Source organism: Urocitellus parryii, unplaced genomic scaffold, assembly GCF_045843805.1.
Source record: "Urocitellus parryii isolate mUroPar1 unplaced genomic scaffold, mUroPar1.hap1 Scaffold_37, whole genome shotgun sequence".
NCBI classification, from domain to species: domain Eukaryota; kingdom Metazoa; phylum Chordata; class Mammalia; order Rodentia; family Sciuridae; genus Urocitellus; species Urocitellus parryii.
Genome location: NW_027553327.1, coordinates 8,746,043 through 8,818,131, shown reverse-complemented (window position 1 = coordinate 8,818,131; position 72,089 = coordinate 8,746,043). Strand labels below are relative to the sequence as shown.

General features: G+C 41.8%; 3 pseudogenes; 1 reads left to right on the top strand and 2 right to left on the bottom strand.

Moving 5' to 3' along the window:
* Positions 1-5,111: 5,111 nt before the first annotated feature.
* On the bottom strand, positions 5,112-5,812 carry LOC144252187 (coiled-coil domain-containing protein 71L-like; annotated as a pseudogene).
* Positions 5,813-36,091: 30,279 nt separating this feature from the next.
* LOC144252186 (Ig heavy chain V region 1B43 pseudogene) lies at positions 36,092-42,713 on the top strand (annotated as a pseudogene).
* Positions 42,714-44,062: 1,349 nt separating this feature from the next.
* Positions 44,063-45,222, bottom strand: LOC144252205 (dnaJ homolog subfamily B member 14-like; annotated as a pseudogene).
* Positions 45,223-72,089: the final 26,867 nt, after the last annotated feature.

Sequence of the window (72,089 nt, the reverse complement as noted above, 5' to 3'; positions counted from 1 at the left end):
TTACTTGCCTTCCCCAGTTAGTTTTTTGAAACTGAAGACTGAGTCCTATTTGCCTTTTGTATGTACAATTTCTAACACAGTAACTAGTCAAAAGATATATCTGAAAAACTATTGATAGAATAAGAAGAGGATACAAAGTAGGTTTTTACATGTATGTTTACCAGTATGTTGGTAAACACATATAAGATATTGAAGAACATCTAAGTATTAAAGCAGGAAAAGGAGGAATAAAAGTAGAAATAGAAACATGATAAGAATCAAGAAAGGACATTCTAGGGAAGAGCTCCATATAAAATGCTATCTAATCAGAGAAGGAAAATAACTGAAAAATCTGCTGGTTATGGCAACTGGTCAATCAGATATTAGAGATCCTTGAGGAAGTGGTCTCAGCAGAAAAGAAACTGGTGACAAGAAAGAAAATGTAGAATACCTTCTATACAAGTCTAATGTTTAAGAAAAGGAGAGAACGGTATTTTGAGAGACATCATGATTTAAAAATGGATTTTTGGTAAGCAAAAATGAGAGTCAATAGAGAGGGCAAAAATAAATGGCAAAGTTCTCATGGATTTGAAACCACTAAAATAGTGTCCAGTGATGCAATGTAAAGTTCCCTAGGCTCTCTGAGGAAAGATGTAGGGAGGTGTAGTAAAATCTGAGGTACAGACATTTTAGTTTAATATAGATATAGATATTTTCCACTTCTACCTGATCATTCCATGTGAAATCAGGGTAGATGCAGACAGTCCGTGTGATATGCTGAATGGATGCTTCCATCATAACAGAAGGAATCTGATGAACACAGTGTTTGACCTTTCGTCCAATATTCACGATGCAAAATGTGACCTGAAAGAAAAATATCACATAGAAGTAATGTGTCCAGACAGAAAAAAAGCAATATAATCTGACTTGTAAGTGGGATTTCAGAGTAGGTGATTTTATTGATTGTTTTATGATTTGCTATGTAGAATAGATGACATTCTTGACCTGGCATTGTTGAGAGCCACAGCCCAGTCAGAATGATGCCTGACATTTGCCAGAGGGAATGTTTGAAAGGTGACGCCAGCGAACCATTGAGATGATGATTTGAGTTAAGCTATATATAATTGCTGTGGATTGATTGAGTTGTATATTTGACCTTTACTGTCGGGCAATAGGGTGGCTCTTGCTGCCTTGGGTAGCAATTCATAGCTCTGGAAATCAGTATCAAGGTTCCTTTAGGTATTAATAGGGTTCTGAGCCTCGATATTGTGCTTAAACTACTATAAACGGAACTACTTCTTTTTGAGTTAGTTTAGAACACATACAGAAATATTTAACATTTTATGTACATAGCCACTGGTTTATTCACGGTCTACTTTAGAACTCTAAAATCATGAGAAATGCTTCAGGAATTAAATACAACTTAGTTGAATTAAATACAACTCATCCACCCAGGCCCACTTCTAGAAAACATAAAATTATCAGGTTTTGGAATGCAGACATGTATGGGAATACCAAGGGTAGAGGCTGTTAAAAAACAAATGTGACTAACTGATTTGAGCAATTAAGTGAAAATAGATCATATTTTAAAGCATCAAGTGTGCAGTATGTGTACAGTCAACTTACTTTGTTAATAGTCTGTCTTTCTGCCCTTTTTCCTACTCTATCTTAGAGTACAAATGTAATGACTATCTCAGCCTCTCTAAACATCTTTGGAATTCTTTTTTCTTTTATTTTTTATTCTCTAAAAATTATTTACAGTTAATAAGTTAAAAAGCAAAGTACAAACAAATTGTAAATCTTAATCATATGCACATTAAACTGTCCAGGGAAACACTTCAGTTCCACTACAAACAATTGCTTTATAATGCAATTAAGCCATAACAGTTTATCAAAAAAATATTTCAACACACCAATAAAGCAAATGTTAGGTATATATAATCATTAAAAATTATAAATTTAAAGAGTGCTGTGGCAACCCAACCCTTAAAACGACCAAAAAAAAAAAAAAAACCTTTTGAGTTCAAAATTGCTCAGACTTTTTGTATTCAATGATTTTTAAAGATTTTATTGAAGAGTTTTCTGAAAAATAGTACTAACATTTGCTCATAGCAAATCAACAAGTATGTGCCACTAGCTTAAGTTACACTTGTCCAATAGAGTACTCAAACAAAAATAAATACATGCCACAACAGCAACACTTTGCACTATCAATGATGAAGCTTGCCCTCAGAATCACGGCATTACTGGTTTTTGTGACATAGAAAATGAGTTGTTGGTTGTTAGGAAGGAATGTAAAAAATACCAAAACAGATTATTTGTTGTGCCAGTCACATTTAGGCACCCAAAAATCAAAAATCAAACAGAAATATATCAAGGTGATAAAATTCCTCCTAGCTTCCTCCTCTACTTGTGTCATATGAGATATAAATGAAGGCAAGAGAACAAACAAATGGGACTTCTTTAAAAAAAAAATCTATACACAAGCTAAGCTACAGAATCACTTCTGAAACAATTAATGGATGCCTCACCATACAGGCCACTATGCCAAGTTTCTTTTCACACTCTGCCCAAAGGTAATCATAAAATACTTTCACTTTCCTATTAACATACTAGTCAACTATATCAGATGTTTCTCCACATTTTAGAAGTTGCAAGATAGGTTTTGCTAAAGAAAACTTGGCAAAAATATTTCTTACATCTTACTTCACAAACTAGAAACAGCATTATTTAATAGTCCGTATGAACCATATTGACTTCAAGATGGGCAATCAGATTCAAACTGAAATCAGATAACCCAAATAAGCGAAAAAATCATTTACACACATTCCAGTGTACTAAAGTAACAAGACATAAGAGGAAAAAAATGTCAAGAATATCAGTTAAAAGACATGCAAGGTGTCACTGGTTATGTTTCAGTTGTGTGCTGAGAAAAGTTATTCTCAGCTAATTTCAAAATCCTCAGGAAAACTATCTAGATAAGCTACATGTTGAAATTACATTCTAATATGGCCATTGGATTTACTTTAAAATGGTTATAAAACTATATACAATAGTGAAATGGTACAATACATTTTTTTCAGGTGCTAGTTAGCTATAAAAGTTAACAATATATTTTTGGAAAGAAAACTCCTATGTGTATGAAATACAATTGGCAATGGAAGCTAATAACCAAAAAATGTCTCAGCTTCCTATCACACAACTATAATTTAACACTCTCCATCTTCTAAGTAATTATTCACTTTTTTATTTACCCATATGACAGTGTTTGTAAGGATGCATCATCATTGAGTAGTGAATAAAAGACTATGAGGCTTACTGGGAAACTGGCATAAAGTCATATATATAATTTTTTTTCAAAACAAGAACACTGAAATGAAAGTCACAACATTTCTACTATGGACTATTAAACTTAAAATAATTATTTCAGAAAGCTATGCCATTTGAATTCTAGGAAAACAAGAGTAAAAAATCACAACTCTCATTATTCTCCTAATAAGCTGCCAAGCAGAGATAAACCTTTGTATTGAGGGTTTCACATGCCAAGTTCCAGCCCAGTATGGATAGTTCCATGGCAGAATACTTGAATTTTAAATAATTGTGGTACAAAAACACTACTTGACCCTTTAGGTATTGCAGTAAAAGCTGGCTGTGGCATCATTGTCTAATAACCAGTAAGTCTTGCTGCCACCATTGACCAAAGGCACTTGGATAATCAAGAATTCCACACTAGGCCATATGGTATACACACTATTACAAAAGTGTAAAATAAGGGTCAGTACTCTGGGTGGCTTGCCTGTTTGATTTCAGTGGCCTTCAGCTATCAAACAAAGACTGCAAACGTAACTATGAATGGAAAAAAAGAAAATTCACAGGACAAAAAAGTCAACTAATTGTCATAATGTTTACAAATGTGATGAATACTAGTCTTGGCATTTCTTGTTATCCAACAATAAAAACAAAGGGATCTATTTTGCCCAAAGTAACTTCAACCAGTTACTTGATACCAAGAAATGCCCCCACCCTTCTCTATAGATCATGTTGAGGTTTCTAATGGGTATTCTGTTTGTCACTTTATTCACAACGTTTACACACATTTATCTCTCCTATGTGACTTCAATTTTAAAAATTATTATCTTCTCATTAACATTCTTGGATTTTTATGTTTGACCAGGACATGTTGCCAGATTATCTCCAATTGAATTCCAGTCATTCCTGCAACACCACCAGTTCTTCACGATTCTTTTTTCCCCCAATCACAAGCCATGTGGTTTCAATGCACTTCAATTTTTATTCAATTAAAAAAGAATTCAACAAGTCAACTTTTCATTAAACAAAACTTTGTATGAGTATGCTACCATTTGCTTTAGGAGCTCAGTGAATATAAACATTAAACTTCAATATAAAATCATTTAGAAACACCTTTGGACTTTACATCTCTTTTGTTTGTAATCACTGAGCCCATGAAAATCAAAGCCATATAAATTCTTGCATTACTAACAGTCAAGCTTGAACCTCTCAAAAAAAAAAAAAGAAATCCTTGGTCAAAGCTTTGAAATTATGTAAAAATTCAGAAACGAGTGGGATTCAGAATACCCTGAGCACAAACTAGTGCAACACCACAAAACATGTTTGATCTTCCGTCCAGAAAGAGGGGTGGCAGTCAAAAAGAAAAATGGAGGCGGGGGTTAAAGAGCAAGCAAATTCTGGCTTTTATTACTCAAGCACGAAAACAAATTCCTTTGGAAAAGAATGACTTCTTCGGAGGACTTCCAGACCAGTGAGGTAGAGTCCGATAGGGAGAAAACCAATCTGCCCCTATAGTCCTGGAGACTTCTCAATCTGGGGTTCGGAAGCAAAGGGACCTCCCCTGTGAGTCCTGCAGGCTCCTCCTAGGCAGACGCGGTGCGGGGAGGCTGCAGAGGGTACACCTGTCCCTGAGTTCCAGACGCGGGGACGCATCCCGGGGGTGCGGGGCAGGGAGGCCATCCAGGGACTTCCTCGCGCGAAAAGTGCACGAGGGGTCGGTCCTAGAGGAGTCTGTAAACACTCGACTGACACTTGTTCATTTTTCCAAGCAGAAACTCCATCTTGGGCCGGCGACCTGCAGGAGGCGTCCTGGGGGCGGCCACTCAAGCCCGGGGCACTCGGAAGAGGCGGAGCCTCACCAGGGGTTCCAGGTCCACTCGCAGGAATTGGCACGCATTGTGTCGCGCAGCCGCCAGGCTGTGCTCGCCCCACATGTCGCCGCCTTCGCGGATGGTGGGGAAGGTGGTCAGCGTCGGGGTGGCTGCCCTCCAGATCTCCTCCAGGGTGCGGCCCCTGAAGCAGGGCTCGGGCGCAGAGAGATTCTCCAGGCAGGACTGCTGGGGGGCCTCCAGCAGCGGTGGCGGTGACGGTGGAGGCGGCGGGGGCATCCTCCTGCCCGCAGCGGTCGCCGGGGCTCCGCGTCGCCTCCTCCTGGCTGCCGCGAGCGGGGCCGGCCGGCGCGTCAGTCCGCGGGCGGTAGGGGGCTCCGGGGGTCAGGCACCAGGGCTCGGCAGGAGGCGTAAACATAGACGTCCTTGCTGCGCAGGATGTGAGGGGAGAACTGGTGCTTGAGGCTGCAGAGGAAGCTCCAGAGCTCCGCATCCGAGCTCATGAACTCCGTGCTGCCGGGCATGAACAGCTTGAAGGCATCGCCCAGCGCCTTGGTGCTGTTGACCAGCGACAGTTGCGACCTATAGTACACCACCTTCTTCTCCCGCGCCTCCAGCCCGGCCCCTCCTCCCGCTCTAAAGCCGCAGCCCAGGGCGGCCGAGGCTGGGGGCCGCTCTTCACGCTGCGCCCCCATCGAGGCCACTCGAGGCCGCCCTCGCTCGCCTGGTCTCGCTGTCGCCGCTGAGCCCGCCCGAGTCTGGCTTGGCTCGACTGTGGTGGCCACTGCTGGCGTCTCCAGCCCGGGTATGTCTCTCGCTACTTTTCTCGCCTCCCCTTTTTTTTTTTTTTTGTACCAGGGCTTGAACTCGGGGCACTTGACCTCTGACCTACATACCGAACCCTAAATTGTAATTGTATTTAGATACAGGGTCTCACTAAGTTGCTCAGTGCCTTGCTTTTGCTGAGGCTGGCTTGGAACCCGCAGTCCTCCTGTCTCAGCCTCCCCAGCCTTGGTATTCCTGGGGTGTGCCAGGGAGCTCAGTTTCCTCTTTAGAATTCTGGCCAGCAGTAACCCTCCTCCTTACTTGTCTTCAGAATGACTCTTTTCATTTGTAATGTCTATCCTCTGCAGAAGTCAATACTGTCTAATCAAGGCATTATACATTTATTCCATAAATGTTAGGATTTGCGGAAATGTATGTTTAGGAATAACTTTTCAATATTACACAAAAAGCTGGACACTGAATGCTATGTATGCACTGATGACAACTGGGTTTAAAGGCATCTATGTGTGATTAGCTTGTATAGAAACTCTGGAGAATGTAGAGCTTATTGTTCACTTAAACTTTTATTGTAATACTGCTGATATACATAACATCTTTGAAATTAGTTCAATATTAAGAAACAAAATGAGAATAAATATCACTGAATGATTCTTATCATTTATGGGTAGGATCTACATTTAAAATACTTAAAACTTTGCTAATATAAATTATTTTAATTGCTAATTTTTTTGGAGCGGGTAGTGGTGGTTGAACCCAGGGCCAGCAGCTAAGCCACTAAGCAATATCCCTAGCCCATTTAAATTTTTTTTAAATTTTGAGACAGGGTCTTGCTAAGTTGCTGAAGCTGACCTGGAACTTGTGATCCTCCTATCTCAGCCTCCAGAACTGCTGGGATTATAAGCATGTGTGCCCACATCCAGCCTTAATTGCTAATTCTGCTAAATAACTTCATAAAATTTGGAGTGATTTTTGCTCTTTTGCATAAATAAAGAGATGTCATATGTAGGTTCAAAATTTATATTGAGTTATATGCATTCATGAATATGTCAAAATTAACAATGTAAACTATAATGTACTAAAAAACAAATAAAAAAAGAAGAGAGAAAATAAATTTATGTTAAATAATATGAAAATTCACAACACTTTTATATCTGGTAAAATATTTTATTTTCACAGAAAAATTCATTTAAGCACTTTTTCCCCCTTCTTACCTATTTCATCTTTCCTCATATCTTTCAGCTTATCTACAGTAAGATTTTTTTCATCTAATCTTGTTATAATGTGTGGTGGTAACACTGAGAGGCTAAGAAAGGAGGATTGCATGTTGAAAGCCATTCTCAGCAATTTAGCTTGGCCCTCCCTGAGCAATTTAGTAAGACCCTATTTCAAAATAAAAAAAAATAGAAAGGGTTAGAGATGTGGTTCAGTGATTTAGGGCCCTTAGTTTCAATCCCTAGTATTAAAATAAATAATTAAAAGAAAAAAGTTAAAAAGGACTGAGGATATATTTCAGTCATAGAGAGCCTCTCAGTTCAATCTGTAGTATTACGGAAAACAAAACAAAACAAAGAAAAGAAATGAAAGACAAAGAAGACAAAAATAACTTACTTTATTTCACATGATGGTTTAAATATATGAAGAATTTTTTTTTTTACCATAGCAGTTTTTAAAAGTTATAAATTAAATGAGCTGTAGGTTTAGGGAACAATTTTCTTTCAGTACTCAATATTTAAAATCAGAGACCTATCATACTGGAATACATATATTAGGCCTTATATAAGATAGATTTGTTACTAAGCCAAACAAACCACTAACTTTCACCCCCAGTCCTTATTTACAAGCACAGGTTACATAAAAGATGTACAAATCAATATATTTAATTCTAAGGAGAAACTGTAGTTCATAGAATTTCTCAAAGTAATGTATTCACAGAACAATAGAATTAATTGTTTGGTCTCTAGAGATAAACAAAGAAGAGAAAATGGGGAGTAAGATTCTTACCTGTGCAACATTTGCAGAACCTGACATAAGGGAGAAACTATCCGTCTCTCCTCAGCTGATGGAAGTTTGAAGTAAGATGTTTATTTTCCCATAATTATTTTCTACACCTCCAGGAGCTGAGAGTTCACAAAAAATTTTAATAGAGCATCTAACTCCTCTATTTCTTCTTCTCTGACCTAGAAGAGTCAATATTTTTATAGTAATATTTGTTCTGATTTATTTAAAAACCACATTGCATGTTTTTAATGTTGCATTTTAGTATAATGTAATATTTTACTCTTGTACAGATAAAACCCAGTAATTTTCCCATAGGTAAATTATAAAATATAATATAAAATTATGTTGAGGTGGGTACAATTATATTTTATTGTTCATCACCAATATTAAAATTGCCATTGACACGTAAAAATTTGATATGACACAAAAATTAAGTCATCTGACCTCACCATCCTTCAATTGATGAGGTTTCATTTTTTATTTGACCAGAGTAAAACCTCTGCCCAGACTGATTAGGGCAAACTTGATTATCTTCAAATGCATTCGTTATAGTCATATATTTTTATATGCTATAATGCATTCATAGCTTAAAGTTGTGAAGTACTATTTCAAAGTATTAAAGTTTTCACTGTTAATAACATTAAATTATAATATGGGTAATACACAACCTATTTAAATTTCTTGACTTGGGATACAAAGCAAAGCATAATGTTAGGTATGCTGTAATATTATTATCTAGAACACTGAGTTTTCTGGTACAATAGAAAACACTGCTGATACTCCAAATATGCCGTATGGCTTTTTTATATTGTATCAGGAATAACAATTAATTTCAAACTTTCATAAATAAATAAATGTACATACCTGACTGAAACTTCAAGTAATCTTATCTTGATCTGAACAAATTATTCGGCTTTGGAGACTATCTCAAATATGTCACCTTCTGTTTTGTGAGCATCGAAGAGTTCATTAAAGGTCTACCAAAGTAAGTGTCACATTTAATTAAAATGGAAGATCAAAAGATATTATCAAATTTATGAAAGATTAAAAAACACTCCTAAACATAGTTAAGAAAGCCATTAGAACCAAAAAAAGATCAGTAAAATCATCTAATGAAATCTATAATAAATGTCTAAAAATGTTCAACATAACATTCTGGTCTTGACCTCAGTATAGGCATATGGAAATCTGCATCACTTACTAATTATAAGCTCACATACATCATATAAAATTCAGAGGGAAATAACTAGACAACATGCAATTCAAAGAGTCTCAAAATATGAATAGCGAGAATACACAGAAAAATCAGTTAAAGGCCATACAGAAAAGAAAAAGGTACTACACGGCTAGAGTTGCTGAAAAAGAACTGCAAAAAAGAAAGTGTTAGGGTGTAGTTTGGCAGCAGTCCACTAGCAAGAGGACAAATGAGAAAGGCTGTCTCATAGAGACAATAAGATGAGAGTAGGTGATATAAGGAGGAAGGACTAGGTCTGGGATTGAGGAACCACCAAATCACAGCTCTGAGATAATATATAGAGAGGTCTTGCAGAAATCTAGTGTCATACACATATAGATTATTCTGAAAAAATGAGGAAAACCCAGTAAGTACATAAAGGTGTTTTTCTGAAACCTGTTTTATATATAAGCAAATATTAAATCTACAAACCCGAGATTTCATATAAACTGAGTTTTTCTTTTTGATGATTTCTATTCTCCTATTTTAAAAACTACTTTATGTACAAAATGCAAAAATGAATTTAAGAAAAAACTCAAAATACTATCTATTGAAAAAAGTATAAAAATTCAACTTAACCTATTTCAATCTCTTCATATTTAAGTATTCTCCCCACAGGTTATCATTGTATTGACATGTACTGATATATGTACATGAAAACACATAAAGAAATGTATATGTTTTTTAAAAGTAAAAATATTAAAGTATCACATCATCTTAAACAGGACGTTGTTAAAAAGCAACAAATCCTCTTATAATTGTATGGTCAAAATTGGCCTTAAAATTTCCTTAAATTTAACCATCTAGTACAAACAGGCTGAGTTGGTAATTTTAGTAGTTTCTTAAACTCTTCTTTAGTGTTTCTTACTAATATGCAATTAAGTTTTCAACTTTTTATTCAAGGAAATAATTAAGCTATCAAGTCCAGCTTAAAATCATTCTGGCACACACTCTGTAAGACTCACCAATAGGCTTCAACTATTTCAGGTGTATGTAGTGTTTAGGATATGTTCATGAAACAGGATGGCAGAAGAGCACCATTGCTATCTAAAGTCACTTTTTTTCTTGTCATTACTAAAAGTATATTGCTGAATTCATATAAACTAAATGTATTTGCTCATAAGTTGCTTTTGTTATTTGGCATTATTAATATATTTTGAAGTCTAGAAAGTATTTGACTGTAAAAACAAACATTTTTGCATTTGTTCCTCTTAGAATATTACCTCAATGGTATTGTATTTAATATAATAGTGGCTGGCGGTTCTACCCAAATCCGTTGAGGAAAAATAACCAGTTCTCTCTTCAAAATGAATCATCTGAGCTTTGTCTAGTTTTCGTCCAACATCAATGACTAATTGTTCTCGATGCTTTCTTAATGTTGGGTCAATCTACAGGAAAGAAATATAAACACTTGATGTTTTAATTAGACTTTTAAAAACTTAATTTTGAACTGGTACTTTGAAGCATAAAATTATATGTATCAATGGTGTAAAGTGATTTTTCAATAGAAAAATATATTGTGCAATATTTAAAACAAATTAAATACAACTATCTTTAAAACATTTATCCTTTATTTATGGTAAAAACTTGGTACTCATTTATCAGTCTAACATTTATCATTTATTTATGATAAAAACTTAGTACTCATTGATGAGTCTCTCCCCATCCCTCTCTCCAGCCCCTGGTAACCACCATTCTATTTTCAACCTCTGTAACATCAACTTTTTGAGATTCTACACATGAATGCAATCAGGTGGTACCTGTTCTTTTGTACTTAGCTTATTTCACTTAACATAACGACATCCAGTTCCATCCCTGTTACTGCAAAGACAATATATCAGTCTTTTTTTTTTATAGCTGAATAATGCACCATTTGTGTATAGGTATTAGATTTTTCTTTATCCATTCATAAGCTGATGAACACTTAGGCTGCTTCCATTTCTTTGCATGGATAGTGCTGCAATGAACACAGAAGTACAGATGTTCTTCAACATACTGATTTCATTTCCTTTGGGTATATACCCAGTTTTGAAGCTGCTGATCAGAGATTTTTCAATTATAAATTCTGAAGTACATTCTATACATTTAGGAAACAACTAGAAAATATTTTATTTGATTAAATAAAGAAAGCTTTAAAATTCATTAAAATTATCAATCCACATAGTCTTTTTGGATAATAAAACTATCTGTACAGTCTCTTTAGATACCAATATTATTCTTCCGTGGTCTTATAATCTTTAAGGTTATAGACACAGGGAATCGGGTATAAGGAAAAAAAATATCATCTTCTAATTCCCACACTTAAATAGGCACTTTAAATTACCAAACCATACTTCTATTTTATCAGTCATTTGGAAATATGATGGCAAGAATGCTTTCCCCTGTCAAAGGTAAAATAAATGAATGGTTATCCCATTAAAAATATAATTCTATTGTTTTAGTAATTTTCACAACTGTTGGTGGAAAAATCCATTTTGTCTATAATAATAATAGAAGCAAAGAATAAAATGAAGTTGACAGTGAACTTTTATATAGTTTTAAAACTATTATAATTTTTTTCTAAGTATAAATTGAGATTAAATACAAAATATTAACAAATATTCTTATTGCTATGTATATACATGCACAACCATACTGTACAAGTGCACAACCATACACATCTAAATCTTGAAGATTAATCTCTTGTTATGAGCAATAATGTAAAATATGACCTTTAATGGGGTGTTGGAGAAGTAGTAAACCTCCTTAGAAATCTAATGACTTAATATTTCCACCATTTGTTTTAACTTAGATCTTTATGGCAGCTTAAAAAAGTTTTAAAAATCAGAAAAATGAGGCAAAAGGAAACCAACTGCAGATAAGTAACATAGCATCAAGAGTATTATCAGCAAATATTTGCTATAAGTGATACTATATATATCAGGTCCAAACTACTTGATTTGTTTTTGTCTATAAGAATTCTATAGGTACAAATTTACAGAGCAACAAAATCAAAACATATAAGTTAAAGAAAAAGTTAAGCTATAGAACTGTAAATGCAGTAAAACTATGAATCCTGGAATGAAACAAAATTCCTCTTTTTTAAATACCAGAAAACTATGTTAAAGTTTTCATTATACTGCAAAAAAGCTTTTGATATTAACCTAATACTTAAAAATCAATTTATGTGTTTATCTTATTCCAAGGGATATTTAACCCATGAAAATACATGTACTTGTTTAATTTAAGTCCTTCAGAAAATTTTCATTGTACCTTTGACTATTCTCACAATGATCATATTTGTGATGAGAACATTTAGAGACACATTATTTAAAAAGTGCAATGTCTGTTGGGATTGCTGGGTCACAGCAGCACAAATCACAATAGTCAAGTTATGTAACCAGTTGAGGTACCCATTAACATATGAACGAATGGAGAAAATATGGTATATGTACAAAATGGAGATTTATTCAGACATAAAGAAGAATGAAATTATGGCATTTGCTGGCAAATGGATGGAACTGGAGAACAACATGCTAAGTGAAATAAGCCAGACTCAAAAAGTCAAGGCCTTATGTTTTATCTCATGTGGAAGCAAGAGATAACTAAGGAACTAAAAAAATAGAGAAAGGGGGTGTGCAATGTCCCATGAAAATAGAACAGAGATCAGCGAAGTAGATAAAGGGTACAGAGGGAAGGGAGAAGGGATGGAAAAGGGAGGAACTGATTGAAGAAACTGACCAAATTATGCTATGCACATGTATGAATAACCCACAGTGATTCCCACCTTTATGTGTGTCTATAGAGTACCAGTTAAAAATTAATAAATATAAAAATGTATGAAATCACAGATTATAATGCAGTTATAAACTGCTTATAAAATAAGACATCCATTTGAAGATCAGCACATATTTTAACTGAGAAGCAGAAAAGTAGTGGAATTCTATGTAAAGAAGACCGAAGTATGAAAACCTAAGAATTTCAGATTACCAGCTTTAGAACTAGTTGCTACTACTATTCTTAATGTTTCCCCCCTAAGTCTTAAGTTTCAACTCTTCCATGGCAAAATCTACTGTACAAGAAAAGGAAAAATGAAAGAAAACCCCCAAAAGTTTGGCAATTGCTTTGATAACAAATGCATATATATGCATTTGTATATATATACATATATATATATATATATATATGTGCATTTGTATATATATACATATATGTATATATATATATATATATATATATATATATATATATATATATATATTTACCAATACACACACACACATTCAATGCATATGTATGTGTATTTATCAATACAATATTTGTGTGTATGTATATTGGTAAATAGAGAAAAACTATAATTTTGAGTTAGACTCAACCTCTTTGATAATTTTGACTTAACAGAAGTAAATATCATATGAAGATGGTGAAATAATGTTTTTATTACATTACAACTGAATTTTATCTGTAATTAGGAAGCATTTACAGTATATAAAGCAGAGTTCTAAAGAAAAGACAAGATCTGTAAGCCACATGGACCACACAACTATAAAGCTCATAGGAAGACCTGCTATCACGTGTATCTAATTCTCTGTCTATGCACACACATTGAATCATGAAACTGACTTTAAACTTTAAACTTGTTAAGACAGTAATGCTTTAATTCTATCTTTTATTTCACTATAGGGCATAGAAGGGACATGACAGGAGGAATAGATTGTGTATAACAAGCCTATTTTTAAAAATGGTCTATATGTTTAGTTATATCTGGTTATTTCTAAAACTAAATGTACCAGAGTAAAAACTCATGGTGAAATATTAACATCTAACAGAAATATACCTGAAAAATAGAATGATACAAATATAAACATTATTAATGGGAAAAGAGATTTAAATAAAGGAAAATAATTACAAGAAACAAATTTATTTTTTTAGTGTATTTTAAAAAATGATTAAGGCTCTTTATATTTCTTCTAGGTCCATAACTCTTTTCAGGTGAGGCAACAGTAGCAAATATTTATCCTCACATCATGAAAGGATTACAGAACCAAAAAGAAGGCTTGAGGGTTATTTTTTAATATTACTAATAAGATGCATTGAAGTAGGGGATAGGAAAGGTAGCAGAATACAACAGTTACTAATAGGGCATTATGTAAAATTGTGGATGTGTAACCGACATGATTCTGCAATCTGCATTTGGGGTAAAAATTGGGAGTTCATAACCCACTTCAATCTAATGTATGAAATATGATATGTCAAGAGCTTTGTAATGTTGTAAACAACCAATAAAAAAAAGAACTTGCATGAAAATAAAAAAAAAAATTTAAAAAGATGCATTGAAAATCTAAGCAATATTAAGTAATTCTGTGCAATGGTACACAAATTGTTTTCTTAATCTCCATATCAGTGGGTATACAGTTAGTTTATTTTAGAAAATGTGAATGGAAAAATTAGCACTTTGAATCTTGGTATTCTTCTTTTGGCTCCATGTTTAACTTTTTATGAACTGTCTGGTTGTTATGCATATGTATATTTCAACAACAGTGTATAAATTAAATGAGTCCACACATAAGTTAATAAAGAGAACACTCTATGATGTTCTGATTCAAATGTTGTATCATTTTGTCCAGGACTTAAGGGTATAGAACTACTGAATCCGTCTGAAATTTTTAAAGGGAACAAAAGTATTATAGAAAAGGTGTATATAAAACTTCACTAAATATGTGATTTTCTTACCCATTTTTTATTGTTGGGGAAGATTATTATATAGTACTTCCCCAACCCAAAAAATAAATTTATCATTTTCCATGTATATTGATTTGATAAATTATAGGTATACTGAGGATGGTTTACAAAATTGCAATCACAAAACAGCTGCTAATTTATATAAAAATATCATTCACGAAAATTTCAATATATTTATGTTTTTGCCCTAAATATATTTAAATAACTTATTAATCATAGTGTAGAAATTTAACATGATTTCTTTTTTTTTTAAAGAGAGAGTGAGAGAGGAGAGAGAGAGAGAGAGAGAGAGAGAGAGAGAGAGAGAATTTTTTTTAATATTTATTTTTTAGTTCTCGGCGGACACAACATCTTTGTTGGTATGTGGTGCTGAGGATCGAACCCGGGTCGCACGCATACCAGGCGAGCGCGCTACCGCTTGAGCCACATCCCCAGCCTTTAACATGATTTCAAAGGGAAAATTTTAGAGACTGTGAGGACATAATTGAAAATCGAAGTAAAAAAATCAAGATGTAACCCCTAACCAAGTTCATAAATTAGTTATGATAATATCTTTGCAACTTTTTAAGGTTTAGCAATGTAAATTAAATGGAGAAATGCAGATGTTCATTATCAGCATATGGTTTTTCAAATGTGTATATATTCTTTTCAAATGCTTTGGTCTTTAAATGGCAGTTAAACTCTTGAACTTAGAGAATACAAACAACCATTAAATTATATGCCAATTGGCTTATTATATGGAAATACTATAATTCATATGGTAAAAAAGATGAGGAATAAATTTTTGTTCCTTTAAAAATGGTTTCATGGGCTAGGATTTTTGCTCAGTGGCAGAGTGCTTGCTTTGCACATTCAAGGCACTGCGTTCAATCCTCAGCACCATGTAAAAATAAAAACAAAGATACTGTGTCAATGTATAACTAAAAAAATATTTTAAAAATGCTTTCACATGGCTATTCTCTTTCACTAAAACTATCTTCAAATAATAAGCTTCTTTTTCCTCAAGGGTACATGTCCTTCATAAGCAGAGGGATTTTACAATAACAGAAACTCTTGATTAAATTTATATGTAGTATTTGAATAATCCTTCAGTGAAACAAGAACTTCAGATTCAAAATTTGTTGGTCTACGTTTTGTACGTATGACCAAAGTACCTGACAAGAACAATTAAAGAAGGAAAAGTTTATTTTGGTTGATGGCTTTGGAGCCCTCATTTCCTGATCAGTGAATTGTATTGCTGTGTGTCTGAGTTGAGGCAAAACATCATGGTGAAGGAATATAATGGATAAAAGTTGCTCAGCTCATGAAAGTAGGAGAGATGAGGTGGGGAGAAAGAAAGAGGCCAGGGATGGTTATAGTCTAAGACCATACCCCCAGTGATCTCCTTCCTCCAGCCAAATCCCACATGCCTCCAGGTACCACACACTAGTCCATTAAGCTATCAATGGATTAATCTCTACTTTTTCCAATAATAAATTTTGATTACAATGCTTAGAAATCAATTTTGACAGTGAAAGGCATTCATTAAGTGGTATTATTAAATGAATTCCACATGCTAAGCTCCTGGCTTACAAAAGATAAATTAAATATTTTTGTCAACTTTCAAAGAGATTATAGTTTTTAAGCAAATGATTTAAATTAAAAAGTAAGTATATGAGAAATGGATATTAATTAAAATTACAACAGGAGTAAAATTGATTAAAGGTCTATGGATCGTAAAGTAGAAAAAGTTAACTAGCCAGATAAATCAAATATCCATAGAGAAAAGTTTTGTTTTTATTTAAATCTAACATAACTTTGATTTCAAAATTAATTGATCTACAAACATTTCATAGCTTCCTTGTATTTATTATTTTTGAACATTTTCCTTGACAAGGAAACTACTTCAACATTATTATCCTGCTATTTAATTTTAATTTGTTAGCACCAAATGGAAAACAAACAAAAAAATAAAAACAGAAAATATCAGTAGAAATAATTGTATTAGTTAAAAGATGATGAATAAAAGAAGGGGGCATTACAATTTTAGATTAATTGAACAAATATCCAGTGTCTATTTTTAATTCATAATGTTAATTCTACTTATTGAGAAAATATTCATATATACTTTGATAGACAAATATTAGACAGAAAATAAGGGATGGATGGATAGATACCCTCCTTTCCTGATGTCTGCCATATTCATAAGAATCTTCTTCTATAGAAGTTTATTCTTCTATAATTTGTCCAGTAATGGAATCTCTCATTTTGAGATTCCAGCACATGAATTAACTTATATTTGTGTCCATACTTATTTGTTTGTTTGCAGGCAACCAGTGGATTTTATTACCTGATTGTGAGATACATAGGTGAGAGAATAGATAAATGAATGGGTAAGACAAATGCATCAGGAAGGTAATCTTATCTCCAAACTACCATCAGTGTCATAATTTAAATAGAGAATATGAATTTAAAAGCAATTAGTGTGAAAATTTTTTTCTGTGCTATTTAATGAATATTAAGTAGCCCTCTACTAAGACCTTGATCCTAACATCAATTATGCTATATGCTGTTTGGGTCACTTTGTGCAAGGTGCTAACACAAACACAATTCTAAACCTGAGTTTGGTATTTCATAAACTGCACAGAATAATGCCAGTTGTGTAGCTTGTGTGAGTTTGCTTCTTTTGCTTTGTTTTGGTTTAGTTTTGTGTTTTTCAGAAGTTGTTTAAAATAAACTACTTCTACAGAACAATTAAAAAGGAACTATCAAGCTCTTTGTTGCTCATAGATTCATTTTATTTTGCTTTTCATTTTTATACACTTGAAATCATATTTTATCTTTCCATTTGCTTTTGCTTCACCTTTCTCCATCTCCTTTGCTCTGTGTACCTAGTGTTCTAATTGATATAATTCTGACTAAGCCCTTTCTTTCAGCAATTTGGGATAGGAAGAAGAAAATGCCAGAGAGATAATTTAAAAATAAGTTCAATGGGAAACTTTGATGGATGAAGAATTAGATTAAAAACTAAGTATGATAACCATAAACTAGTGGACTATGTGTAAAGGAAGAATTTGAACAGGTGCTAGACAACCTGCCTTGCTCTGTCATCAACAGAAAATAATCTGAAAAGAAAATAACTGGAAAAAGATTAGGAGTGCAAAATTAAGCACAACATAGATACACAAATAGGATACACTTCTGTTTGTAAGGTGTAGAAAAGCATTTGGAAAGGAGACGTATAAAAGGAGTAGTAGGATAGAATTATGAATAGGAAAATGATTGGAAGTAAAGCATAACAATACAGGTCAGAGTACAGTTAATAATAAGAAGGCAATTTTTTTGCAGGATGAAATGTTCTCTAAAAGTTTTATATTAATTGTCAGATAATTTAATAAGTGTACTTATATTTCCCCTAGATGACAATTCAGGAACAGAATTGAAATATTTGATGAACTCTTGAACTCAGATATGTCATGAAAATAGTTCTTAAATACAGTAGACAAATTCTCAAATGTACACACATTCTTCATGTGGTTGTACAAATAAATATCAAAAGCTAATAAAGCAATATTATATTATTTTAGTATATTTTTCTGTAAATAATATAGTCAGTCACACATGAAATAATTAAAGTAAATAATACATAATTCTGTTTCTGAAATATAAAACAAGAAAACGTTTACTGCTCTGATAGGTGAGTAATATAATTCAAAATGCTATTTTCAAACAGGCTAGTGAGTTTGCCCTGGGTCCTGCATATGTTCCTGTCTAATTCTTCATCTTTTTTTAAAAAAAAATTTAACCAAACAAAATTAAGTATCTTTACCTTGTTAATATTTTGAACATGGCTTTTCTTAGTATACTAGTTAATCTGTGTGAATATTAATCTTTTTAAATGGCATATCTGTGTTCTCTGCATTATGCAAATTAGCTGGTTTTCAGAAGCAATTGCACATATAAAAGACAGAATATTAAATAGAAAGTACTTATTACTAGAAAATCAAGGTACCTTCAAATATTTTCTATTAAAAGGAAGGTTTGATTAAAACAAAGAACTTGTGGAAAGAGTATAAAAAGTGAATTTGAGTATGTTGACAGGAGTGTATTAAGGAACCTTATGAAGATTATAAGGATTTTGTACATTATCTTTGGAAACTTGAAAAAAAATTAAGGCATTTTAAGTTATGACAAGACAAAATGACATTTGTATTTCCAATATAGAGTATAGATATGGTTTGGAGAGCAAATTATAGGATAAATATAGAATTAGTTAAAAGGAAAGACTAATAGAGTTACAGGTTCATCAAAGATTCCAGTTTAGGTCAGAATGTTTGACATTTATAAAGAAAAAAATATATCATTTAAGACATTTGGAGTTGCAGGTAAACAGAAATTTAAACGTGATTTGGCTTAGTTGAATAGATAGTGTGTTAGCTTATATTTTAGAACTACATGCATTTTTACAACTAGGAGTTAATTATATTTCAAACAATAATGTCTACTTTTGTAGAATCTGTATAATGACATAGTTGTGTCATTTTAAACTAAATTTGTGATTTCTTACTGTTCTGGTAATTCATGCAATTGCTCTATAATTTTGAAAATGTTTGTAATAAGTATGTACAAATGAGCAAAAGCTCATTTTATGTAAACAGAGTAATTAGTAATCTCAAATTCTCTTAACGCTTAAAATGAATATGTTTACAGAAAAATTTTAGCTTACTGCTTTGAACAACTTTGAAAACATAGCATGTAAATGAGATTGAAGAAGGCATTATGTAAGAAATGTTGGAGGATATGATACTGAATTTCTCTTTTTTTTCTCTATGATAATAAAAAGACAAATTATGATAATGTTCATTTGACTAGAAATAAAGGCAATTGATATTAATACAAGAGAATAAAAATGTATGTAGTTGGTCATAATTCAAATCTATTCTTCCTTTCTCTTGGGGGAAGTGTCATTCTTATATATGCTCATTAAAATTTAATTGGAATAAAAATGTACTTTTTATGCTCATCCCTCAGAGTATTGAAAATATTAAGTATATCTCTAAATACCAAGCTATAGTCAATTACCAGTCATACTTTTGATCTGTGAACATTTTACTTTGGATATATCAAAATTTGAATATTACTATATTTTAGAAAATAATTTTAAATCCCAAAGATAGAATGTTAATGAAAAGAGCACAAATCTACCTTTTGTTTTATTCTATTTTTATCCTTTGATACATTTAGTGACCTTTTCCAACATGGAAATTCATATTGTCTTGGCACATTTTATTTATGTCTGTTTTTTAATTAATGTTTTATTTCTGTACAGTTTCTCTACTTTCCATTATTTTTTCCTGCCATATTCTTTTTTTTAGGATTGATATTTTATTTTCGCCTTTTCTGTTACATAGGAAGTATAAATCAGGTATTAAAAGGTACAATACATTGTACAAGTAAGCACCACTTTGTGTAACTGAACAGGCAAAGAAATTACACTAAGCATCAGAATCTGGCAGTTTTCTGTTGGGAAAAATGACTAAGATGGGTTTAAATAGACTAAAACTATTAAATCACATCTAATATTTGATACTACATGATTCAATACATCTATAAAACACAATCATACAAAATGTGTTAAAATCAAAGAATATAACCAAAATTAAGACAGCAATTAAAACCTATACAACTTTTTTCTATCTATCTATCTATCTATCTATCTATCTATCTATGTATCTATCTATCTATTTAGGTACAGAAGAATACTTTGAAGTATGCACATAACTTTGTTTCAGGTAGATTTTCTTTAAAAAGAATGAGCAGTTATCAACCTCCAGAAAAATCACATATAGCATTACTAAGCATATCCTCCAAAAGTGTATAATATGCACACTTGTAAAGTGCAAATTTTAAAAAATTGTAAGCAACAGGTGAGATTCATATTTATTTTATTTTAAAAATATTTTTATAGTAGAGGAAAACAATACCTTTATTTTTTAATGTGGTGCGGTGGTTTGAACCAATGCCTCACATGTGCTAGGAAAGAGCTCTACCAACTGAGCTATAAACCCTAGCTTCATGTTTAGAAGAATGTGAAAAGAAGTCCCATTTTAGCACTGTTATTTAACGAACTGTCTTCTGATGCAGAGTTCATGAATTGTCCTGCTGGGACCACACTGTACAGAAACACTGTTTAAAGTTTATTTTTGCTTTTAAATTTTTTACATTATCAAAATCATTCTGTTATGTGTGTAGGATTCATTATTAAAATTCTTACTAGAAATAATACACAAAGGAGAGGCATATTCATTCCAATTACACTCCTGGAAGATGCTGCCCATAGTTGAGAAGGTCTTCTCTCTTCTTCTCACTGGTTGTGATTGGCCTTCTCATATGCTAAAACGTGAGATTTAGGGTTAGGTGACTGAGCAAACTTCTTATGAAAACCATGGAAGGGGCAACTATAGGGCCCATCTTTGTACGGATTCATACATGTGTGAGCAAGTTGAAGTCCAGTGAAAAGCATTTTCCGCAGCCATCAAATGTGCACTGAGTTCCACACAGTGACCCCTGCACTGGCCCTCCAGGGTCTTGATCTTCACCTGCTTCTACTTCCACTTTTGGTTGCCAGGTGTACAGGCTGCCAGCAGGTGCACAGTTCCCACCGCTTAGGTGACTCTTCTGGCGGCTGCTCATACTGCCAAGGTGACCGGTGTCTCCTCTATGTAGTCCTTATGCTGCCAACCTCATGCATCTGCACCAGAGTTACCATCTGGGGTTGATGCACCAGGGTCAAGTCCTCAGTGACCAGGGACTGCAGCGTGATCACAGGCTGGCTTGTTGTTGGTGATGCTGGTGGCTTGCCTCTGGCAGCCCCGTGAGTGTGATCAAGGCTGCTGCTGTAGCCACCTTCATCCTAGTTCTCTTCAACACGGTAGTTTCCATGGTCTCCACCTTTATCTTTATGCAGCTCCAGGATCTCAGCCAGCATCTCCGTGGCCCTGTAGAGGGAGTGGGAGGCAGGCCAAAGGGAAGGAAGACAACAGGAGGATAGGTGTGGGGAGCGGTAAGGAGAGGGGAATGCATGGTGGCTGGGCTTCTGGCCACCCTGGGAAGGTGGCCCCAAGCTCACTAGGCCACAGCTCCTCAGGCTCCTGCCTCTTTGTGCAAGGCCTTTTATGCCCTACCCCTCTCCTCTTGCTGGGCATCCTCCTATCTTCCATTATTGATTGTCTTAGTATTCAGATATTGACTGTCATGTCAGTTTTCCATTTCTTTCTGAGTAAGAATTGGTCCAAATTGTAATTGAAAACTCTATTTATGGATACTCTTATACTTTCATACCTCTTTGTTTGGGCTATGTAATAAACTTTAAATGGTCTGTTGTTGTGTGTAAATTTTTATTCTTTTTTCCTTGCTTGCATTTTGAACAGTTATCCTCAAATCTATCTAGTTTTCTATAATTCACAGGATCTAAAAGATCATGTACAAAGCATAAAGCTTTAGTCCTCAGTCTAGACCAGGAAGTGAGCATGGAGTTGAGAATTATAAAATATAATGGAAATAAACACACACACACATACACTCATACATACACATACACACACATATATTTATCTAGTCCTAGATTTAAATTTTTAGATTTTTCAGGTCCTTTCAGTACTTAGTGCATCTGAACAATCTTCAAAATTTCTCTAATGGTATTTCTTCTCTTAAATTCTTGCTAGTTCATTTATAATGCTACAAACACTATATCAGTTATTTTATTGGAAGCACTGAGGACTGGTGTCTGTTTAAAAAAAAACTCTCTTAGATTTTTTTTGAAAGGTGTTTTCCTGTAAACTATCTTAAGTTACCCTGTACCTAAGTATGAGAGTCTGTTTTATTACCTAACTGTTAACTACTTGAACTTTTGACACATTACTAGGTTATTTTGAGCAAAGTACCTTTAAAAAGTTACTTATCAAAAAAAAAATTTATTACTAATACTTGTTTTAAATACATTGTCTGTAACTATTTTCCCTTTGTTTTTATGGCTTCTTTCTCTGAAACCCCTTGATTTTGTTTTACTAAAGTTCCTTTATTAAGATCTATCTATCTTTGTGTTTGCTGTAGTGGTCTTGACTAAAACCATATTACTGGGTGCCCCTAATGACTGGCACTGACTTCGTGGAACAAGTCTGTTGATTGCTGTTTAATAATTAAGCAGGACTTTAGTTGTCACTGTAACGTGATAATCATTTTTGACCTCTGTCTCAGGAGAGAGAGAGAGAAAGAGAGAGAGAGAGAGAGAGAACTGGGAGAGTGGAGAGAGAGAGGTTAGGATTTCCTTAGATAATTTAATTTTTAAAAGGACTAAAGTAGCATCTTTCTGAGTTAAAAAGAAAAAAAATTACCAAAGGGAATTTTTGCAACATCTACTTCTGCTCCCCAATTACTTTTTAAATGTATTATAACAGGCATGAAAGTAAGCAAATATATCCTGCCACAATTCAGAGAATATATGAACTAGAGAGAATCAGTAAGAGTGTCAAACTCATCACCATATAAGTTCATGAAATTGGGTAAGCAGTAAAATCAGAGCTATAGAAGAAATAATAGTGTCACTTGAGGTAAAGTATATGATGTCTTAGGAGAAGGCAATTTTATTTACTTCCTTGTAGATTTAGTTTTATATAGGATATTAATAAAATTTTAGATTACAAAAATTATAAAATTAAGTATTTTTTAAGAATTCTCAACTTACTCTTTTGGGTTTTTGGTTGGTGAATAAAATATGTTCTTATTTTATTTAAGCTCTATTTGCAAGTGAAATGTGAGATTATGATGAAGTGGCCAAACAAGGATTTCAGGAGAATTCAATATTTCTGTTCAATTAGAGTATTTCAATATTTCAATCCTATTACAGGATTCAACTACTGGTGCTGCAGAAAAATAATAATGGAAAACCAGCACAGATTTTTAGAAACTACCTTCAGAAAATTATCATGTGTTTGCTGTGAACACTGTACAGTGGTGAAAATAATCAAAAGCCATGTTTCATCCCAACACTGCTGTACCATCCAGCTTAGGCAAGGGAAAGGTAAAAGGGAAGTGACCTAATAACTGACCATAACATGATTCCTTGTCCCTATGTTAAATAATTCTGTGACTAATTTTTAAAATATCCTAGCTGCTTTACTTAAAAAACCAGTGGTTCTTTTAATTTAAGGCATGAATCAATTGAAGAGATTACCAGACTAAAAAAATTATTCTACAATATGTAGTTCAAAAATTAACCTGAATACTTGTCCAAAAGTCCAAGGATATTATGTGATAATTCAAGCTAATGCCATATAATTGCCAGCCTTGCTGTATTAGTGTGGAAATGCCAGGACCTAAAATCAATCTTATAAATATTTCAACCTGATTTCTCCAGTTAAACAAATACATAAACACATTGGAAGCTGGTATTGTTCTTTATAGAAGTAATTCTAGTAAACTTGTTTGATTAGTTAACAGTGAAGTCTAACAGATCTGTTATTAAAGAGATTCACCCCAACAGGATTTTAGGATTTCTACATTACTGTGCAAACAGAATCCCAGAAAATATAGGAAGTCCCAATTTTGTTTAAAAATTAATAATCTCCATTTATATGAGTTTTATTTATACTTCGTGTTTATACAATGGAAAAGTACCATTTATGTGTAAAGCTAATATAAATAACAAGGGTAGAAAACTAAATTGTATTAATCGCTAATTAGATAATTTGATTAGTCAATAAAGCATGTTAAGAGAAGTTAAATTGTTACAGGTCACATGGAATTTAAATTGAGTATAAAAAATAATTGAAAGCCAACACATTAATATAATTCCTGGATATTGTACAGATTAAGAAAATATTTCATATTAAGATCTGAAAGAACATTGATCAAGATTAAAATTCTAAGACAACATGAAAACATTCTAAGTGTAGATTTAGTTTTTAGTAAACTAGTTTTTGCATACACCCTAATTCAATGCATCTCAACAAAATACAATTTTATAGCATATTATGCAGAGTAGTCTTGATATTTATAAAGTAGAGTTAATTTTGAAAATTCTTAAAATAACAACAGCTTTAATTTCACACAAACTACCACCATCAAAATGTGACATACTTTTGATAAGGTATCTAAAGCTTAACTAAAATATCTAAAATATAACACTTCTTTGTTAAAATATATATTTTTTCAATTTAGTTGGACACAATACCTTTATTTGATATATTTTTATGTGGTGCTGAGGCTCGAATGCAGCACCTTGCACATGCTAGGTGAGCACTCTACTGCTGAGTCACAAACCTAGCCCCATAAAATATAACTCTTATGATAACTCTTGAATGCAATTTAATAGATATAATGAATGCAATTATGCAAGGAGTATTAAATTGCTATGAAAACCTACAGTTATAAAGCTTACACTTATTTTTGTTATGTTACCACAAAAAGGAAACAATACAAAAAATAAACCACAGTTGGAGTTTAAACAAATTGTCATCCATTAAATTTTTTAAAAACATTTTAAACATCTTTTTATTATTTTTGAAAGCTGAGGACAAACAAGATTCTTCTCCAAATTATGACTAAGCCAATACATAGAAAGATTTTCTGAGATTTCTGTAAGCTCCAACTAACATCCTCTTTCTTTATGCTACATTTGGGCATTCAAGAGTGATGTTTACCTAGGTGGCTATCTCTCTTCCAAACTCATTTACCTGAATGTATTAGATGAAAAATGATGAGTATTGGGGAATGAACTTAATATTTGGCACATTAAAAGCTAAATAAGTATAGATTAATATGACCTTAAAAATGCCATCTTTTCTCTTTTTTATTTTACTTCTCAAGTAAAAAGACTTTATGTGATAAGAACAACCTGACCTTAAATAAGTTACATATTGTCAGTTTCATATACATGTATAATATACACATGTAATTCTTAGAATGTTGAAATCTATGTGTAGCCAGACATCTAGATCATAATAAAGATCTAACTTTGATTTTAATAATTAGGTAAGCTTTACTGTTTGAATTTATTGTCCTTCTATGATTTAGATGATACATAGTTTTATGTTGGTTCCACTGTTTGAATGATTCTATCTTCTGAATATTCATGTTTCCCCATACTGATATTCTTCTTCTACAATGACTCCTCACTCAAATAAAAATGTCATGGTAACCCTAAGCTTATTCAATTACCTCAGTTGAACTTCACAGAAGAGCATATATAGAGTTGATGTTGTGGTAGGGGTGAATAGGGGATTATGGTCCTGTTGAGAGGCTCCAAGGTAGATGCCAGACTGATCCCTAGGGTATAGGAAGACAGCTCTGTAGGCCCAAGAGGACATGTTATAGGATAAAGAACATGGCCAGAATGAGAGGATGACTCTGAATCAAGCTCTGTCTTCTCAACCCAGGAAAGATGGACAGAACCAGGCCTGTATGGATACCTGACCTTGGGTATGTTTTCCTGACTCTTTCAACTTTTAAAAAAGTCATGGGAAGGTGGGTGCAGCCTCCTCCTCATAAGGCACTTGAAAACACTTGGTAGGAGAAAGTGGTTGCCAAGGAAGTGACATCATCTCACTTTCTTCATTGGAGTGACTTCACCTCACTTCCTTAGTGATGGAACTCTCTGAACTAAGAATAAAGGTACCTAGGAACTCAGAGGCAGACAGAGTCCCAGTCTGCTCACTTGTTTGGCCTCACCAAGTACAGATCCTACTTTCTTGGTATCTATTGCTCCATGGATGGCCGAATGTAATTAAAGCACTGAGGAGGGGGCTTTGCTGACAATGAAGGTACAGGAGTCCTGAAAACTCTCATGAATTTGCCCAAGGACACTAGAGCTGAGCATATAGAGACTATTACATGTGAACGTGGTTTAACATACAAGTCAGATGACACTGTGCATGGACACAGGCACTTTTCAGGTGTGTGTGTGTGTGTGTGTGTGTGTGTTTGTGTGTGTTTGTGGACGTGTTTTTGATTTCTGACTTTGTCTTTCATTGCCTGAAAATATGGAGGGGAAAGCATTTGTTCCATTGTTATTTTCCTGTATAATAATGTGTACTTTTCCTGGAGGCTGCCATTTTGGTGTTGATCTATCTGTCTAGGTTAAAGAACATGCCCTAGGAAGAAGAAAAAAGCATGCAACAGTGGAGGTGTATGTCCAGTGAAAATCTTCCCAGTGTTTATCCCTGCAAATTAGTGAATGGACAGCTGCTTGCCTTGTGGATGCGGAAGACTCACTACTTTTATTTGTTCAAGTATTCCTCCTGAAATTCAGCCACCACAGAGTAGATGATGGTGGATTTGCATCAAAGAGGTTTACCAGCTCCAAGACCTCTGAAATGGCCATCGATGGGCTTCATGAAGAGACCCATAAACATCACTGTGAGACTCAGAAATCACTGTGGAAGGTAAGGTTTTCAGAGGAGAACCCTTGCTGGATACATAGATATCCAAGCAGGATGAGCAATAGAAGAAATTCACTGTCCTAGTGTTGGTCCTGTAATAAAACTCTGTCCAGAGCTTTTTTTATCTGCTATTGTTCTGCTCTCCTCAGGTGAAGAAGTTCTTTGCCTCAGGGTTCTCTTTGGTGATGCCTCAGGAGAAGAACTTTAGAAATTTGCTTGAATGGGCTGCATCTGTTATTCAGTGTTAAAGCACTTGCCACACTTGAGTGAGGCACTCTTTGAGAGCCTCCTCACAGCTTCAAATTATTAATCATATTTTTTCTCTGTCCAAATATAATAGTACACCAAAATCAAATTGGGTGGAGACTATCCATTGCATCACAAGAGATTCCAGACATTCTTGAAATTAGAACAGTGACCCTTTAGGCCCAATGTGTTAGTCCTTGCCCTTAAGTAGCTAGGACTTAGGTGATTGAGTTTCTTCTAGCTCAAATTTACATAAGGGAAAAAACCCTACCATTGGCAGACTGGAAACATGTGTTATTGAGTTGAGCAGTATTAACTCTGGTCTCATTTCAACTTCCCTGGATCTGGGGATGGTATCTAGCCCACCATGAATTTAGGCAATTGAGGGACCTGGGTACTAAACATTCACAGCTTTTCCTGAATATTTCTGCATTTTCTATTTATCCTTAAGACTATTGCATAGCTTTATATTTGCTTTCTTTTTAAATGATTTTTGATTAGTTTTACTGGATAAAGAGCCCATGGACTTGAATACTTTCATACTTGCTGTCACTTTTTCTACATCATGTATTTTTAATCCCCAAGTTAATTGGTAGTCTTAATTGATATCTGTGAGACTCTGTATATCAAATAAGAAACTCAAATTCTGTCAGAGATTAGATATCCATGGTAGTTGGATACAACTATTTGTAAAAAAAATTAGGCATATAATATATGTGGAAATATTATTCTTGCCTATATATTTACAAATTAATTCATTTTGCCTATGTTTTCCAAATTAATTTATTTTATGTTCTAATAATTAAAACATGATTGATTATGAAAATTGAACTGCATGCTACAGAATTGGGTCATTCAGTTAGATGCTAGTATTGCTACCACTAAGTACAGAATGACAATTTAAGACACTTTTTCAATCACATTAGTGAATTACTTCATAGGACTTTAAATTGGTTTAGAAAGAGACTGCAGACTAGTACTTTTCCAGTCAATAAAATATGATTTTTGGAGTTTAGTTTCCTAGATCATACCTTTAATCCTATAATTTGTTGTTTCATTTCCCAAAGGTCGAGAAGATAGTGTACATGTGCAAGGTATACATAGAACAAGAATATATATATATATATATATATATATATATATATATATATACAGTATTTTCATTGCACAGCATATTCTTTCAAACATTAAAGTATAAATCACATAATAATTTGAAAACTGCAGACTTTTCTAATCCATTCAACAAATACTTATTGAGATTGAATTTTTAGTATTTTCTTTCTTTTTGTAAGAGTAATTAACTTATTAAAATTCCTAATGTAATACACAATTTGCAAAACAATCCTGAGTTCATATTCAAGCACTATTATGGTAAACTCCTTGGGTTTTCTCTAGCTGTTAATATTAAAATACAAACCTTTTAGCTATTTCCAATTTCATGAACTATGTAGATGATAGAATAAATCATTAACTTAGAATTAAGGTAAACATTAAATCTAAAGTGAATTTAGATGATTACTAAAATATAGATCATTCTGTTACTTACAATTGCTAACAACATTTACATTTTTATTTGACTTCATACTAATAGAAAGCAAATTAAATATTTTTAGCAATGAAAAATTATTAGATGTGACTTCATAGAAATTATTCCCACTTTTAGTGTATTTTAGAGAAAATTATTAAAATTCTGGAACCCTCATTTTGACCTCTGTCACGAAATCTCAACAGGTTATTTTGATCAGTAAATAGGATGACATACAAATATTTAATACAAAACCATATACAAAGAGATTATGTTTTATTAGTCATAATTCTCAGCATAACAATTTATGTGTGTAATTTTGGTTAATATCTATTGAATTTCCTACTGCAAAATATTCATCTAGGCAGCACTGTGAAGAGGAAAAGGAGTTGTCACATTGTCCTGAGCAAGAAAGGCAGGAACATAGTACTGGAAAATATTGATCATGAAAGGATCTCATATAATCATAGCCATGGATAAAACTAGGTTTGTGTATCAACTCTAAGCAGCTAGTTAGTTATGTTTCAGGAGTGAGCTGCTCAGGACCTGCACTTTAGCACATCTAGTTTTACCCTATGGTGATGCAGAGTGATAGTAGAATAGAGGTGATAGCACTGACCTAGGTGATATTCACTGATCCATGAGAGTTAGTTCATAGTAACATTGCATGGGAATTAAAAGCCTCTATATTTTCTACTAAGTTCATGATTTACAAATGTTCTAATCAGTAATAAGAAATAAAATTGAACTGGAGATGGGTAAAAATATAATTTTTTAAGTGAAGGTACCAAATCACTGTTCTGAGAATTGAAGTGGAGATAATATATATATATATATATATATATATATATATATATATATATATATGGAAAAAGAAGAAATAGATCTTAGCAAAAAATAAAATGTGGGAAAGGTCAAAAAAGATAGATACAACATGACATTTATTTATTATGAAAACTTAATTTTTAAAAGTAATAGCCCATTTAGATTATAGAATCTGGCTGACATTCTAGTTCTTCTCCTACTTGGGTACATCCAAAGTAGGAAAGGACAGACAACTGGTCACAGCAAGTTCACCTTGCTAATGCACTGAAGAAAAGAATCAAGACTGCCACAAAAGAATTATCTTCAGGAACTTTCACAATTAGATGGAATGACTGCCAATCTGAATAATAAGAGTACTCATTGCTAAACTTCTGAAGTTTATATTTACTTCTTATTTTAAATGGCATATTATTAAAATGTATTCTTAACATAGTCACTAAAAATCAACCAATGGAATTTAAATGCTTATGTGTATCAACTCTAGTATACCTCTCTTGTATTATATATAACTTTTGTTTTAATAGTATAAAAATATCAGTGTGCATAGGTGTAAGAAACTTTGGTTTAATTCAAGGTCAGTGTATCTTCAGTTTAATTTACTATGAAAAATAAAATTATAGAAATTCCCTTTCAGAAATATAATATGTATACTTTTAGTGCCATTTCAAGTTAAAAATGTCTTCAGTTATAACAAAATAATCTAAGAATATTTGTAAATTTAATATTTGGTATAAGTAAAAATTGAGTTTGTAGATACTTCCAAAGGTACAATCTGTCCTCCATTGTATATTTTTTAGAACTCAAGTTAGTCCATATGGACTTGAGGAAACTCTTGAAATAACTATGCTCACTACTAAAAAAATTATCTCCCAAGTAATTGAAAGATGAAAGCAATATCTAAAAATTATTTTTTTATAACAGGGCACAGTATATCCACTAGCAATATAACTCAGGGATTTTTTTAGGGTCTAAAGTGTGTTTGATTTTAGTCTTTCTGGCTCTTCCACATTAAAAGACCATCATACAATTATATTTTAATCTTTTCTGGCTATAAATATTACTATTATTTTATGTATAAAAAGTATGAAAGAAGAAAGTTTTTTCACAAACTGTATTGTATATAACAAATTTATCTGTGTCAAGAAAATATGAAGGTCACTCCATCTTTAAGGAATTTTTGCATCAGAGGTCATTCTATAACTTCTTGGCATACACCACACTGTGTGTTGTAAATGCTAGAGAAAGATAAGAGAAGATAAAATTGTTAGACTCCATTAATATAAATGCAGCAATTACTTAGGACACAATGCCTTTATTTATTTTTATGTGATACTGAGGATCAAACCCACTGTATAACACATACTAGGCAAGCCCGCTATCACTGAGCTACAACTCTGGCCCCAATTTCTTAGATTTTTTAAGAATAAAAATGATCTAGTTAAACATCAGATTTTCTTTTCAGACTGGTTAAATAATTCCCCTCTTTCTATAGCTATTGCTAGGTTATACCAAAAATAAATAGTATATTTTTTTAAATATTCAAAATATTTTAATATTTTATAAAATATTCAAAAACCTTATGATTTTAAGGTAAGTACACTTACCTAACTTTTGCAAATTAGGTTATTTCCCATGGAAACAGCAGCTGGCACACAGAAACAGAATGTTTATAACTTTGATATTTCAGCTGTGCTTGTCAGGAAAATGATGGAAATGTCATTGTCTAAAGAAGCACCTGCAAGCTTTTGGGTTCCAACAGATGTGCAGAATATAATATTTTAGCTTCTTAAAAATTTTAGTTCATAGTGTTTCTATATAAATTATAATTATGCCTGCTTTTAAAGGAAGCTTAATTGGTCTAGGTCTATTTTAGAAAATGGCATTTTAAATAAAATGGCTTTTAAAAAATAAATATAAATAAATTATATTTAAATAAAATAAATATAATGGTCTACAGCATTCCCAGAATCACATTGAGAAAAATTATCTCAAAATTTTGCTTTAGTTCAGACATTTCTTAGCAATAATTTTCATGCAGATACACTTATGTGTAGATATAGCATCTCAATTCTAGAAATTCATTTATCTGTGGCTATGAACTTGGAATGATAGATTTCATTATCAGTGGTAAAACAAACCTAGGTAACGGGCTGGTCACCACTTTCTCAGCTACTAATCAACAAATATCAAAACCTGGTTTTTAATGATTGTTATCTGTTTTGTTTAACATATTTCTTTAAGAGATAATAAAGTGTTAATTCTCTGCTGTTTTAAATACAAAAATGTACTTATTAAAGTGGTATTGTGGCTGAGATATGCAGTGTCTCACCAAAGCTCCTTTATTAATGCAGAAATGATCAGAGGTGAAATGATTAGACAGTGAGAGCTGTATCCTAATCAGTGCATTAATCTGTTTGATGAATTAATAATTCAGAAAGATAGTTGTACTGGATGGTAACTATAGGCAAGTGGAGCATGGCTGGAGGAGGTGAGTTACTGAAAGCCTGTTCTTAAGGATTATATCTTATACTCCTGCATTCCCCTCCCCTCCCTCTCCCTCCGCCTCCACCACTTTCCTTCTCCCTTGGCTGTTTCTCTCCCTCTCTTCACTTCCAACCTTCAGCAACACTGAGCTGACCAGCTTTCCCCCACCATGCCTTCTGCCATGATGTTGTGTCTCACCTCCAACTCAAAGCAATGGAGTAGGCCAACCATGAATTAAAACCTCTGAAACAAAGAGCCAAAATAAAATTTGCCTCCTCTACGATGTTCTTATCAGGTGTTTTGGTCACAGCAAAAAAAATCTAACACAGATGGTCATCATAATTCCTTCCTATTGATGCATTTAGAAAATTTGCCAGCACCTAAATGTCTTTAGTGACTAAAAGACTAAAGTGAAGAAGAACTGTAATAAATTTAAATTCTTTTCCAAATTATAGCTTCGGGATTGTATTTTTTGTGCAATGAAAACATGGTAGTTTTATAAAGAAAATAAAATTATACCCTTTTAAAAACATTACTTATGTTTTACATATAAAAACAAAGGTAAGACAAACTAAAATATTTGATAAGTCACATTAGCACTCTAAAATAAAAAAAAACTTCTCATAGTTTATAAACTTAATACCAAGAAACAATTAGTCAAAACAGTGTAGTCAAGTCCATAATAAACTGGCAGTTTTTAATGAGAGCTTACTAGCTAAGGGCAAATGATAATTTTTTATATAATTCAATGGAGTTCATTGAGACACTGCTGCATATAGGACATTATCAGTCTATTGAATAATACAAAATAAAAGAAAGATAGTTCTAATGGATAACAACCCTAGAAGTGTACTCCCGAGCAGGTCAACAAACTCCAGAAAAATAGAGGGCCCAATCTTATCTTGGGCATATCTCAAAATCTTTATATATTTCTCAAAATTTTTCTTAATTGATTAAGCTCTTTCCAAGATGTTATTTTGTGTAAATCATGCATTTTCTTTTCCAAAGTACTTTGAAATAAGGAAGGGGGGGATGCTATTAATTAATGCTAGGGGATGTGAGGGTAATCTGGCTACAGACAGCTTTAACTCAGTAGATTTGCCAGGGTTGCTTAGGCTGATCTGAATGTCTGTGGAATGTAAATTTCCTTCCTCAGTATTTCCTCCCACAGCTGAAATGTTACTAAAGAGTGGATAATCCCTGTCAAGAACCATTTTCCTGGCAATTGTGTAGGAGTAACATACTCCCTTGCTAGGACCTCTAAACAAGCTCTTCAATCCACTAGCAACATAACTGAGGGTCTTTAAGCTTCCATGATGTCAGACACATCCAAAAGATGTGCTGCAGTTTGTTGTCTACCTATCTTATAGAAGAGAGAAGAGGAAAGAAAGGAACGAGGGAATGAAGGGAAGAGCAAACTATTAATTTCCCCTTATCAAGACTGAAGTACATTGTTGTCATTCCTTATAGGATATTATAAATTTAATGACATACATTTAATAATTCAGTTTCAGACTTATTATAATAAATCATATAGTGGTTCCTTCATGCAGATCTGTCAGAATTATAGAATTTATAATGTACAATGGTTTTTCAGTATAATTCAGGCTAAGCACTAGCCAAATACAAACATTTCTTGTATAATTCTCTAGCAGAAGTTGATTCAGCTTCTGTTTCAACACTCTAAAATTCAGAAAGCTTACTTTCTTGAATTTTAATATATTCAATTTGGAAAACATTTTTATATTTTTTAAATATCTTCTATTTATTTTATAAAGGCCTTATAGATTACCCTAAATCTCTCTATACTTAATGCCAAAAACTTGTGGAATTTTCTAACTATTAGAGTTATGTTGTATAACTTTGTTTTCATGTTAAAAAAAACTTAAATTGTAAGGCAATTGCCAGTTTGAACAAATCATGTTAACTATTTTCACACTCTCTAATAATTGCTTGGAAGTATTCAAATACATTCTAATACTATTCATGGATTAAATACTTCTTAAAATTATAGAAAGTAAAATTTCACATCACTTTACAAATAAAGATGTATATTTCTATTTAGCAACTAAGGGAAAATTGAGAACATGGATTCTGGGGTTTTTTTGCACAACTAATAATAACTTATTGTCTAGTATATATTAATATCATAACAAAACTTTATAAAAATTATTTTTAAAAGTTATTAACAATACACAAAACTAAATACTACATTCCAGACAACAATATATCATAACCTCCTTGATTAAATTCTAAAATTCTAGTTTCTAAATTTAAAATTCTAGTCTCCACATGTACATATTAAGAACATGGTGTCCTGCTATGACTTTATGCTGTTTAGTTTCATATGCAGTAAATTAACACAATATAATTTAAATTAATTATAAAGCTGGTCTTTTCTATGGAGTTATCTGAAAATGGATTAATATGGAAATAAAAATTCTGTAATAATAAAGACAAAAATAAACTGGTTTATTTCTTGCCAAACTTGTTAATGTATTTTATTCTCTATAATTTAAACATTAATATATATTGATAATTTTCACTACAAATGTAATGTGTTTGTTTTCTATGCCTTGAATATATAAAATATGGATTTGGCTCATCTCATAGGTTATAAAAAACATTGTGAATACAGACACAGGGCATCTTGCTCAGTATAAATTACCTTGATCATGGAGTTGAAATACTTGAATTCTATCTAGTTTTATTTCTGTTCCTTGAATGTTGACATTTTGGAGTAACTCTAAATGCTTTAAATGATCAGCATCTTGATCCATGAATGAGTATAAAATACTATTGTAATAATATTTTGTAGATATGCTTTAGAATGTGGAAATTGGAATGCAAATAAGTTATTTTCAAATACCAATGAGTGTACAACTAACACGTTAATTAAAAAGAGTACTTATTAAGGGATAAAAAAATCAATATTTTTCTTTAAAACATAGGCTTGACTTTTTATGGGCTTTTAAAATTGTTTTTAGATATCCATGGCAATACAGTAAGGGTGTGGATCTTGCTGGGAATAGGGCAGTTCCAGGTTTAAGGTGATTCCTGCTGGGAATAGGGCGTATCCTGCTGCCTGAGGCACCTGCCCACTCCTTGAGTTCCCATTGAGTTCTTGCCAGATTCAGAGAGTATTTGTGATTCAGAGCCCGGTGGAGAGTGTGGAATTTTCCCCAGAACGTGCGTGTAGAGTGCCGGTGAGAGTTTGAGAATAAAGAGTTGCTGTTTGAATCTACAAGGTGTGTTGTGGCTTGGTTATTTTGTGCCCAGCCAGACTGCGGTACATGTGATCTAGACAAACTGAAGCACAAGAATTTACAAATCAAAAAAAATCAAGCAATGGAGCCGAACAGCCATTAAAGACCTTCCACAAGAGGATAGCCCAGAAGCAGAATGATTTGCAGTTGATTCTAAGAGACTTTAACAAAGACATGAGGCCCACCTCCTCATGTTGTTCCATGAAATGAAAAAGAAAGAAACACTGAAAACAATCCTTCTGTAAAGCCAGTAAAACCTGGATACCAAAACCAGACACAGAGACACCCAGAGAGAAGACTTCAGACCAGCATCACTGGTGAACAGAGATGAGAGACTCCTTAATAAAATATTGGCACCCTGCACTCAAGGACACACGAGAAGGTGGGGGCCATGATCAGTGGGTTTCTCCACAGGGTGGGAGGTTGGCTCAACATACAGATCAATAATGTCATATCCATATGTGATTCAACACATGAACAGAAGTGAGGACAAGAGTCACACCATCATATCAACAGAGGAAGAAAAAGAATTCGAAAAACTGCAGCACCTCATCAAGTTTAAAGCACTGGACAAGCTAGAGGTACATGCCTGACCTAAACCTCATAAAGACTACATGTGACAAACCTAAGGCACCACATACTGAAGTGAGACATCCTAGAAACAGTTCCTCTCTGCGCAGGACAGGACAAGGGTGTCCACTCTCCCACTCTGATTCCCAGGGGTCCCTGCATTACACACTTTGACACAGGAGCATTTTTACATGAACCAAATGCAGAGCAGCATTAGTGAGGCTGAAGTAACAGCTCTGTGGTCACCAGGGTCAGAGGTGAGGAAGCTCAGAGGACACAGGTGAGTCTTTTCCAACAACTCAGTGGTATTTCAGTGGGATAAAATGATTAGTACCACCCTCAGGATTCTTTATAGAGCAAGCATCGAGATAGCCCAGGGTTGGTGCCCTGGACACCTGGTGAAGCTGAGGCTTATGGTCCTCCTGGCTTCCAAGGAGTCCCTGAGACTCAGCACTGGTCCTCTACACTTTTGCTGATGGTAAATGGAAGGTGTGGGGCTGAGAATCAGGTGAGGTTCCTGCAGGGGGACAGATAGCCAGGCTAGGTATGCACAGCAGCTGAACTCTAGTGAGTGCCAGGGCCCCTCTGACCATGCCATTCAGTAAGCCCTGTCCTAACCAAAGTCTGCCCACCCCAGACCTGGCACGTGAGAACAGGAGCCTGACTGCCCAGGTCCTTCCTGAGTCTCCAGGTGGCCCTGAACCTGAATTGTCCACAGCAGTCCTGAAGGGGCAGAGGGGATACCTGATGGACATCCAGGGAGAGATTGTGATGGCCCCTGTGTCAGGAGCTGCTAAGAGGTTGACTCAGATGTCCTCCATTGCTGCCATGATGCACTCTGGTCCAGAAAACAGAAACCACCATGATCAGCACAGCCAAGAGCTCTCTGCTGTGGAAGCCCTCACCAGGGCAATCAGGACACAGTCTAGGGGACTCCAGACCCCAGGGGCCATTAGGGCCAGTCAGTTCTCTCCTTGGCCCTGTGGCCATAGTCTCCCTCATAATCACTCCTCCTGAACCAATTTGCAGTTGCTATTTGTACTACTGCCAGGGAAGTGAACAGAACCTACCTGCTTACACACTCAAGTGGAGGCCAGACGTAGGGCACACATGGCCCCCTCCATGTCAATACATCAGAAGGACAGAGGGTAACAGGTCCCTCAAGCTGAGCCAGCAGGGAACCCATCACTTGTCCATGTTGACAAGGGTCATCCTCCTTCCTGGCCATCCTCCTTCCAGGTCATCCTCAGCACTTGGAAGAGGCCCAGGCCCTCACCATGACCTCTGGCCCATGAAGCAGGAGCAGGGATGCTGGCCCCACAGTTGTGGCTGTGTCCTCTGACTCTCTCCTGTGGTATTGATAACTGTGGGTGCATTGTAGGGAAACAGAGCACTGGAGTTGGTTTCCCACAGTGATTCAGACCTGGATCAGAACCCACATTTCTGTGGGCAGCCTTCCCCTTCCTGCCCTTCTCCCTCCCTGCTCCCCTCCTGGGCTCTGCTGGTCTTTCTCCTATGTGTTACACATGTCTGAGTTGGAGGTTCATGGATGTTCATGAAGGTGAACTTCACTGTGCTCCCTTCACATTAGCACACAGCATAGATGGTGAGTTCCCTTCTGCTCTCCTCCCTTTATCCCTCTGCCCACCCACAGGCCCTGCACCCACTGATCTCCTTCCCTGTCCACCTCACCCTCCTCTCCTCTCACTCTTCTCCAGCTTCCTCAATTGGGAGAGAAGATGGGCCCTTGGCTTCTGCGTCTGGCCTCCTTCATCAGTTTGATGGTCCCAGTTCCACCTGTTTCCCAGAAAATGCTGTCACTCCATTGTCTTCCTGGCTGAAGACCCACTGTGCATAGACTCCAAGCTTTCTTCATCTACCATAACCCCTGTAGGGTGCAGCCCGTCAGAGCTTCTGCTGGAAAGTTGACCATTTCTTCTTCTTCGTGAAGAGCCACTGTTGCTTCTCTCCTGGAAAATCCTTCAGGACCTTGTTTTCCCATGAAATCTTGGACCCAGGAGATGCCAGCCTGGAAGATGCCCCCAGACCTTCCCTGGACCAGGGCATAACCTCTCGGTCATTGCTAGGATGGTTCAGGGTATTCCTAGACAATGGCCCAATACCTGCATTAAAAATAACTCCATCCTCATGTTGAACCTCTTCCCAGGAGATAATATCTGATCTGTTCCTCCATCCCCATGGTGGCCCAGACCCCAGGGGACAACACCTGACAGGTTCCTCCATCCACATACTCTACTTGTCCCCAGTTGATTCTGTGTGACCTGTTACCCCTCCCCATGCTCACTCTATCTCAAGTGGATAATATATAACACATTTCTGCCTCTGCATGTTAAACCTGTCCACAGGGATTGTTATCAGAGATGTTACACCATCTGACACTTGACTGTCTCCAGTGGATAATATCTACCTGTTACTCTATGAACATGCTGCCCTTTCCCCAGTGGATAATATCTGACCTGTCCCTCCATCCCCATGCTGGTAAGTCCACAGTAGATGACATCTGACATTTTACCCCATGGTGGTGGCCTGTACCCAGTGGATGTTATCTGAACACTTACTCCTTCCCCAAGCTGGTCCTGTCCACAGTGGATACTATCTGGCCTCATAACCCATCTATACACTGACTCTGTCCCCAGTGGATACTATCTAATGTATTACCTGATCCCCAAGCTTGCCTTTCTACAGTGGTAATCCCTGATGTGTTACAGCATCCACATTTGGGCTGTCCCAGTGGTTAACATCTGCATGTATAAAACTAACCCTACCTAATTCAGTTAGTGTGACATTGGCTGTCCTTAATAATTCATATGCTCCTCTGGTGAAACCATCTGCCCTTGGCCTTGTCTTTCCTGGGTATTGACTCATGATGTGACCTGTGTGTCTGTCCCTTCTCTGCTCAGGCTTCCTGCTCTTTCTAGGCTCACATGGGCTGGATGAACAGTTCTGGAAATGCATGCATCTGCTCCTGCATGTCCCCCTTTGGTCAGGGAAATATATACAGGTGGCCTCATGACCACTTGTATTCCTAAGGGCTCAGAAATACCTGGTTGAGCAGGTGTTATGCCTCTCATTCTTCCCCACCCCCCTTGTCACCCATAACATAAATAATTCTTTGCTAAATGGAGGCTGAAGAGTCCTATAGGCTCCTTGTTCTTTTCCACCTGAGGAGTGCATTCACTGCACCTTGGTCAGGTGTTCCTGGAGCAGCTGGGCCTCATAGTCTTGGGGCTGCATGGTGCTGGGACCACTCTGGCAGCCTGGATAGCTGAGGGGCTGCTGGCAGAGCAGCAGAGGTGCAGCCCATCTGTTCTCAAGGACTGCCTGGGGTGGCCTTCCATCAGGCCCAGGTCAGCAGTGCAGCAGGCCCCATGAGTGGAGAGGTGGCTGTCAGATTAGAGGATAGCACAGGACAGGCAACACCTGGGGACAAGGGCGAGGTGCTCTCAGCATCCAGGGCTGGCTTTGCACCTCTACAGGGACTCTGTGCAGTGGCTGCTCAGGGCCTGCTCAGCTGCCCTGGGGACCTTGTTAGGGGTTATAGGTTCCTGCAATGCTACCTGGGGTCCTGGGAAATGTGTGTGTCCCTTACAGCTGGCCCTGCTCTCAGCATGTCCTGCCACTCAGGGAGGGCCCAAGGCTCTTCTCTGCTTTGTAAAAGTGTGGACTTATGGGCAGCTGAGTCCTGTGTCTGCAGATGGATGGACAGTTCCTTCCTGACCAGTATACAGCTAGGTAGGGAGGCTGAAGGGAGCAGCCAGCAAGCTGCTTCCCAGGATCCTGGTGGGGTCCCTGCATGGCTCTGTGCAGTGGAGCATGGTGTGGAGCACAGGCTGGCTTTGCTCTGTCCTGTTTCCCAGAATTTCCCAAACTGGGCTGAGGGCTGTGGGGGATCAGTGGCTCCAACAGAACTGGTGTCCCCTGTCAGAGGTGAAGGATGGTTTACAGCTGCATGTGTGACAGGGCATGACAGACACGGTGCTGCTCCTGGACAGCAACAGGCTGGACACTCCTCGCTGCTACGTGCACATGAGCCTCTCACACAGTTGGTTATTTCCCTGATCTTTATGTCAATATGAAATGAGGAGATTAAATCCCTGGAAACTGACCAGGTGAAAAGATTACCAGGACCAGGAATTTGCTGTCATGGTTCACATATGTGGTGTCCCACATGCTCACATGTGAGACAACTGAGAGAGGACTAGATTATCAGGGCTCAAGCCTAAAGTGGATTAATCCACTAACATGGATTGACATGCAGCAACTGTAAGCAGATGAGATGTGGCTGGAATACTTGAATCATTGAGGTGTGCCTTTGGGGGACACTCTGTGTCCCTATTTGATGGAGCTCACCTGCTTCCTGGGGGCCATGTCCTGACCTGCTTTCCTCCTCCATGCCTTTCTGCCATGGTGTTCTCCTTCATTGGCCAGATGTAAGGACTTGCCACCTTGCACTAAAACCTCCTAAGTCATGACCCAAAGGTAGCTTTTCCCCCTTTGTGTTCTCAGAATTTTCGTCAAGTGACAAGACAATGTCAAAATTTTGATAAGATTTTAGGAGGTATTTTATATCCATATCATACATCCAGTAACTTTCTGATTTCCACCAACACATTTCAGTGAATGGTGAGAGAAAACTGAAGCCCTGGAACAGATGGGAGAGGTGAAGTGGGGAAGACTGTCACACAGAGGGATCCTTGATCCCCAGGTCAGAGAGCGGGATCATCCGAAGGTGTCTCCTATTTGTTATGCCTAGAAGAATATACCAGGTTATGTGGTCTGCTAGAAAAACAGCTTTCTAATCAGATGATTTTCTAGGACTTAGAAACTTCACCAAGTGGCTCACCTGGATTTGAAGGTGGTGAAAACATGGAGACCAGCAGGTCTTACCTGAGAAACCCCAGGAAAAGGAGGTGGGTGCTGCAGGCTCAGTGTTTGCAGGGAGCTCATGGTCAACACCACAGGGAACAAGGAGAGGAGCCCACATGTCTTATTAGTGGGCTGTGCTCACTCAGTTAGGCAGGAGGTCAATTCCTGAACCTCATCAGGAGGTCAGCAACTACACCTGCCCTCTCAGTGACCCCACCTCACTAAAGACAGTGTCCACAATTCTCTCCAAATGCTGGGCTATGGGCAAGGCAGGTCTCACTGCAGTGATCTGCACAGGGAAGGGGACTGGGCCTCCTCCCTCACCCCGCCTGCCCTGCATGACCTCCTGTCTGCTGTCAGCCTGGCTCTGCTTCTCTAGGGGACTCAGGGGCTCTCAGCCTCAGGCTGCAGCTGAGAGCTGCCTCTGCTCCCAGGAATCTCCCCTGGCCCAGAACCTCCATCCTGTCCTCTCCTGGTTGACACCTGAGGGCAGGACAGGTGAGAGTAAGAGCTTAGGGCAGATTCCCACCCACTGCTGTCCACAGGCATTGGCTGGACAGTCAGGAGGACAAGCAGGACAGAGGGGGGGGAGGGCAGTGGGCACACAGCAGGAAGCCCCTGCCTCCTGAGACCCTGCTCCCTCCTCTCCTGCTCAGTCTGTAGCCCCCAAATCTCACAGAGATGAAAGAGAGGAACTAGTCCTGAGAACAAATGGGGTCTATTCTCCTGGATGTGGGGAACCCCATCCTCAGCCCTGGGCTCTGTTCAGTCATCACTGAGGGCTTCTCCTTCAGGGCTGGGAGGTGATCCTGGGCCTCTTGCATGCTGGGCACGTTCTTGCCACTCTGAGACCCTCCCAGGTGCAGGGAGGAAGGGCTTGGAGGAGGCAGGGCTGAGCTCAGGAGGGTGGGCTCCTCATCTGACAGCCTTCCAGCACTCCTGAATCCACCTGCTCTCCTCTCACAGGTAAAGCTCCACTTGGGCTCAAGACAGGGACACATCTCAGGAGCACAGAGGACCTTGGCAGCCTGACCCTAGCCTCTCCAGATATCAGAAGAGCCTCACCCACATGCAAATCCCTCCTCCTGCTCTGGGTTCAAATGCCCTCTGGGCTGAGGGATCTCCCAGCTCTCTGCTCAGACAGGGCTGAGGTCTCTGGGAAGGCAGGTGTGGTCTAGAAGATGAGGCTGCTGGGTCTTGTCCTGTGCCTGGTCACAGCTTTGCAGGGTAAGTGTTCTCAGTGTCAGACCTGGATCCATGGGGAGGTTGTGACTTCTAATGAATGACAGGGTGTGACTGTCCTTGTCCCCTGGTGTCCTGTACCATGTGCAGCTGCATGAATCAGGACCTGCCTTGGTGAAGCCCTCGCAGACTCTGTCCCTCACCTGTGCTGTCTCAGGTTACTCCATCACCAGTGGTTATGACTGGAGCTGGATCCGTCAACCCCCAGGGAAGTGGCTGGAGTACATAGGGTACATAACTATTGGTGGTGGTACTAACTACAGCCCAACCCTCAAGAGCCGAGTGTCCATCTCCAGAGACACATCCAAGAACCAGTTCTCCCTGCAGTTGAGCTCCCTGACCACCCAGGACACAGCCACCTATTACTGTGCCAGAGACACAGTGACGGGACCTTAGTGTGAGCCTGGACACAAATCTCCTGCAGGGCACCCAGGGCCAGCAAGGGGCACACTGAACACAGGGTCAGTTCCAGAGCAGGTGCAGAGGGAAGAAAGTAAAGTTCCCCTCATGTCCTGAGGTTTCTTCCCAGCCAGCACACCCCCTAACACTACCTTGCACAGAGATTATTTACATCTTTCCTGTCTCAGAATCTCAGAAGTTTGTCCTTTTCTAAATCAGGCTTGTATGAAAGTCTCTTTATCAGCACAGGCTACTCAATAATATTTCTTGATGAACATTAATTTTTTAACCTTTATTTTATTTATTTACTTTTATGTGGTGCTGAGGATCAAACCCAGGGCTTCAAGTGTGCTAGATGAGCACTCTACAGCTGAGCCACAACCCAACCCCCCGCCCCGAACATTAATTTTTTAATGATAATTTCTGCCCAGTGTCTGCAATGTAAACTTTATAAACTTATCTTTTCAGTACCATGGTTTCATATCAGGGGGCCCTACCCTGAGCTCCATCCTAGCCCTGCCTCAGTATTATTTTAAGACAGGTTCTCTCAGAGGCCCAGGCTGGTCTTGAACTAGTTATCTTCCTACCTCATCATCCCGAGTACCTGGGATTAAAGGTGAGCTCTACCACATCCAGTTTAACTTTATAAACATTTGATGCCATGTCTTATCCCCTCCATGCTCAGATGGATACCCTGATCTCTCCCCATGACACCTTCCCATTCCCAATCTGCTCAGTGTGCTTCCTGTTATGGGTCAGGTCATAGAACACATGTTACAGTAGAGCCCACATACTGCCAGAACCTTTCACCCCTGGGACCTTTGGCAATGTCTGGAGTCAGTTTTATTTTCTCTTCTTTTAAAAAAGAAATTTTCCAAGGCAATTAGTTGTTAGGTAACATTGTAGCTGCCAAACCTCCAGCCATCACACAACACCACCCACAGCAAGGCATTATTGGAACCAAATGGCTATGTACAAAACTGAGAAGCAGTGATATAAAGGCCTAAACCCAGTTAAAATGCACAGAAATATGCATATTCAGAATAAACTTTCATGTACGTGAGCTTTCTATCCTAGTGATGAGGCTCTGTGACACCCAATTCTCAAACCCAGGGCTCCAAGTTCTGTGTGGCCTGTGGACAGGGATGAACTGAGAAAGGTCTTGAAGAGAAAGAGGCTCCCTTGGCAAAGACCCAGGAGGGAGCGTGGTCAGTTATGCAGGAGACTGTGGGACCTGTAAGGTGGCTCTGAAACTGGCCCCAGGTCCCTGAAGACATGCTCTGCTCAGGACCATTCTGTTCCCATCATGGAGTGAGGTGACCCCAGGTATAAATAAAAATTCCAGATCATCCTCCTTTATAAAGGCTAGTCAGCAGGTCCAGTTCTTTACAGGTGTCCATGTTCAAGGCATCTGCCTTCCTTCCGAGTCGATCATCACGGTATACTTTTGCTGCATACTGCATATCTGTTTTTTGCTGTCTTTCTTTCCAGAAATTATTTCAAATATTAGTCACATAATCTTCTTCTACATTCTTTTTTTTTTTTACCTTTGGTAATAACATTCCTTTTTATTCATTTTTAAAGTCCTTGTTGACATAGTAAACAAGGCCTAAATTTTCTGTTTGTATTTTAATGGTTTGCTCTGATCCAGATCTGGGATATAAGGAATAAGGAGGATTGGAGACCATCAGTTGGCTAATAATGACACAGGATCAGTAGAATAATGGGCATCAGCTGTATAAACACAGAAAAACCTCCCTCTCCCCTTTTTCTTCTCTTTCATGTCCACTATGTCAATGCTGATGTTGATGGCTATAACCAGCTTGGACATTTGAAAATGAGTGTACACTACCTGAAGGAAATACACCACCAAAATATATATTGAATAAGTCTTCTGGAGTTATATCAGCTTCACAGCCTCTATGGAAATTTAATCTGCCATTGTCTTGGTGATTGCATGCTTGTTCTTCACTGCCTGTGAGATACACTGTTTTCATTTTTCTGGATTGCTTAAAACAGCATAAGCATTTCCAATCTTTTTACAAGCATCTGTTGCTCAGGATGCATGGTTTTTTCTGGATGAAACTTCAAAGCAAGCAAATCTTCATCACCAGCATCTTTTGTAACTCCAAGTACTTCATAGTAATTTTTACATTTGTTAATTCTGAGAACTCCCTCTACTTGGTCTTTGGTAAAGCATTTTCCACTTTCACCACCACGGGATATGCTGTGCTTTGTGCAGTGGGGTTTGCTGGGATCACTAGTCCTGATGGTGTTCCGCAATGAGGACTATTTCCAGCAGTGCTTCATTTTTCATAATTATCTCCCATAGTGCTCTATTCCCAGCTAGTCAGGAAGGCTGAGGCAAGAGGACTGCTTGAGCCCAGGAGTTGAAGACCAGCCTGAGCAACAGCGGGCCCAGGGCAGAGGGTAGAGATTCTGAAGGGAGCGCTGGGCCTTCTTGCGGTTGCCGGTGATCTGGGTCTCCCTGGCGACCTTGACACATTTCTCTGCCTTATTCCGGTTCCCCCCAGGACTTGCGCCTGGTTCTCTTTCCTTGAGAAGCGCTGCTACGACGGGGAAGCAGCCACTGCCTAGGAGGCGAGGCCAGCCCGGGTGGGAGCCAGGGGCTGCAGCGAGCCAGGAGGAGCACCCAGGACCATGGTGGCGTGGCGGTGGCAGCAGGGGTGCAAGGGCGGGCCTTGCAGCTCCGCGTCCTCACAGCGACCTCCCTGCCCCCAGTGGGCCACTCTGGCGCCAGCCATCTCTCCCAGCCCCAGACCAATCTCCTGGGCCTGGGCGTCCCAGCCCAAATGGAGGCCAGTAGAAAGAGCCGACTGGCTGGGAGCTAAGGAGGCCACAGCAGCCCAGGGCAACAGCAGCCATATGCAGAGAGGGGTGGGGACCTCTTTAGGTTTTTATGTATATAAAATTGGGTCATCTAAAACTGAAGTTCCTTGAATTCTCCTTCCCACTTTGAAGGGCCTTTGCTTCCCTGTCCTGTAAATTGCTATTGCTAAGGCTTGCAGTGTGATGTTGACTAGAGGTGGGCAGGCTGGGCTTCCCCCAGGTCTGAGAGAGCCTCTGCTTGGCCCTCATTTGGATAAGCTAGAGAGTGGGGATCTACAGCAAACCCTTAAGTTCAGACGCACTTCCTCCTCATGGTTCTCACAAGTTCTGCACCACACAGGAACATGTGCTGGGATATGACCTCAGTAGTGCTGTGGGACATGGTGGAAGGTCTCAGGGGCAGCCATTGGGTAGCCTGGCCCAGGGTGTCAGTTGTTGTCTCTATCTGTGGATGATGTGGACATGCTGAGAAAGACAGGACAGCAGCAGCATGGGCAGGTAGTTGTGTGCCCAGGACGATCACAAGACACATGTCCCAGACAGTGAGATGCTGTTTCCCCAGATCCTGCACTGCCCAGGAGCAGGAAGAGAGGAACAGGTCACAGATGATAGATAGATATATAGATAGATAGATAGATAGATAGATAGATAGATAGATAGATAGATACAACTCTGTGAAGTTGTCTGGAGCCAGCGGTGAGCCACTCACTACCTGCTTTGTCAGGAATGTCCCCTCTTCAGACCTTTCCTGGCATTTGGCCATCCTCACATCAGTAGGTACCAAAAAAGACTGACTCTGTCCTTGGTAAATCCAAACCAGTGTGCCCACTGGGACTGGGACTGGGACTGGCTCCTGGTTCCTGGGCTTCCTGGATCCCAAGTTCAGACAGTTCCATTACCAAAGAAGTGAGGTGAGGTCACTTCCTTCAGGAACTGAATGAGGTCACTCTCTTAGCAACCACTTTCTCCTCACAGTTGCTTCCAAGGGTCCCATGAGATGGAGGCTGCCCCTGCTTCCTGTGACACTTTCACAAGTTAGAATGGTATATCCACCATAGGCACCCAGGAACAGCTCTCCACACAGGCCTGATTTGGTCCATCTTGTCTACATTAAGAAGAGAGAGGCTCATTCAGACACATCCCTTCATCCTGATCAGGTTGTTTACCATGGAAGATGACTTTTGCTCTCTCAGGTCCTTCATAGCTGCCTACATCTTCTCCAGGGATCATTTCTGCATGGACCTTTGAGGTTCTCGGCAGGTGATAGATGCCCTACATTCCTGTATTGTAAGACCAACTCTGTCCCTGCTCTTCTGTAGCATTGGATTCAGGGAACAGTGTATGGTTAGAGGTCAGAACATGTTCCATTTGGGTTAGGAATCATTCTGCTGGATGAAGAATGGTATTGGGAACCTGCCATATTTATAATGATATATAGGAGATATATGTATGAAAACAGAAATCTAAGTAAGATTTCAAGCCCAGAAGGGCATTGGGCCCTTGATTGGGATACTTAGCTTTGAATTACATTCTGCACAGATGTCTCAGATAAACTGATATACAACGGCATAAAACCTTGTACCTTGGATGATTGAATGTTCAAGAGAACATCCAGTCAAAAATGGATAGTCCGTAGGATTAGGAAGATAGTCAGTAGGTTTAGGAAGAAGAGTGAGTATCAAATTTGGACCAAATGTTCTTTAGCACTAGGGTGTCAGTTAGAGAGTGAATGTAAATGTCAGCACATGTGAAGAGTCAGTCACAATGATGAACTGGGGAGATTATGTAGGAAAGCAGATATCAATAGAGACATTAGGAAATCAGGTGAAGTATAAAGTGTGTGATAGGATTAGATATTTTCAATAGGGTTGAGGTTGAATATATATTCTTAGGAAAAAGCAACAGTGTAGTCACCAATAGGATTGACATTTGAGAGGGTTAGGCAACCTGGACAAGGATGTTTTTAGTAATCCATGCTCACTTTCCATTTATCCTTTGGTACAATTATAAGTGTGAACTTTGCATTTTGTGCCCAGAATATCACTGTGATAAAATGTATATGTAGATCAGGTGACATGAGTACTTCTTCCACCATTTGTGGGAGCAATATCTTGAATACGTATTCATTAGTATTTGAGAGCACAAATAGATGTACCCTGTGTCTATGAATATAGAGATAATGCATGAATAGACCATACTGTGCATAAATAATATAACTGGTTCCAATTTAAATAATGGATTGAATTGATATCTGAAAATATATAGGAAATCTAATATTGATACACAATCATTCATTCAAATCAGTTATACATCTAATGGTCATATTAGTGTTATGGTTTACCATGAAGCGTGTGTGAGTTTTGCTTCAAAAGTGATTATGGAAATCGAAAATAGTGTGTTTGGAAAGAAGTCTCATGAAAAGACCAGTCCAGAAACATAGAGGAGTACATGTGTTCTGAAGCAGGAAGTGATTGAAAGTGAACCAAATACCTGGAAATTTGTGAACTTGTGGATGAAATATATATCCAATGATGTGCATCAACTGAAGAAATAGTAATGTACCAGTGTTGAATAAAAAGGAACGTCAAAATACACATCATGTCTCACAGGAATCTACTTGCATTGATGCTAAACTGGGTCAGTTACTTTAGTAATATTAGGATTTCTATGAACCATCCAGTGAAGTGAGTTTTGAGTACTAGGAAACAAATATGTATTTCAGGTGGATGAATATTTCTGAGAAAAATCTTGTGAAAAGTTGATTAGAAATTCACATACATGAACATGAATGAATTTAGAAAGTGTATAATAAGACACATATATTTCATATTTGGAAAAATCTGGAGAGTGTGTGTGTATATATACAAACAAAACAAACACACACAGAAATTAAAAAGTAGAAATATATATGCCAATCAAAATTCATCATGAAATATATATCATCCACAGATCCAAAAATATTTACTTTACTGAACATGGATTTATGTATCATGTTGTTCAAGGAGAAAGGTCACCCCTAGGTTGAATTTTCAGTTCCAACCCCATTTAGGAGGAGTGATCTATTCTCACAATTTGTATCTGCCAAGTCAGCCGCCTCACAAGAATGTACGTGGGATACCAGGTAGGATTCTATTTGTGCATATAAATATACATGTGCTGAATAGGCTACAGAGAAAGGGAGACAGGAATTCACATATTTGTTAACTTTACAAACACATGGAGAACTACTTCTCTTAAATTAGACTAGATTTATAACACCTAGCCTCTATAATGCAAAAACAAAGTCCAACTCTACACCATGCCTCCTCTGAACTGCTTGTATTGCTATTCTGTTAGGGTTATTTTCCTCCATCATATCAGGATTCATAATCAGAGTCTAGTAGGGTATGGGTTAGTGTCAAGGATTCAGTATTTCGAATGGAAAATAGGAAAATGTATCTAAAGGGTATGCAATTATGTGCTACACAAAATTCTTCCAACTCTCATCCAGAACAATGCCGTGACATTACCTTTGCCCCAAGTAAGGCACAATTCGATAAGAAGAGTTAGAAAATCTGTGAATACATATCTGCAATGGAAAATGCTCAGGAGTTCACAACCTTGGAGGTGTTAGAGGAGTTTTCCATAAGTAAGGGACAGAGTAAACACTCCACAAACATGGAGCTCTGCTGGCCTAAAGACTTCTTGGGAAACTGCCTCTGAGGTTGGGCACTTGAAATATATGTTGTTGTCAGGAGCTTTAGCTTCCTTGGTAGTGAGACCATCAAAGCTGGGTCTGCATCTATGTGACATGGAGGACATCGTTTCTGATTTTGCAATGGACATGAGGCAGAAGTGCTGATTTCTCTCTTTGTAGGTAAATTACGGCCACTGGGGGCTAAGTGTCTCCCCATGTGGACTGTGAGGCCACTTGGTCATCCTCCACTTTTCGTGGTGTTTCTTGCTGCTTCACTGGGAGTTTCCTACTTGCTTCCTGAAATACAAGGAGTTCAATTGGCACACAGTGCTGGAGGGAGTTCTGTCACGTGTTCTGACTCAGGGTCCTCCGAGAATGCACAAACCAGGCTTCTATCCCACAGAGCTTGCCCCCTTGACCATAGCAACCTGATTCTGAACATTGCCCTGAAACCTCTACATGTAACAAGATTCCTTTACATATAAGGTCTGCTGGCTACACCATGTCAGTCACAAGCCATTTGGAACCCAATGCCAGATGCATATGGCCCCACACAGATGTTTTATCACACACCTTCACACCACTGCTCTAGGCCCACTAATCAGCAGGCTCCAACTTACTGGCAACTCTGTTCTACACCATTTTCATTAAACCCAGTCAATCAAGGCACTGTCTGGTACACTCATGATCAGCAAACAAGACATCCATAGGTACTCAGGTGCCACCAGCTCATGGGAATTTCAAAAATTTCATGGTATTTATCAAGCCATTTTAAAGGATGCACTTGGAGACACTGTGGGTTTCTTTTCATTCAGGAACCACTAAATGGCGAGGAAGCTCATTTCAATGAAAGCTCTGGACAAACACTCAGAGGCAAGGCTTCCCAAGAGTGGCCAAAAGGTCACATCAAGCCAGGCCCATTGAGGTCTGCAATGTGATGTCCATGTGTGTTTTGACTCTCAACTATGGCTGCCAGGTCTTTAAGAAAAAAATCATGTGATATCCGGGCTGAGATTCCCAGTACTCTGTGGAAAGCCACCCTGGGCCTAGATCTCAATTTCCAAGGGCGACTCTCATGTGTGGCCTCCTAAAATCCCAACACAATTCATGGCAATACTTCTCTGAGTTCAGTTCCAGAACTCAGTCTCCAAGAGGAATCACGCCACAATTCAAGCCCAGGTGGACCCAGTCATCCCTTCCAACCACCACACAAATGAGCACAATTCAAACCAATACACTGCCAATGGCACTCATCTTCTTCCATATAGACACTCATCATAACCTCTGGCTGGTGGTTTCCATGAGGGGTGCAGCCCAAAAAAGTGTCAAAAATAAGCTCCCTTGCCCCTCATTTGCCTACTCTCAGGGTGGCCTGGAAACCCTTCCTGTGAACCAGGAATGATCAAATAGGCCTGCCTTTAACACTGCACTGCTTCTCCAATTTGAGGCCTACTGACTGTCAGGCATAGATTCTTTGTGTGAATTGGAGCCATGAGAAAACCCAACCACCTATGGGCTAGCCTCTGCGGGGCTTTGAAGAACTCATTTGACCCAAAGGATCCCTATTCTCACTTGATGGAGGTCAGGAACTTTACAGAGGAAGGCGAGAGATTCATCCACAGTGACTGCTCTTTTTGCCATTTTGGCTTTGGATGCACACATGGGATCTTTCTTAAATCCATCAGGTGCTGAGAATCTAAGCCACAGCCTCACACAGGGCCAAGAGGCTGATTCAGACACATCCCTTTGCAAAGCAATTAAGCAAAAAGCCACAGGTGCTGCCCATTCATTTCCATTTGAAAACTGTTTACTTCAGGCTTCCCAAGGGGCTGGCCTTCAGTTCTCCAGTATATGGCCATGTCACAGAGCTGGGAAGTGGTACATATCTTGGACACAAAACCATGAGCCTATTCTGGAGAGTGGCCAGAATTCAGGAAAAAAACAGGAACTTAGGAAGATAGTAGGTTTGCCCATGGATAAGGCAAGCCCCAGTCCATTCATAAATTGGGCAGGATGAATGCTGGGAAATTTTCTACTAGACAGGACACATCCATTGATGCATTCTCTTTTCTAATGTCTACAAACAGGGACACAGTGGGATACAAAGACAAAGAAACACTCGCCTTGTCAAACGACTTACTAGAAACAGTCCACTCCAAACCAAACAAACCGCCTTTCCTACCTATTCTAAGAACATGAGACAAAACCACAAACTCACACCCACACCCACAAAGGCACCTCCTTCCCCCAAGTAGGTCTGTGACTATCCGGAGTGTCGTCTGACTGGTGGGGCATACTATCTTCCCCCAAAATGGCCTGTCCTCTCTCAGATCTGGCCTCCTTGGCAAACTCTGTGAAGTTGTCTGGAGCCAGTGGTGAGCCACTCACTACCTGCTTTGTCAGGAAAGTCCCCTCTTCAGACCTTTCCTGGCATTTGGCCATCCTCACATCAGTAGGTACCAAGAAAGACTGACTCTGTCCTTGGTAAATCCCAACAAGTGAGCCCACTGGGACTGGGACTGGGACTGGTTCTGGGTGCCTGGCTTCCTGGATCCCAAGTTCAGACAGTTCCATCACCAAGGAAGTGAGGTGAGGTCACTTCCTTCAGGAACTGAATGAGGTCACACTCTTAGCAACCACTTTGTCCTCACAGTTGCTTCCAAGGGTCCCATGAGATGGAGGCTGCCCCTGCTTCCTGTGACACTTTCACAAGTTAGAATGGTATATCCACCCTAGGCACCCAGGAACAGCTCTCCACACAGGCCTGATTTGGTCCATCTTGTCTACATTAAGAAGAGAGAGGCTCATTCAGACACATCCCTTCATCCTGATCAGGTTGTTTACCATGGAAGATGACTTTTGCTCTCTCAGGTCCTTCATAGCTGCCTACATCTTCTCCAGGGATCATTTCTGCATGGACCTTTGAGTTTCTCAGCAGGTGGTAGATGCCCTACATTCCTGTATTGTAAGACCAACTCTGCCCCTGCTCTTCTGTAACATTGGATTCAGGGAACAGTGTATGGTTAGAGGTAAGAACATGTTCCATTTGGGTTAGGAATCATTCTGCTGGATCAAGAATGGGAACCTGCCATATTTATAATAATATATATGTGAAATATATGTATGAAAACAGGAATCTAAGTAAGATTTGAAGGCCCGAAGGGCATTGGGCCCTTGATTGTGATACTTAGCTTTGAATTACATTCTGCACAGTTGTCTCAGATAAATTGATATACAATGGCATAAGACCTTGTACCTTCATGATTGAATGAAGAAGAGAAGATCCTGTCCAAAAGGGATAGTAGGTAAGATTAGGAAGCTAGTCGGTAGGTTTAGGAAGAAGAGTGAGTATAAAATTTGGACCAAATGTTCTTTAGCAATAGGGTGTCAGTTAGAGAGTGAATGTAAATATCAGCACATGGGAAGAGTCAGTCACAATGATGAACTGGGGAAATATATGTAGAAAGTAAATATCAATAGAGACATTAGGAAATCAGGCAAAGTATAAAGTGAGTGATAGGATTAGATATTTTCAACAGGGTTGAGGTTGAATATATAATCTTAGGAAGAAACAAATGTGTAGTCACCAATAGGATTGACATTGGAGAGCATTAGGCAACCTGGAGAAGGATGTTTTTAGTAATCCATGCTCACTTTCCAATTAGGCTTTGCTACAATCATAAGTGTGACCTTTGCATTTTGTGTCCTGAATATTACAGTGATAAAATGTATATGTAGATCAGGTGACATGAGTATTTCTTCCACCATTGCTGGGAGCAATATCTTGAAGACGTAATAATTAGTATTTGGGGGTACAAATAGGTGTACCCTGGGTCTATGAATATAGAGATAATGCATGAATAGACCATACTGTGCATAAATATTATAACTGGTTCCAATTTAAATAATGGATTGAATTGATATTTGAAAATATATAGGAAATCTTATATTGATACACAATCATTCATTCCAACCAGTTTTACCTCTAATGGCAATATTAGGGTTATGGTTTACTATGAAGGGTGTGTGAGTTTTGCTTCAAAAGTGATTATGGAAATGGAAAATAATGTGTTTGGAAAGAAGTCTCATGAATAAACCAGTCAAGAAACATGGAGGAATACATGTGTTCTGAAGCAGGAAGTGATTGAAAGTGAACCAAATGCCTAGAAATTTTTAAATTTGAGGATGAAATATATATCCTATGAAGTGCATCAACTGAAGATATAGTAAGGTACCAGTGTTGAATAAAAATGAACGTCAAAATACATATCATGTCCTATAGGAATCCACTTGCACTGATGTTAAACTGGGTCAGTTACTCTAGTAAGATTAGGATTTCTATGCACCATCCACTGAAGTGAAGATCTGCTCCTCTTGGCCCTGCTCCCCTGTATCCTGCTCCCCCTTATCCTGCATCCTCTGTCCCTGCTCCCCTGGGCCATGCTCCCCTGGACCCTGCTCCTCCCTGACCCTCCTCCCCTTGGCTGTGCTCCCTCTGTCCCTGCTCCCCTGGGCCCTTCTCCCCACTGGGCTTTGCTCCCCCTGGACTGTGCTCCCCTGTCCCTGCCCCCCCTGTCCCTACTCCCTGTGTACTCTGATCCCCTTAGCCCTGAACTCCTGGGCCCTGCTCCCTGTGGTCCTCCTCTCCATGGGCCCTGCTCAACCTCTTCCAGCTCTCCCCAGCCCTGCTCCCCCTGGCCCTGCTCCCCTGGGCCCTACTCCCTCTAGTCCTTCTCACCTGAGCCCTCTCCCCTGGTTCTCCTCCTCCTAGGCCCTGGTCCCCCTGGGTCCTGCTCCCTCCTGGCCCTAACTCCCCGAGGCTGCACTCCCTCTGGCCCTGCTCCCCTTGGCCATGTTCCTCCTGGCCCAGCTCCCCTGTGCCCTGCTCTCTCTGGTCCTGCTTTCCTGGGCCTTGCTCCCCCTGGCACTGCTCCCCATGGGCCCTACTCCCCCTGTTCCTAATCCCCTGGTCCTGCTATCCTTGGGCCCTGCTCCACCTGGTCCTGCTTCCCTGGGTCTCTCTCCCTATGGTCCAGCTCCCCCTGGCCCTGTTCCTACTGGCCCTGCTCCCCTGGGCCCTGATCCCTCTGGTCCTGCTTCCCATGGGCCCTGTTCCCCATGGGCCCTGCTCCCCTGGGACACGCTCCCTCTAATAATGCTTTCCTGGGCACTGCTCTCCCTGGTTCTGCTCCCCAGGGCCCTGCTACCCCTGTGTCCTGCTTACCCTGTACCTGCTCCCCTGGGACCTACTTCCCTGGGCCGAACTCCCCCCTGGCACTACTCCCCTGGGCTGTGTTTCCTCTCGACCTGCTCCCCTGGGCACTGCTCCTACTGACCCTGATCCCTCTGGCCCTGCTCATAGGGACGCTGCTCTTCCTGGCCCTAATCCCTTGGCCATGCTCCCCTGGCCCTGCTCCCCTGGATCCAGCGTTCTTGGGCCCTGCTGCACCAGGCCCTGCTCCCCCTGGTCTTGCTCTCCATGGGCCCGGCTCTCCCAGGCATATTCCCCCTGTTCTCTACTTCTCCGGGGCCCTGCTCCCACAGGCCCTGCTCCCCATGGTACTGCAGTCCCTCAGCCCTTCTCCTTCTGGCCCTGCTCCCTCTGGTCCTTTTATGTCTGGCTCTGCTCCCCCTGGCTCTGACCCCTGGGCCCTGCTCCTCTGGGACCTTCTCCCCCTTGCCCAACTACCCTGGGCCCTGTATCAACTTGACCTTCTTCCCCTGGCCCTGCTCCCCATGGGCCCTGCTCTTCCTGCCCTAATCCCCTGGCCCTGCTCTCCCTGGCCCTGCTAATTTGGGCCATGCTCCTCCTGGGCCCTGCTCCCCTGTTCTCTACTACCTCCTGGGCCCTTCTCCGCCTGGGTCCTGCTCCGCCTGGTCCTGCTCCCCATGGGCCCTGTCCCCGGGCCCTTCTCCCCCTGTTAACTGTTCCCCCTGGCCCTGCTCCCTCTTACCCTGTTTCCACTGAGCCTGCTACACATTGTACTGCTCTTCCTGGGCCATTATCCCCCTGATACTGCTCACCCTGGCACTGTACTCCCTGGCTCTGCTCCCCCTGGCTCTGCTCCCCTGGGCCCTGCACTTCTGGGACCTGCTACTCTGGGCCATGCTCCCCTGGGCCTTGTTTCCCATATGTCCTGCTCGACCTGGCCATGCTCCCCTGGCCCTACAGCCCATGTGTCCTGCTCCACCTGGCCCTGCTCCCCTAGGCCCTGGACCCCAAGTGTCTTGCTCCCCCTTGCCCTGCTCCCGTGGGCCATGCTCCCCATGGCATTGCTCCCCATAGTCTCTGTTCCCCTGGCCCTAATCCCCTGATCCTGCTATCCTTGGGCCTTGCTCCACCTTTTCCTGCTACCCATGGCCCTGCTCCCCATGGGTCCAGCTTCCCTGGGCCCTGCTTCCTCTGGTCCTGCTTTCCTAGCCAGTGCTCCCCATAACTCTGCTCCTCTGGGACCTGCTCCCCTTGGCCCTTCTCCCCTGGGCCCTACAACCCCTATGACCGTCTCTCCCTGGCCCTGCTCCCATGGGCTCTGCTCCCCTGGGCCATGCTCACTCTGGTCCGGCTTCCCCGGGATCCTACTCCCCCTGGTCCTGCTTCACCAGAACCCACTCCCTCTGGCCCTGCTCCCCTAGGCGCTACTCCCTCTAGCCCTGCTCCCCTGGGCCCTGCTCCACTCTGGCCCTGCTCCCCTGGGGCCTGGCCTCCTTGTGCTCCACTCCCCCTGGGCCCTGCACACCCTGGGTCCTGCTCCCCCAGGTCCTGCATCATAGCACCCTGCTCCCTCTGGCCCTGTTCCCCTGGCCCTGTTCCCCCTGGCCCTGCTACCCTGGACCCTGTTCCTCCTGGGGCCTGCTCCCTCAGGTCCTGCTTCCCTGGGCGCTGCTCCCCCTGCCATTTCTCTCATGGGCCCTGCTCTCCCTGGCCCCTGCTCCCTCTGGGTCTGCTTTCCTAGGCAGTGCTCCCCCTAGCTCTGCTCCCCTGGGCCCTGCTATCCTGAGAACTTCTCTACCTGGCCCTGCTCCCTGGGGCCTGATACTCCTGTGTCTGGCTCCCCCTGGCCCTGCTTCCCTGGGCCCTGCTCCCCTGGGCCATGCTATACCCTGGCCCAGCTCCCCTAGGCCATGCTCCCTCTGGTCCTGCTCCCTTTAGGCCCTGATACTCATGGCTCTGCTCCCGTTGGCCCTGCTTCCCCCTAGGCTCTGCCCCATCTGTGCCCTGCTCTCCTTTGAACCTGCTCCTTCTGGTCCTGCTTCACTGGACCGTGCTCCATTTGGCCCTGCTCCTTCTGGCTGTGTGCCCCCAAGCCCTGCTCCCCTGGGCCCTGCTCACATAGGCACTGCTCCCTCTGGTCCTGCTTTCCTGGACCTTGCTCCCTCAGGCCCTTCTCCCTTGGGCCCTGCTCTCCTTGACATGCTTTTCCTGGACCTGCTCTGCTGGGCCCTGCTCCTGCTGAGCCCTGTACTTCTGAGCCTGCTCCCCCTGGTCCTTTCTCTCTCTGGGCCCTGCTCCCCCAGGCCCTTAACCCCTTACTCTGCTTCTCCAGGGCCCTGTTCCCCCTGGCCCTGCTCCCCCTTTCCCTGCTTCTCCTGGGCCTGCTTCGCCAGGCCCTGCTCCCCTTGGTAATACTCTCCCTGGGCCCTACTCCTCTGACCCTACTCACCCTGGCCCTTGTATCCCTGGCTCTACTCCCTCTGGTTCTGCTCCCCTGGACCCTGTTCCTCTGCGACCTGCTCGCCCTGTCCCTGCTACCCTGGGCCCTGCTCTCCCTGAGAATTTCTCCCCATGGCCCTGCACGCCTGTACCCAGCAACCCCTGTGTCCTGCTTACCCTGGCCCTGCTCCCCATGGGCCCTGGTTTTCCTGTCCCTAATCCCCTGTCCCTGCTCACCCTGTCCCTGCTCTCCTGGGCCCTGCATCCCCTGGACCAGCTCCCCTGGGCCATGCTCCTCCCTGGCCCTGATTCCCTGTGTCCTACTTTCCATGGACCCTTCTTCCCTTGGGCCCTGCTCCCCTGGTGCTGCTCCTCATGGGCCCTGCTCACCGGGCCCTGTTCCCCCTGGCGCTGGTCCCCCTGGCCCTGGTCCCTGGGCCTTAATTCCCTGTGCAGTGCTCCCCACCGCCCCCTCCCGCACTACACCTCTGGGCCATGTGCCCTCTTATCCTGCTCCCCCCTGAGCCCTGCGCCTCTGGGCCCTGCTCCCCTCTGTGCTCCACTCCCTCTCCGTGCTGCTCCCCCTTGATCCTGTTCCCCTTGGCTCTGCTCCCCTGGGTCATGATTCCTCTGGTCTTTCTTTCCTGGGCCCTGCTCCCCCTGGCCCTGCTCCCTGTGGGCCTTGCTCTTCCTGGCCCCAATCCTCTGGCCATTCTCCCCTGGGCTTTGCTCCCCTGGGCCCTTGTCTACTGATCCCTGCTTCCCCTGGGCCTGTTCTGCTGGGCCCTGCTCCCCATCGGTTCTGCTCTTCTGCCACCTGATCCTCCTAGGCCCTTATCCCCCTGGGTCCTGTTCCCACTGGTCTTGCTCCCCATGGGCCCTGTTCCTGTGGGCCCTTCCCCCCATGTTTCCTGTTTTTCTTTTTCCTGATACCCCTGTCCCTGCTCCCCCATTCCCTGAATCTATGGGCCTGCTCCTTGGGACCTGCTCCACCTGGTACTGCTCTCACTGGGCCCTTGTCCCCTGGTCTGCTCCCCCTGGCCCTTTCCTCCATGACTCTGCTTCCCCTGGCTCTGATTCCCTGGACACTGCTCCTCTGGGACCTGCTCCCCCTTGCCCTACTCCCCTGGGCCCTGACTCCACTTGTCCTTCTTCCCCTTGCCCTGCTCACCATTGGCCCTGATCTTCCTGGCCCTAATCCCATTGCCCTGCTCCCCCAGGCCCAGCTCATTTGGGCCATGCTCCTCCTGGGCCTGCTTCCCTGTTCTCTACTACCCCCTGGGCCCTTCTCTGCCTGGGCCCTGCTCCTCCGGTCTTGCTCGCCTTGGGCCCTGTTCCCCGGGCCCTTCTCCCGCTGTTAACTGCTCCCCCTGGCCCTGCTCCCTCTTACCCTGTTTCCTCTGAGCCTGCTCCCCATGGTACATCTCTTCCTGGGCCATTATCCCCCTGGCACTGCTCACGTTGGCACTCTTCTCCCTGGCTCTGCTCCCCCTGGCTCTGCTCCCCTGGGCCCTGCTCTTCTGGGACCTGCTCCCCTGGGCCATGCTCCCCTGGGCCCTGTTTCCCATATGTCCTGCTCCACCTGGCCATGCTCCCCTGGCCCTGCACCCCATGTGTCCTGCTCCCACTGGCCCTGCTCTCCTGGGCCCTGTACCCCAAGTTTCCTGCTCCCCATGGGCCCTGTTCCCCTAGGCGCTGCTCCACCCTGGGCTCCAATTTCCCTGGGCCCTGCTCCCCCTTGACCTTAGTCCTTCTAGTCCTGCTTCCCTCTGCCCTGCTCCCTGTGGACCTGCTCCCACTGGCCCTGCTCCCCTGGGCCCTGCTTCCCTGGGCCGTGCTTCCCCTGGATCTTATCCAAATGGTATTGCTGTCCCTGAGCCCTTCTCCCCTTGGCCCGTTTCCCCCTATTCCCAATCCCCCTGACCCTGCTCCCCATGGGCCCTGCTCCCCTGGCCCTACTCCCTGTTGGCTCTGCTCCCCCTAGCCCTGCTCATCTGGGCCCTGCTCCCCTTGATCCTCCTATCTCTTGGTCCTTTTCCACCTTGTCCTGCTCCCCCCTAGCACTGCTCCACTGGCACTGCTCCCCTGGGCCCTACTCCCTCAAGTCTTGCTCCCCTGGGCCCTGCTACACTTGGTTCTGCTCCTCCTGGGCCCTGGTCCCACTAGACCTCACTCTCCCTGAGTCCTGGTCCCCTCTGGCCCTGCTCTCCCTGGCCGTGTTCCCTCTAAGCCTTCTCCCATGGGGCCTGCTCCCCTACGCCCTGCTCCCTCTGGTCCTGATTTCTTGGTCCCTGATCCCCCTGTCACTGCTCCCCATGTGTCATGATGCTCCTGGCCCTGATCTCATGGTCCTGCTCTCCTTGGCCCTGCTCTACTTGGTCCTGCTCCCCATGGCCCTGCTCTTTCTGGCAATAATCCTTGGCCTTGCTCCCCCTGACCCTGCTCCCCAGGTTTCTGCTCTCCTGGTCCCTGCTTCCCCTGATCCTACACGCCTGGGCCCTGCTCCCCCTAAGGCCTCCTCCCCGTGGTCCCTGTTCCCCATGGGCTTTCTCCACATGGGTGGTGCTACCCCGGGTCCTGCTACCCCTGATCCCTGCTTCTCATGTGCCCTGCTCCTCATGGCCCTGCTCTGTGGGCCCTGCTCCAACCTGGGCTCCGCTCCCCCATGGGCTCTGCTCCCCCTGAGTCCTGCTCCCCCTTGGCCCTGCTCTCCATGTTCCTGGTTTTCCAGGCCCAGCTCCCTCTGGTCCTGCTCCCCATGGCCCTCTTCCCCCTGACCCTGCACCCTCTGATCCTGTTCCCCTGGGCCTTGCTCCTCCTGGTCCTTCTCCCAATAGGCCCTGCTTCCCTACTTCTGCTCCACCTGGCCCTACTCCTTGTGGGCTCTGCTCCCCCTAGTCCTGATCTGCTGGGCCCTGCTCCCCCTGATCCTCCTCTCTCTGGGCCCTGCTCCCCCGGTCCTGCTCTCCCTGGACCCTTTTCCACCTGGCCCTGCTCGCCTGGGACCAACTTCCCCCAATCCTCTACCCTGGGCCCTGCTCTCCCTGGTTCTGCTCCCCTGGGCCCTGATTTCCCTGGGCCCCACTCCCCCTGGGCCCTGCTCCTCCTGGGTCCTGCTCCACCTGGTCTTGCTTCCCTGGGCTGGCTTCCTCTAGACCTAATCCGCTGGCAGAGCTCCCCTGGCCCTGATTCCCTGGTCCCTCTCTTCCAGGCCCTGCTCCCTCTCATCGTGCTTCCCCCTGGACCTGCTCCCACAGGACTTCCTCCCTCTGGTTCTGCTCCCCCTGGGCTCCCCTCCCACTGGGCCCAGCTCCCCCTCAGCACTGCTCCTCCTGGTCCTGATTCCCTTTGCTTTGCTTTCCTTGGCCTTTCTCCCCCTGGCACTGTTCCCCCTGGCCCTGTATTCCTGGGCCCTAATACCACTGGGCCCTTCTTTCCCAGAGCCCTGCTCCTCATGGACTTGCTCCCCATGGGCCCTGCTCCCCCAGGCCCTTCTTCCCCTGTCCCACTTTCTCCTGGGCCCTGCTACCCCTGGCCCTTCATCCCCTTGCCCTACTTCCCCTGGGCAAGCTCCCCCGGGCACTGCACCCACCTGGTTCCGCTCTCCTTGGGCCCTTCTCTACCTTGCCCTGCTCCCCCTAGCCTTTTTCTCCCTGGCTCTGCTCCCCTGGGCCCTACTCCTCTAGGACATGCTCCCCATGGCCCTGCATCCCCTTGCCCTGCTTCCCCTGTGTCCTGCTACCCCTGGCCCTGCTCCCCTGGGCCATTCTCCCTATGATCCTGATCCCTCTGGGCTCCGCTCCTCCTTGCCATGCTTCCCCGGGCCCTGCTTCACCCTGGGCTCTGCTCCCCCTGGGCTCTGCTCACCCTGGGCCCTGCTCCCCCTTGGCCCTGTTCCCCCTGGTCCTGATCCCCTGAGTCCTGCTTCCCTGGACCCTGCTCCCCCTTGCCCTGCTTCCCCTGTGTCCTGCTACCCCTGGCCCTGCTCCCCTTGGCCATGCTCCCTATGATCCTGCTCCCTCTGGGCTCTGCTCCTCCTTGCCATGCTTCCACGGGCCCTGCTTCACCCTGGGCTCTGCTCCCCCTGGGCTCTCCTCACCCTTGGCCCTGCTCCCCCTTGGCCCTGTTCCCCCTGGTTCTGATCCCCTGAGTCCTGCTTCCCTGGACCCTGCTCCCCCAACCCCTGCTCCCCTGTGCCATACTCCCAATGGCTATGGTCCGCTGGCCCCACTCACCCTGCCCTTGCTCCCCTGGGCCCTACTCCCTCCAGTCCTGCTCCCCTGGGCCCTCTCCCCCTGGTTCTGCTCCTGCTGGGCCCTGCTTCCATAGACCCTACTCCGCCTGGGCCCTACTCCCCCCCACCTTGCTCCCCTGGGCCTTACTCCCTCTGGTCCTGCATCCCTTGGGCCCTGCTCCTCCTGGTGCTATTCCCCTGGGCCATGCTCCTCCCTGGGCTCAGCTCTCCCTGGACCCTGCTCCCCATTGGCTTTGTCCCCCTGGTCCTGCTTCCCCAGGCCCTGCTCCCTGTGGCCCTGCTCACTCTGACCCTGCTCCCCCTGGCCATGTTCCCCCGGGCCCTGCTCCCCTGGGCCCAGTTCCCATGGGCCCTGCTCCCTCTGGTCCTGCTTTTCTGGCACTGTTCCCCCTGGAACCTGCTCCCCTGGGACCTGCTTTCCCTGGCCCTGCTCCCCTGGGCCCTTTTTCCCTTGTGTCTTGCTTCACCTGGCCCTGCTCTGCTGGTCCCTGCTCCCCTAGGCCTTGCTCACTTTGGTCCTCCTTTCCTGGACACTGCTACCCCTGGCCCTAATCCCCTGGTCCTGATCTCCTTGGGCCCTACTACACCTGGTCCTGCTCCCCATGGTCCTGCTTTCCTGCGCACTGCTCCCCAGGCCCTGCTCCCCTGGGCCATGCTCCTCCTGGCCTTGCTCCCCTGAGCCCTGCTCCTCCCTGGGCTAAGCTCTCCCTGGGCCGGGCTCCCCCTTGGATCTGCTCCCCCTGGTTTTGCGTCCCCGGACCCCGCTCCCGCTGGCCCTGCAACCCCTTGCCATGTTCTCCCCAGGGCTGTGCTCCCTCTGGTCCTGCTTTCCTGGAAACCTCTCCCCATGGCATTGCTCCCCATTGGCTCTGTTCCCCTGGCCCTAAACCCCTGGTCCTGCTATCCTTGGGCGCTGCTTCACCTTTTCCTGCTACCCATGGCCCTGCACCCATGGGCCCATCGTCCCTGGGCCCTGCTCCCTCTGGTCCTGCTTTCCTGGACAGTGCTCCCCATAACTCTGCTCCTCTGGGACCTGCTACCCCTGTCCCTGCTCCCCTGGGCACTGCAACCCCTAAGTCCTGCTCCCCCTGGCCCTGCTCCTATGGGCTCTGCTCCCCTAGGCCCTACTCCCTCTAGCCCTGCTCCACTGGGCCCTGCTCCACTCTGGCCCTGCTTTCCTGGGCCCTGCTCCTCCTTGAGCTCCACTCCCCCTGGGCCCTGCACACTCTGGGTCGTGCTCCCCCTGGTACTGCTTCATAGCACCCTGCTCCCTCTGGCCCTGTTCCCCTGGCCCTGTTCCCCCTGGCCCTGCTCCCCTGGGCCCTGTTCCCCCCTGGGGCCTGCTCCCTCAGGTCCTGCTTCCCTGGGCGCTGCTCCCATGGCATTGCTCCCATGGGCCCTGCTCTCCCTGGCCTCTGCTCCCTCTGGTTCTGCATTCCTAGGCACTGCTCCCCCTAGCTCTGCTCCCCTGGGCCCTGCTCCCCTGGGACCTTCTATCCCTGGCCTAACTCCCTGGGGCCTGTTACTCCTGTGTCTGGCTCCCCCTGGCCCTGCTCCCCTGGGCCCTGCTCCCTGGGCCATGCTATACCCTGGACCAGCTCCCCTAGGCCATGCTCCCTCTGGTCCTGCTCCCCCTAGGCCCTGATACTCCTGGCTCTGCTCCCGTTGGCCCTGCTTCCCCCTAGGCTCTGCCCCATCTGTGCCCTGCTCTCCTTTGACCCTGCTCCTTCTGGTCCTGCTTCACTGGACCCTGCTCCATTTGGCCCTGCACCCTCTGGCTCTGTTCCCCTTAGCCCTGCTCCCCTGGGCCCTGCTCACATAGGCCCTGCTCCCTCTGGTCCTGTTTTCCTGGGCCTTGCTCCCTCAGGCCCTTCTCCCTTGGGCCCTGCTCTCCTTGACATGCTTTTCCTGGACCTGCTCTGCTGGGCCCTGCTCCTGCTGAGCCCTGTACTTCTGAGCCTGCTCCCCCTGGTCCTTTCTCTCTCTGGGCCCTGCTCCCCCAGGCCCTTAACCCCTTACTCTGCTTCTCCAGGGCCCTGTTCCCCCTGGCCCTGCTCCCCCTTTCCCTGCTTCTCCTGGGCCTGCTTCGCCAGGCCCTGCTCCCCTTGGTAATATTCTCCCTGGGCCCTACTCCTCTGACCCTACTCACCCTGGCCCTTGTATCCCTGGCACTACTCCCTCTGGTTCTGCTCCCCTGGACTCTGCTCCTCTGCAATCTGCTCGCCCTGTCCCTGCTACCCTGGGCTCTACTCCCCCTGAGTATTTCTCCCCCTGGCTCTGCACCCCTGTGCCCAGCAACCCGTGTCCTGCTTCCCCTGGTCCTGCTTCCCCTGGTCCTGCTCCCCATGGGCCCTGTTCCTCCTGGCCCTAATCCCCTGGCCCTGCTCGCCCTGGCCCTGCTCTCCTGGGCACTGCTTCCCCTATCCCTGCTCCCCTGGGCCATGCTTCTCCCGGGCCCTGCTTCCCTGTGCCCTACTCCCCATGGACCCTTCTTCCCTTAGGCCCTACTCCCCTGGTCTTGCTCCTCATGGGCCCTGCTCACCGGGCCCTGTTCCCCCTGGCCCTGGTCCCCCTGGCCCTAGTCCCTGGGCCTTAATCCCCTGTGCCCTGCTCCCCACCACACACCCCCGGCCCTACACCTCTGGGCCATGTTCCCTCTTAACCTGCTCCCACCTGGGCCCTGTGCCCCTGGGCCCTGCTCCCCTCTGTGCTCCACTCCCTCTCGGTGCTGCTCCCCCTTGATCCTGTTCCCCCTGGCTCTGCTCCCCTGGGCCATGATTGGGTGTCTGCGTGGGTGGAAGGGTGCCTTAAGTGGGTGGATTCCCTGCTCCATATTTCTCCTAGATCCTGTAATTCCACGCATATCCCCCAATTCTACTCTAGGACTCTTAGGGCCAGACAAGGGCAGACCTTAGTTCTAACTCATGCAGTTAGGAGGGCAGAGAGGTTAGAGCACTAACCAGGGTCCTCCAACCTGTAACTCCAGCTTGCAGCTTTCTCAAGTATGCTCAAGTGCCACCCCACAGAACCCTCTCAAGGCTAGTATTAAAGAGTATTAAAGAGGGAGGAAAATTCTTTTCACGCTCTCCTTTTTTTTTTTTTTTTTTGTACCAGGTATTGAACCCAGGGGCTCTTAACCACTCAGCCACATCCCAGTTCTTTTATTTGTTCTTTTTAGATATCCATGACAGTAGAGTGAATTTTGGCATATTATGCTTATATGGAGTATAACTTATTCTAATTAGGACTCCATTCGTGTGGTTGTACATGATGAGGAGTTTCCCTGGTGGTGCATTCATACGTGAACGTCAGTTATGTCTGATTCATTTAATGTCTTTTTATATTTTATTTAGAGGCAGGATCTCATGGAGTTGCTTAGGGACTCACTAAGTTGCTGAGTGCTGGCTTTGAACTCACAACTCTCCTTCCTCAGCCTCCCGAGCCATTGGGATTACAAACGTCCAGCTTCTTTTCATGCTTTTCTGACTTCAGGGTTTCCTGGGTTGTTCAGTGTGCCTGTCACGGAGGTTTCTAACCTTCTCCAAATTTGACACAGGACACTTATTGGATGGGGGTGCAATGAGGAAGGGGTGTTCCCACCTGCAGCTGGACCTGAAGGTTCTGTGTGGATCTGAGCTTATTCCCCAAACCATCTGCTTACCACTTTCTGTTCATATAGAACATTCATAGATGTGGGTTAAAGGGATACCAACACTGTTCCATTTCACAGATGAGGACCAGGAAGCTCAGAGACAGTAAGGGACTCACCCTGGTACCAAGATCAGAGGAATAAACTATCTTGTGACTCCAGGAAAATCTTCACCTCTGCTATGAACCAGCAGGGCACAATTTTTAAAAAATTGAAAACTACTGATTATCGCCATTCAAACTAGAAAAGTCCCCAGGGTTGGGGCGCTACTACTGCTTCCTGGGTCATTTTTAGAGCAGTTTATGGATACCTCTGTTCTCTTTCCTGTAAGCTGGGGTTAATGCATAGGTAATCCTATGGCTCGGGAGACTTAGGCAAAAGGATCGTGAGTTCAAAGCCAGCCTCAGCAAAAGTGAGGCACTAAGCAACTCAGTGAGATCCTGTCTCTAAATAAAATACAAAATAGGGCTGGGGATGTAGCTCTATGGTTAAGTGCCCCTGAATTCAATCGCCTGTAACTGACCCCCCCCCAAAAAAAAAAGAAGGTGGAGAAACGAAGACTCAGAGAGGTTGAATAACTTCCTTAAGGTCACATTGCTAGGAAGGGACAGGTATCTTGAGGGTTCAATCCCACAGCTGCCTTTTCCAGAACCCATATTATTTTTCATGATTCAATTCTATTCTTAAATCCAGAGAATCCCCAAGGAAATGCCATCCTGGAGAAGGGACCTGAAGGCTCCACTCATGCTAGAGAACTTGGTACTTTCAGACAGCTCAGAAACTGGCAGGAATGGCTTCATCCACCAAGCAGGTGATTGGGGTAAGCCGGGCCTCAAAGTGAAGCTGCAGCGTGGCCTCAGGGACTCCCTTCAAGGGCAATGCTATAAACTATGTCCCCTCAACTGACATTGGCTATATGAGATGCAGAAAACCTTGCTCCCGGGGCTATACTTAAGAGAAGCCCTGGCTGAGAAAGCCAAGGACAGCCAGATCTGAGTGGGATTTCTGACTCTGCTATTTACTCGCTTCAGGTAAGTCATTTTATTTATGTGTACCTCTGTTCTCTTTCCTGTAAGTTGGGGTTAATAAAAATACTCCATAGGCTTTTGGTGAGGATAAAGGAAGTTACATGTCCGAAAGTATTTTGTACATAGCACAGCACTACCCACTCTGTAATAAAGCTAATCTCCATTGGGCAGGTGCTCTGTGTTAAACATGGTTGACATCATTTGATCACACATACAATTAATTGTAAGTTCATTGCTATCCCTACACCCCGCAGTGTTCTCTCTATGCCAGTAGGTTTTCCGTTACTGTAATAAATACCTGAGATTGTCAGATTATAAAGAGGAAAGGTTTATTTTGACTCCCTTTTGGAGGTTTCAAACCAGAGTCCATGGGCTCTGTTGTTTTGGTCCTGATGCGGCAGCACATCACAGCAGGAGTGTGCAGCAAGGAAGCTGCTTGTCTCAAAGCAGCTGAGAAGTGAAAGAGAGAGGATGTTTTCATCAGCTTTTTTGCTGCTGTCACTAGAAGACCTGACCGGAACAATTGTAGAGGAGGAAGAGTTTATTTGAGGGCTTGAGGTTTCAGAGGTAAGACCATAAACAGCTGGCTCCATTCTTCGGGGCTCAAGGTGAGGGAAAACCTGAAGTCAGAAGAGTGTAGAAGAGGGAAGCAGCTCGGGTGAAGATCAGAAAGTGGGGAGGAGGAGGGAGAGGGGAAGAGGCTGGGGAAGGGAGAAGGGAGATCTCCACTTGCCAGATAACAAATATATACCCCAAAGCCACATCCCCAATGCCCATCCACTCCAGCCACATCCCACCTGTCTTCAGTAACCCCTCAATCCCATTAGGTGATTAATTCACTGATTGGTTTAAGGCTCTCCTAATCCAATCATTTATTCTCTGAACCTTCTTGTACTGTCACACGTGAGCTTTTGGGGGATATCTCATATCCAAACCATAACAGAAGATGAGGGCCTAGGGTCTCAGTATCCCCTTCAAGGACACTCCCACATTGATTTAAACTTCTTCCACTAGCCCTACCTGTTAAAGTTTCCATTGCCTCCCAATAGGCTGGGGACCAAGCCTTTAACATGTGGACCTTAGGGGCCATTTCAGAGCCCAACTATAACTCCATACCAGACATACTAATGGTGCTGAGAAAAAAGAGGAAGAGATTCAACAGAAGACTGAGTTGCAGTCTTAATTTTACTTTTACTGGTTGTACAGCTTCAAGAAAGTTACTCACCCTCTCTGAGCCTCATTTTCTACTTTTGAAAAACAGGAATGATAACAGTACAGGTCTTGCTTACTGTTCACTAAGAATCAAATAAAATGCATATGCATGATTGCACTTATGCATTATTTGTTTATCCTTACAACAATCTAGTATATGAATTCAGTTATTACCTCCAATCTAGTAAAAGAAACCAAGACTCAGAGATACTTAAAACCATAAAGTGAAATTCAAATGCCAGCTAGGGTTATCATGGCTATTATCATACACCAATAATACAAACACCCATGAAACAGATCCAAAAAAAAGAGATCATCTTTGCTTTATTTCCCTGTGGGCTGGTAGTCTGATTGATTTCAAGTCTGCAATAGAATGCTTAAGAAATGTGTGTGATCCAGATGTTCTGCTGTGTGGTTGTGGTGATAGTGGGGTGGAAGGGGGATGATTGCTGTTCTCCCCAGAGGCAAAGGTCTGGAAGAAATGATCCCTGAACACCCTGTCTAGGCATCCAGGATCCATTTAATCATTACTATCTCTTCCCCAACCCCACCTGACCACCCAGAGAGCTGTCAAACCAGAGCCAGATGAAAACCCGTAGACCTTCTGTGCCAAAGTTAGAGCATTTCTCTCCAGAGCTATTCAACTTGTGGACAGGGCTGGTCACACAGGTAAGAAGTGGGAGAGGAGAGATGCTGAATTAGTACCTGGACCACAAGAGCCAAATGCCTTGCTATTTCTGCAAATGATCTTTAGACATCAAAGCCTTCATCAATATCCTTTCTGCTCCATCAAATTTAACTAGAATTATGATTTTAAAATGTATATATCACAGCTAAGAGGAAGCCTGAGCTTGTTCCACAATCTTAGTTTTGAAACATTTTATTATTAATAATATATAAAAGTAGAAAAAGCTGGGGCTGGGGATGTGGCTCAAGCAGCAGCGCGCTTGCCTGACATGCGGGCAGCCTGGGTTCGATCCTCAGCACCACATACAAACAAAGATGTTGTGTCCACCGAAAAACTAAAAAAATAAATATTAAAAAATTCTCTCTCTTTCTCAAAAAAAAAAGTAGAAAAAGCACATTGTGTAATATATATCTACATGTCTATGTAATATAGACATGTTTGTAAACCCACACACACATATATGCATGTATTCATACACACACAATTTAACCAAGCACCTAACCATGTCATTTTAAAAGTGAAAAAGCCCAGTCCACTGAAGTAAAGTGCCATTTTTTATGGCTGCATTCTTCCCCACAACTAAGTACCATCATTTATTGTCCTCTTTCTTCTCCCTTCAACCACTACCTTATTCATTCATTATTTGAACACCTATTGTACTGAAGGCCTTAGACTCAGTGCAGGTTTAAGTATTGAGTGGGTACCCAGATTTATAAGCCACTAATTCTTTCTCTCAAGGAGTTTCAAGCCTAGGAGAATAATATACAACAAAGAGAGTGGTGAATGCTAGAAAGGGATACAGAAAAGGTGCTACAAGAATCAAATGAAAGAGGGGAAAAAGGAAGCTACTCATGGCATAAGTGCCATTGATGAAGAGCATTGATGAGACAGAAATTGCCCCTTGATGGGACACACAATGATTTGGCTGAGAAAGAGCATCTTAGACAGAGTAGGAAACACTTGAAAGATAGAAAGGGAGTCAGGAGCCATGGCACATTTCTGTAATCCCAGTGACTCAGCAGGCTGAGGTAGGAAGATTGCAAATTGGAGGCCAGCCTCTGCAACTTTGTGACGCCCTGTCTCAATAGAACATGAAAAGGGTTGGAAATGTAGTTCAGTGGTAGAGTATTTGCCTAATATATGTGAGGCCCTGGGTTCAATCCCAAATACAGAAAGAAATAGAAAAGAGACAGAAAGTATGGTTGCACATGGAAAGGGGTAAGTGATCCAATTTGGCTGGAACCTATTATTCAATAGGAGAGAGGTGAGAAATAATGCTGGAAAAAGAGGCTGGAATGCAGTGCAGAGAACGGCAGAGACAGACAGTGCACTGAGGAGCCAGCCTCACGGCCTGGCTCAGGGAGGGGGATCTCAAGTTTACCACAAGGTCTACTCTTCCAGGGTCTACCAATTCTCACCACCATCAGGGGATGAGCCTGTGTAACTGACAGAGTCTGAAGTCTGGATTTGCACCCTCAGAATTCCCACTTACCAGCTGTTCTGCTCTGGGAAAGCAATAACTTCCTTGGGCCTCAATTTTTTTTTTTCCTGAGCAGTAATAGAGTGCCTGCCTAGCATGCACAAAGCCCTGGGTTCATCCTCAGTATCTTAAAAAAATGCCCTAAAAAAATAATAATCTCCCTCTTGCCTTCCTAGAAAGTAAGAACTGAATGATAATGAACATGAAGGTGTCTCATACACTTGAAATGCTGTACAAATATAAGGCATTATTTTTATTGCCCTCTAGCCCAGGAGTTCTCCACATTTAGGATGCATTAGAATCACCTGGGGGCTTGGTAAACATGTAAGTTTTGGCCTTCTGGTTATGAAAAATTGGTCAGCCGCCAAAAATTGAGTCTGTACTTGCCTTCCTACTCTCATCAACTAGAAATTATTATATTTCAATATACACATATATAAGTAAAAACCAATTTTCAGTCTAGCAGCATAGAACTATGATTTCAGAGAAAAGGCAAACAAATTAGGTTAGCCCTTCAATCACCTTGGTTTTCTGCCTGGAGAAACCTCTGAGGTTGCAGTGCAGGGAGGAACCAAAGCAGAGTGCAGTAGCCTGAATTGAGGACATGAGTGGAGTTTGAAGAGGCTGAGATGGTGGCAATTTAGAGAGCAGAGTGCCAGAGAAGAGGGAGTTATGAAAAGAAATATATCTAGCAATCTGCAGAAAGCCCTCCTTGAATCTGTTACTGAGCACTAAGCTGCAGATAAACAGGGTGAAATTCTATAAGGCTGAGCAAATAATTATTGGTGGGGGGGGTGCTGTAAGCTGAACAATTGTCGAGGCTCATACAAGCCTGGAAAAAATTAGAATAAAGATCAGAGTGAAGAGACTTTGATGGCATTCAATGAGATTCGTGAATGATCACACTTTAGCAGTGGAGATAAATTAGTCCTAGAGTAATAATTTCCATAGATATGCCTTACAAATGCTTAAAAACAAGTCTTGAAAGGATGAAGCTGACCCACAAGTAACTTACCTACCCACAAGAACAAAGTCCAACAAAATTTAGTACTCAACAGTCATGTTCAAAATGTCCACTATAGAATAAAAAATTACTAGACATGTAAAGAAGCAAGAAAATGAAACCCCAAACTAAACATAACAAACAAAAAAGATCTGCAATACATAAAAAAATAATAAAAGGAACTTATAAAGTGAAATTATTCAAACTGAATAAAGTACAGAGGAAAAAAGACTGAAAAAATTTAGAGACCTGTGGAACAATATTAATCTGTTTAGATAGTTGTTTCTTTAAACTGATTTTTAAAAATTCTGCATTATGCATCTGCTATTAATCATATTCAGTAAACTTTTTTTAGATATTGTATTTCTAGAGGTTAAAAAGTCTTAGAAATTTCATTTAGCTCTTTTTTTTTGTCTTTCATTTCTCTCCTCACTATGTCCACATATTTCTGCACATCCTTAAACATATTTAGGATAGCTGTTTAAAACCTTGCCGGCTAATTCCATCTCTCAGTCATTTCAAATTCTGTTTCTATTGATTATTTTTCTCCTCGTTTTGCATCACAAAAAAGATAAGAATGATCAAGGACTTCTTGCCAAGACATTGGAACAATATTTGTAAGTGCTGAAAGAAAATAAAAGTCTGCCTAGAATTAACTATCCAGAAAAAATACACTTCAACAATAAAGGACAAATAAAAAACTTTTTTCAAAGTTATAAAAATGGAGTAGGGATGAATGGAAACAAAGTATTGTAGTACTTTTCATTATATGTGAAATATTATAATATTATTTGAAAGTAGAGAGTAATGAGTCAATAACAAATATTGCAAACCCAAGATCAACACCAAATAAATAAATGAACAGAGAGTATCAATAAGCCAACAGTGGAAATGAAGTAGAATACCAGAAAAAATAATCTGAAAGAAATCAAGAAAATATGGAAAAGAACAAAACCCAAATGAGATAAATAATAAAAGAGCAAGAAGATAGATTAAACCCAAACATATGGATAATTAAATTACATGGAGGCAAGTTAAACAGTTAAATTAAAACATAGATTGTCAGAATGGATTAATGAAAAGATCAGATTCAACTAAATATAATCTACAAGAAAAACACCATAAACACTTAGATAGGTTAAGAGTAAAAGAGTGGAAAAGTATATATTGGCACATTGCTAAAAGATATATTGCTGGTGTCCAACTACAACTAAAAATTATTTTTTTTTAAAAAGATATATTGCTGTATTGGTTTTCTATGGTTGCCATTAACAAATTATCACAAGCCTGATAGCTTATGCAATAAAAATTTATTATCTTATAGTTCTATATGTTAGAAATCTAACACAGGTCTCAGTAGATTAAAATCAAGGCACTGACATGTCTGCATTCCTTTCTGGGAGTACTAGAGGAGAATCGGTTACTTTGTTTTGCCACCCACGTTCCTGACTCATGGTCCCTTCTTCTATCTTTAAACAAGTAATGGTGAGTCTAGTCTTTCTCATATTTCACTGCTCTAACTAACCATTCTTTCGTAATCACATCTCTCCGTGACCACTGTGGAAAGAGGTTCTTTGCCTCTAAGATATAGCATATGATTAGGTTAGCTCCCCTGAATAATCCAGGACAATCTTGCCATCTCAAGGTCCTTCATTTTAAAGACTTTAGCAAAGTCCCTTTTGCCATGTAAGGCAATATATTCACTGGTTCCTGGGGTTAGGCTACAGACATTTTGGGAGCCAATATTTTGCCTACTAAACATGGAAACATTAATGAGAAAACTAGAGTGGCTATCAGACAATTGCCCCTGGATCATTTATCAAAATATACCATATTTTGGACCATATAAAAGTTTCAATAAATTTAAAAGATTGAAATCAA